Raw genomic sequence first — 60,948 nt, 5'->3', positions numbered from 1 at the left:
TAGAGGACGAAAATACCTATTTACTAATGTATCGATCGTTTTTCCATACAAAATGACCGAGCTGAAGAAAACAAACTTTTTTCATTTTTAGCAAACTTTTTTCAGAGTTGTATAAAAAGGTAGTATTTTGTATATATGGGTGAGCACGTGTCATTAAAATGTAAATAAAAGCATGGCAAAAATATTGCTTTATTTGTGGACTCATCATAGAGTTATTTTAAACGATATTTTAAAATAAAAAACGGAAATGAATAACTGCAAATCTATAGAATCAGATTTCATGGTTGTCACTTGCGCCATTTCATTCGACAACATATTATTCAAATTTAAATTTAATCATCTACATTGTTGCTTCGTAGCAGACTTTTGCTCCTCAAAACGAAAATATTCGTTGAGCACTAATATGGAAATAATTTCTGAATAGAGGACGAATACCTATATGTATTTCTGTCCCCTATTCGGAACTCTTTTCCATAATGGTGCTCAACGAATATTTTAATTTTTAGGAAAAAAAAACAAAATTTACTTATTTTTTTATCTTATTTGGCAAACTTTTTTTACAGAGTTGCAAAAAAAGTACTATTTATGTAAACATAAGAAAAAATGTAAACAAAAGCATGACATCAATAAATAGGTATTTCTGTACTTTCAGTCAGACGTTATAGGTCAGCAAACTTTTGAAAAGTAGAAAAATAAGTAAAAAGTTTTTTCGTTCTAACACATAAAATATTCGTTGAGCACCAATATGGAAATAATTTCTGAATAGAGGACGAAAATACCTATTTACTGGTGTATCAATCATTTTTCCAAGTGCTTTCACTCAGAAGTGATAGGTCAGCAAACTTTTGAAAAATAAAAAAATAAGTAAATTTTGTTTTTTTTTTTCTAAAAATTAAAATATTCGTTGAGCACCATTATGGAAATGAGTTCCGAATAGGGGACAGAAATACCTATTTATTGATGTATTGAACACTTTTCCAAGTACTTTCAGTCAGAAGTTATAGGTCAGCAAACTTTTGAAAAGTAGAAAAATAAGTAAAAAGTTTTTTCGTTCTAAAAAATAAAATATTCGTTGCTGGGTATTTGAATTCAAGTCAGCGTTGCCAGATCGTTTGACATAAATATTTATATTTATCGAAAAACATCAAAATTAATTTTAGAACATTAATTTAGGCATAAACAGCTTGTATATTATTTGGTTTATGTTGATAGATCTCTTAATTATAAGCATAAAAATGTTAAAATTCTGATACACGGTTGTCATATCTTTCAAAGTTGTCAGTAAAATGTTCAATAATTTGTTATCAGCCATATGTTTCAACATAAGATCTCATGCAAGGCGTATTTAACAAGGTGACAGCAGTGGCGAATTGAAATAAATACCGGCGAATTCACTTATTTTTTATATATAGAGTTTGACATACGGGCGTACGTGCGAATATTTTTTATATATGAAGTTTGACATTTGTACGTGCTATTTCTATAATCAGCTGTGCTGCCGATGGCACCATATTAAATGCACCTTGATCTCATGGTTGTGTTAACCATTTTCTGAGCATTTCTTGCAACCGTGTACACAAGGCGAATTTATGCAAGATGGAGTCAGTCAAACAGCTAATTTTTTTTTTCGCTTTTTGGTTCTAACCACTGTCAAAGCTTGTTTTTATATTTAGATATCTACTTATTCTAAGCTTATTAACAAAATATTTATTGTTTACATAAATAAGTAAAGCCCTCACTATTCAATTATGTACACAATATTAAGTTTAAATACTTATTTGTTTAATTTTTCATTTCGGTTTTTTGACATTTGTTAAGGCCAATCGTTTTTTTGTAGAACTGACCCCACCTTTAATGAATTCGCCTTGCGTGTACACGTAGCTTAAAGGCTAAATTAGTTTTTGCGTTCTGTAACGTTTCTGTTCTGTGCCGTTCTGAATGCTGTTATATTGTAGTTAGTTTTTCCGTAAGATCGTATCAGCTGTTTTTAAAATAATAACCAAAAAACATCTTGGTGATTTTGTTACTATTTTTAGTGTTTTTTGTATTTAGACCTTCAACATATTATTGTGAACATTTTTATAAATACATACATATATTTTATGTTAATGATTTAATTTAAACTAATTTTTTTACATACATAGTACATTAGAGTGCTCCAAAAAAATAAAATTGCGAATTTTGACCGTCCCCCCTCTAGAATTGTTCTATGTATTGTAGAAACACATTGTGTAAAATATTAGGATGATAGGATAACGTTAACTGGTGGCGCAACGACGCTGAAGTTTTGAGATGCATTTATAAGGGGAAAATATGCAATTTTTTCAGTTTTTGTAAAAATTTTGCCATTAAATAATGACTTTTACAATTTAATTTAAAAGAATCGAAATGTGTACGTAATTGTCGTTTTAATAAGATATAAAAGACAAAAATTGGTGAAAAAATGTTAAAGTTATTAAAAAATCGCCAGGCCATTAACGTGACTCAGGCCACTAGAACAAGAAGTTTATGAACAAAATTAACATATTTTGAGAAATATTAAAATAAAAGCTTATTTTTACTTAAAATATATCCATATTTACTTGTATATGAGTTTTTGTCCTCGTATTGACATCATAATAGGGAATAAAAATGTGAAAAAAGTATGTCAATACCTCCTATAGTTTTTCCATACCTGCGATATAAATTTTGCGATTTTCGAGAAAAACTAATTTTTTGACCATATTTTGAGGAATGACCAGAATTTCCTTACTGTAATGATTTTTAAGTAAAAGCTATCAAGAATATTATAGTCCAGGTAATTTTAAATATAGTCTGAAAGTTTTACTAAAATCGGAAAACTTTAACCCTTAAATCGTGAAGGTCAAAGGTAAATTTTTTCAATATTTGGAATTTCTCATGGAAAGATAGCGAAATATTATATATTTTTGGGCCGATTTTGATGAAACTTAAGAAAAATATAAAATGAAGTCTAGTATTCACAATAACAGTACAAAAATGGAAATTAACCCTTAAGAGTACTTGGGGTCAAAATGAATGTGTTTTTGGTGATTTTAAAAGTTGAGGGTCATTTGAACCCCAAGTGCTATTAAGGGTTAATTTCCATTTTTGTACTGTTATTGTGAATACTAGACTTCATTTTATATTTTTCTTAAGTTTCATCAAAATCGGCCCAAAAATATATAATATTTCGCTATCTTTCCATGAGAAATTCCAAATATTTAAAAAATTTTCCTTTGACCTTCACGATTTAAGGGTTAAAGTTTTCCAATTTTAGTAAAACTTTCAGACTATATTTAAAATTACCTGGACTATATTATTCTGAATAGCTTTTACTTAAAAATCATTACAGTAAGGAAATTCTGGTCATTCCCCAAAATTTTGCCAAAAAATTAGTTTTTCTCGAAAATCGCAAAATTTATATCGCAGGTACGGAAAAACTATAGGAGGTATTGACATACTTCTTTCACATTTTTATTCCCTATTATGTTGTCAATAAATCCCCATGTGATGATCAAAAAATTCTGCAATTTGTTTAACAAAATTTTTAAAAATATGAAATTGGAGTTTTGAAACTGCAGTTAAAAAATTTAATTTTTTTGGTCATACCTGCGAATAGGTTAACGGTATCCTACGAGGACAAAAACTCATATACAAGTAAATATGGATATATTTTAAGTAAAAATAAGCTTTTATTTTAATATTTCTCAAAATATGTTAATTTTGTTCATAAATTTCTTGTTCTAGTGGCCTGAGACACGTTAATGGCCTGGCGATTTTTTAATAACTTTAACATTTTTTCACCAATTTTTGTCTTTTATATCTTATTATAACGACAATTACGTACACATTTCGATTCTTTTAAATTAAATTGTAAAAGTCATTATTTAATGGCAAAATTTTTACAAAAACTGAAAAAATTGCGTATTTTCCCCTTGTAAATGCACCTCAAAACTTCAGCGTCGTTGCGCCACCAGTTAACGTTATCCTATCATCCTAATCTTTTACACAACGTATTTCTACAATACATAGAACAATTCTGGAGGGGGGGACGGCCTGTACCTAGAAAGTTTTTTTCGTCCATACAATCTTGGAGCACTCTAATAGTACATACATTAAAAGAAATTTATATTTATTTTATTAAATTTCAATGTTTTTTTTTGAAAATATTATATTTTTTATTATTTTGTTAATAAAATGTTGGCACCACTGCTTTCATATTGTTGGCATTTTTGTGTATATATGATAGCAGCTGTTTTAGCTGTTTTCAACAGATTCATCCTCAACAGAACGGCAACGTTACAGAAAAACTAACGACATACACAACTTTCCCTATGCAAAAACAAAACAGCTGATTCGGAACGGAACGTACAAACTAACTAGGCCTTAACACTATTTATGGTGAAAAAACTATAAAGAGGTGTCAAATTTGAAGTTTCAAAGGTGCCAAATTAGATGTTAGGGCAGCTATCTTAAAAAGAGATAGCTAATATTGTGTACTACAATATCAGGGATGCGTTAAAACAAAACGCTATACACAACACGAATTAGGTAGACGGAGGAAAATAAACAAAATGTTACGGACTTTATGGCACAGAGTATAAATTTAGATTTCTTTCAAAGTGATTCTCTTGGTTCGGTGAGTGTATCATCAAGTGATTTAAAGTAATAAATAATAATTTATAAATATGTACAAATTTAAATTAAAACAAAAATGTTTGTGTCTTACCACAATCGCAAAGAAATTGAATTATTGCGGCAGAAAAATAAAATCAAAACAAAATGAAAAGGACAGTTCATAAAGAGAGAGAAAAATATATGTTAAAAATGGATTATTTTTCTGTCTCGTGATACCTGTGTTATACTCTGTGATTCTGGCAACGTTGATATTCTGTGGTTGATAGGTACTCGGTACTTTTACATCATAGCTGTGGAGAAGTGGAGTTTAATTAGCCAACATTGGGAAAATATTAAATTTGGTTTTGTTGAATGAATTCGAATAGAAAATTGTTAATTAATAATTATTGTGAAGAAGCTTTTATTTTTACTACGTGAAATACATTAGCTTTCAGTTAATCGAAAAATTTTTATAGACATGTTTGAAGATGCTGACAATATTGCGGACATATTTCGTGGAGGTTTGCCTTATTATATGTTGTTGGCTTTGCCAATATTGATAATATGCTCCTCGAATCCAGTGCTAGCATCTAGTGAGTTTTCTGTACAGCGTATGTCCCAATTCGATGTCAATGGTGTTTATTACGGTAAGTAATTTATCAGTGTCTTATACTAATTAATATTCACCCGCATAATTTGCCGGCGTGTCTAGTGCCGCATGACCAGTGTTATCATATACAGTCACATAGATAATAGTACGTACCCCTTAAAAATTCTTTAATTTTACATAAATTAGTGATATTTAAAAAAAGTAAATAAACCAAACAATTTTAAATGAACACAAATATTGATTTCAATATTTAAATTTAAAATGAAAAACTTCAATTTTATAAAAAAACACAAAAATCTATTTCATAGCTCAGATAAAAAATATTAATGTACAAAAATAATTTCAGGTATATATTATTTGATTAGTATTTTATTGGACTTCCTTTTGCCTCAATTCATTACTCATTGGAAATACCTATTTTTGTTGTTGTCTCAGACGTTATTTGATTCCACTCATACTCCAAGCCATCTTTAAGTTCTTGTTTGTTCCAGTAAGTTTTTGCGGAATATTTCAAACTGCTTTTCAAAATGTCTAAATGAAAAAAACAAACCATGTTTGTTTCCACAAATCGCAGTTTTCCAACTCCATTCGCCGACATGCAGTCGTATTAATGGCTTTTTTCATGGTACGCGGCTATGGAATCCCCTTTTTTTGCAAAATACTTCGCACTATTTCTGAATGAACATTAATATTGTGGTCATTTTCCAAATCTAGGGAAAATTTTGGGTAGACGTCCAGTTTTTGGCTTGATTACTAGGAATTGAGTCTCAGACAAATTTATTTTACAGTCTGCACTGTATACTTGGCACGTCTTACAATTTTAGCAATTGAACTTGAGGAATTTCCCACCTTTTCTCAATTTTAAAATATGTTCACGCATTTCGATACAAATATCCTTTGTTTTCTTATCCATTTTAACAAAATAGTAATTTTTTTTCCTAAAATAAATAAATAAAAATAAATTACTGTTGTCTTCAAGAAGAAGCTTACAAATTAAGCTTTTAACACTTTCCGTATATTATTTTTCTTTAAATCTACTAATTTTTAAAAAATACCGATCTCTACGTGGTATCGTAGGTATAATTATCCGTGCTGTCAGATTAAGTTTTAACTGTAAAAGTACAATAACCGGAAAGTTAACCGGACATTTTGTAGTTAGTTTTTGACAGTGTGTCCATGCCTTGCAAAAGCAAGCAAAAATATCGATCAGAAACCCAGGGTTATTCTTAAACTCCAATTTTAGAGGGGGTACGTACTATTATCGGTGTGACTGTATTTAAAATAAAACTTATTTCTGGAAAAAAACTTTTTTTAACCCTACACATCTAACCTTCGTGCCGACTTGCGATTTAGTTTTGAGGAAATACTAGACATCATGTTATATTTTTCTTAAGTTTCATCAACATCTGCCCAAAAATATATAATAGTGCATTTACACTTGTAATTTTCGAACTAGTTTATGATCATAAGCTACTTTCATAAACCATACCGTTTAGATCAGCATTTTGGTCAGTTAAGTGGTTTATTTTTGACAAGTCATAAAACAAATGACTTCAATTTAAAAAAATTTAATAAAAATATGAACGTTGTTACGAAAAAACGTTGCTGCACGTAGCTATATATGTACATATAAACATACCTTTTATTTTCGTTGTCAATATTATATAAAAAACACTTTTAAATAATTTTTTTAAACTTTTTCTTTTTTTTTAAAGAAAACTGTTTTTTTATTTTTGAGCAAATATCAAATGTTACCAGCGTTGCCAGAAAAATGGTGAAAAACAGAGTTGCATTTGCAAAAACTTGTTGTTTGTAACTAGTTTATCTCAAAAGCTAGTTACAAACCTGTTTTTGTTTTGTATGGATAAACAAGTTTCTAAAACTAGTTTATCACCATAAACAACTTATAACATGTTTATGGCGTAGGTGTAAATGCACTATAATAGTACGCCATATCTACGCCGGTATCTTTCCATTAGAAATTTCAAATATTGAAAAAAATGACCTTTGACCTTCACGATTTAAGGGTTAACGTTTTCCGATTTTAGTAAAACTTTCAGACTATATTTAGAATTATTTATTTAAAAATCATAACAGTAAGAAAATTCTACTCATTCGCCAAAATATGGCCAAAAAATTAGTTTTTCTCGAAAATCACAAAATTTAAATCGCAGGTACGGTAAAACTATGGGAGATATTTTCATACTTTTTCCACATTTTTATTCCCTATTATGTTGTCAATAAATCCACAAGTGATGATCAAAAAATTCTAAAATTTGGTTAACAAAATTTTTAAAAATTTGAAAATTGAGTTTTGAAACTGCCGTTAATAAAATTATTTTTTTTGGTCATACCTGCGAATAGGTTAACGGTATCCTAAGAACACAGAAACTCATATACAAGTAAATATGGATATATTTTAAGTAAAACTAAGCTTTTGTTTTAATATTTCTCAAAATATGTTAATTTTGTTCCTACATTTCTTGTTCTAGTGGCCTGAGACACGTAAATGGCGTGGCGATTTTTTTAATAACTTTAACATTTTTTAAACAATTTTTGTATTTTATATCTTATTAAAACGACAAACGATATCGAAAAATAAGAGACACCCTAATGACACAACATTAGTAAACAAAATTTTAGGTAAATCGGTTGGGGTTAAGACGTGCCGCAAGCCCTCTGAAGTTTTGAGATGCATTTACAAAGCGAAAAATTGCATTTTTTTCAGTCTTTGTAAAAATTTTGCCATTAAAAAATTACTTTTGCAATTTAATTTAAAAGAATAGAAATGTGTACGTAATTGTCGTTCTAATGAGAAATAAAAAACATATCTTGGTCAAAAAATTTTAAAGTTATTCACCCCTATCGGCAATAACATGTGAAATTTTGTTCCCATGAAATATTTATTTCCCTCGAAGGGAAAATTGCTATCGGGAATATCATGATGAACTTTACATTCACAATAGTTGATTTTGTTCGTAACAGCTGTTTATTGTTTACAAAATTCCATCTAAAAATTTCACAACAAGGGGAATTTTTTTCACGTGAACAAAGTTGATGAACGAAAAAAGGAAAAGGGAAAATATTTCATGTGAAATGTTGATTCGCGATAGGGGTGATTAAAAATTCGCCAGGCCATTACCGTGTCTCAGGCAACTAGAACAAGAAATGTAGGAACAAAATTAACATATTTTGATAAATATTAAAATAAAAGCTGATTTTTACTTGAAATATATCCATATTTACTTGTATATGAGTTTTTGTCTTCGTAGGATACCGTTAACCTATTCGCAGGTATGACCAAAAAAATAAAATTTTTATAACGGCAGTTTCAAAACTCCATCTTCAAATTTTTAAAAATTTTGTTAAACAAATTTCAGAATTTTTTAATCATCTCATTGATAATTTTGCGAGGTAAATCTACATTGACCTAATTAACACAAGTGAATTATGACGTGATTATTTATTTTTACTTATAGGATGTCGTTCATCTGCTTTATCTTTGGAAGCCAAATCTTTATACACTTGGAGTACGGGCAGGCATTGTGTTGTCGCAAAGTAAGTATTTTTCTGTCATTTGAGTTAAAAAAGCCATACCTGTGATTTATATTATATCAATTCAAATTATATTATACGCTACATCATCAATTCGAATTGTGAACCGATATTTCACTGGCGTATGGAAAATGGACTCTGGTACAGGGGCCGGGGTTTATCTGTTCGACAAGGATATCAAAAGTTGATATAGACTAACGAGTGCAGTATCTTCCAGCCAGAGATCTTCGCGATCTGGAAAGCAACAGAGTTGATAAAGGCACACGTCACTGGGGGTCTGGCTTTGAAATGTCATTTAATACACTCCAGCTTAGTGGAAGACTATATTAGAGCTCTCGAGGAGTTATTGGTACACTACTCAATAAGATTGTGTTGGGTACCGGGGCATTGTAACCGGTCACTGCTCAATTGGGGCCTTCATAGGTAAATGGAATAATAAAAAATTTTACAATATTCAATCTGGGTGTTCTGCATGTTGTTCAAGTCCAAGAAATTGTGCTACTTCAACAGGATGAGTCCATAAATCCATAGGACGTAGTGAAGTAGTGAGAACTCTAAACTCATGCTGGGCATAAATTGGGGACGGCACGGTCTATGCGGCACCAAAAGTTATTAAGTCTGTTACTCAGCAGAATCTTCTCGGCGTCTGTTATCGGTGGTGGGCGTCCTCCAAGTACGATATTCGTACGGTATCCTGTAACCGCGAAATTGATGGCGTCTCTGTGATTGTCGTTCAAATCTGTCATATACGTGCGGCGATCAAATGTATCCTGCACATACCTCTGTATGCTCTCGTATTACCGTAGGTCCTATCTGGCAAGCCTCGGGGGAGACTCCAACTGTGTGATGTTGAAGTTTGGATGACTCATCCGATGACGTTGTGTTCCTTGACCGGTAGAACCTTTGTTTTCTCGTGAAGGTGGTGTTCGGAGGTAATTCCAAGGCCTGAGACGGTCCTTAAGGCTGCGTTTTGACAGCTTTGACAGTCTTATAGGTAACTAGCAAGGTTTCTTTGTCCATACCCCAAGTACTGCCGGCTAGTGCTTTGAGGACCTTGTTCCTATTTCGCAGTATGCGTGATTGCAGTGCCGTGTGGTGAGGAGGTAAAAAGGCTATCACCCAAGATTTTCGGGTGGTTCACTGTCGGTTTTTGTACGCCGTTGACCATGATGACTACGATGAGTTTTACCTCCTTCGTCCAGGTGGTGAAGAGTGTTGCCTATGACTTCGTTGGTGATAACTGCAGGTTACGTGCATTGACGAAATTGTGGATTTCATTTAGATAACCATTTACCATACCGCAAAGCTTATCAACGTTGTGACATGTTGCCAATATAGTGTAGGCGTCCGCATATGTGATATCCCTCCACGCCCTGTGGGGGCACTGGGAGTTTAGATAGATAGAAGTTAAACAGGAGCGGCGACAGGACCCCGCCCTGAGGGACTTTATGTTTAACTATACGGGGTTTTGAGCATTTGTCTCTAAACGAATGAACGATTACATGCCACTCAGATTGTTCACTATCCATATCTTCCTGTTGTTGGGTATTGTGGACTGCAGGATGTCTTGGAGGAGTGTGGCGTGACTGACAGTCGCTTTCGACCTGTGATTATGGTTTATAATGCTATGGTGGTACTGTGCATCTTACGGAATCCATGCTGGTGACGAGCTGCTGGTAGTTGACGGGTTAGTTGTGGCAGGAGGGAAATCGGACTGTACGATTTTCCCTCGCTCTCGAGATTACCAGGTTTTAGCAATGGGATCACTCGACCCATTTTAAAGACGTCGAATATTGTTAAGCTTCTCACTGACAGGTTAAAAACCATTGTCAGATGGATGGTCCATGCTATCCCGACAGGTCTATTAGCCTTGTCTCTCTCGTGATGCTCAATAAATACATAGTCGGCAAAAAGAACGTGTTCATTCGGCCAAGGGCTGTCAACGTGGTTCAAATCTTATACAGTGCCGGACTTAAATATTCACACAACTTATAGATTTATCTTTAATCGTCCATATTTTCTAAACGAAGGCCACAACATTCCTACGGGTTTCATCAAAAATATTTATTTACTATAATTTTATGTAATTTTATTTACTATAACTTATGGAAATATATGGAAAAACTAAACATAAGGTGGCACATTTCAGAAAAATAATTATCTAATGTTTCGAAGTTCGATTTTAAGGGGAATAAATATTCACTAATTTTTGATAGGAAAATAGTTTTTTTAAATAGTTTAATATTTTGTGGAATAGCCTACCATTTAAATGACTTCTTTTAATTGGCATTGAATCGACCAATTTTTTGGTGACGTCAGCTCCAATATTTTGCGATTCTTGTAACAGGACTTCTTTAAGTTGAGTCTTACTAATAATATGGTGCTTTCCTACACGTCCGCCCAATTTATCCCACATGGGATTCATGTCAGGTGATTTTTTTTATATATTTATTAGTATTTATAATACTTTTAAATATATTCATTTAAAAAAAATTACATTTATTTTTTTTTTATTTATTTATTATCACAATTCAGTAATATAAAGCCATAATAATGGCCAAAATAACAATATTACATAGTAAAACAATAATACCTGAGAATATAATTTAACATTTATCAAATATTTTAATTTTTTTAGTTATTATTAATTTTAACAAAATTTACACATTTTTTTTTAAAATAAATTATAGTTTTTTTTTCAAATTTTATTGCATTGGGAAGCGTGTTGAATAATTTAAGTCCTTTGTAAAAAAGAGAAAACTTCATTCTTGTTGTATATACCCTTTGTAGTCTGAAATCATTAACATTTCTTAGTCCGTACGGTTGTACATCTCCGATATATTTGATTTGTTCGCATAGATATTCAGGAAAATCTCCATTCTTCATTTTATATAAATACTAGTGTGTGTTTAATTCCATTCTTTGTTTTACATTTAACCATTTTAAAGTACCCAACATTATACGTATTGGAGTATAAATCTTACATTTCAATATCGATACCATGGCTTCATTTTGTAGTTTTTGAAGTCTTTCTATTTGAGATTTTCAGCAACATGTATATAAAATTGACGATCCAAACTCAAAATGAGGTTTTATTATTGTATCTATATATATAAAAGTGAATGTGTGTTTATATGTATATTTGTTGGTTTGACGTCAATAGACGGCTAAACGGCTAACCAGATTTGCTTGAAATTTTGAGTGTATGTTTTTCTATATCTGGAAGGAACAATAGGATACTTTTTGTTTTGAATTTTCAAGTGGGCGTGGTACCTCCCATACAAAGTTAATATTAAATATCAAATATTTTGGAAACTATAATAGCTATAGTCATCAAAGTTTGCATGAGCAATTCCACCCTTTGTATAAATATTTGAAGCAAAAATGGGAGTAGTTGCCACAGAGGGCGTGGCACCTCCCATACATACAAACCAAATACTAAAATTCATATCTATTTGTATAATTGTGATGTGAAAAGCATTGAATCTTTGTATGAAATAATTATTTAGGCCAAAAATGGTCTAATTAACAATAGTGGGCGTGGCAACTCCCATAGATATGATGACAAATTATATATAGGGAAAGCTATAGCACCTATCAATATTAATATTTAGTACAGAAATGCGCGGACTACCAAAAATATTAAGAAAATGTTAAAATGTTTATGTATACATTTGAAATATAAACACACATTCACTTTTATATATGTATATAGATAAGGATATACATATATAAAAGTGAATGTGTGTTTATATGTATATATGTATATTTATTGGTTTGAAGTCTATAGACGGCTAAACGGCTAAACAGATTTCCTTGAAATTTTGACTGTATGTTTTTCTATATCTGGAAGGAACAATAGGATACTTTTTGTTTTGAATTTTCAAGTGGGCGTGGTACCTCCCATACAAAGTTAATATTAAATATCAAATATTTTGGAAACTATAATAGCTATAGTCATCAAAGTTTGCATGAGCAATTCCACCCTTTGTATAAATATTTGAAGCAAAAATGGGAGTAGTTGTCACAGAGGGCGTGGCACCTCCCATACATACAAACCAAATACTAAAATTCATATCTATTTGTATAATTGTGATGTGAAAAGCATTGAATCTTTGTATGAAATAATTATTTAGGCCAAAAATGGTCTAATTAACAATAGTGGGCGTGGCAACTCCCATAGATATGATGACAAATTATATATAGGGAAAGCTATAGCACCTATCAATATTAATATTTAGTACAGAAATGCGCGGACTACCAAAAATATTAAGAAAATGTTAAAATGTTTATGTATACATTTGAAATATAAACACACATTCACTTTTATATATGGGGCATTTCATGTCAAGTGAACCAACTTTTGAAATCGATGTCTTCAATTCAATTTTTCAACAACATCGGTCGAGAACTCTCTGAGTTATAGGGGGTAAAATTTTGACAATTTGGTCAAACAGGGGTTTTTTCTTATCCATGTAACTTATTACCTATTGTTCTTAGCAAAATGTGTCCCAAATAGTATAGATAGCTATTTCTTCGATCTTTCGAAAAAAAATATTTAAAAAAAAAAATAAAAAATTTTTAATATTTTTTTTCCGAAATCAAAAACTTTTTTTTTTTTTTTTTAAATTTGTTCTCTTTTTTTTTTTTTTTTTTTTTTTTCTTAAAATAAAGTTTAGATATTTTCCTTGAACACCTACTTGGTCGCTTAGTGGGATGCGAGTGGGATATCTATCAAAATAAATATTTTGTAACTCAAAACATAAAATTTTTGACTTTTTTTGCAAAATCAAAAACTTTGTTGACTTTTTTTTTTCAAAATGGACCCTTTTTTAATCTTTTTTTTTAGGTCAAACAAAAGCTTAGATATTATCCTTGAAGACCCTTTTGGTCGCTTAGTGGGATGCGAGTGGGATATCTATCAAAATAAATATTTTTTAACTCAAGACTTACAATTTTTTACTTTTTTTTTTGCAAATACGATTTTTTTTCCAAATGGGCCCTTTTTTTAAAATTTTTTTTGTAGTCAAAAGAAAGCTTAGGTCCATTCCTTTAAGATATTTTTAGTCCCTTAGTGGGATGCGAGTGGGATATCTATCAAAATAAATATTTTGTAACGCAAGACATACAATTTTTTAATTTTTTTTTGCAAAATCAAAATTTTTTTCCAATATGGGCCCTTTTTTAATTTTTTTTTTGCTCAAAAGAAAGCCTAGGTCCATTCCTTTAAGATATTTTTAGTCCCTTAGTGGGATGCGAGTGGGATATCTATCAAAATAAATGTTTTAACACAAAAATTGTATGTCTTGAGTTACAAAACATTTATTTTGATATATATCACACTCGCATCCCACTAAGCGATCAAAACCATCTTAAAGGAATAGGCCTAAGCTTTCTTTATAGCAAAAAAAAAATTACAAAAAGGGCCCATTTTAAAAAAAAGTCAAAAAAGTTTTTGATTTTGCCAAAAAATCAAAAATTTTATATCTTGAGTTACAAAATATTTATTTTGATAGATATCCCACTCGTATCCCACTAAGGGACCTAAAATATCTTAAAGGAATGGACCTAAGCTTTCTTTTGACTAAAAAAAAATTTTTAAAAAAGGGCCCATTTTGAAAAAAAATTCGAATTTGCAAAAAAAAAGTCAATAATTGAATGTCTTGAGTTACAACATTTTTATTTTAATAGATATCCTACTCACATCTTCCTAAGTGACAAAATAGGTCTTAAAGGAAAAGACCTAAGCTTTCTTTTGAGCAAAAAAAATTTTTTAAAAAAAAGTCCCATATTGGAAAACAATTTCGATTTTGCAAAAAAAAATTAAAAAATTGTTACAAAATATTTATTTTGATAGATATCCCACTCGCATCCCACTAAGGGACTAAAAATATCTTAAAGGAATGGACCTAGGCTTTCTTTTGAGCAAAAAAAAAATTAAAAAAGGGCCCATATTGGAAAAAAATTTTGATTTTGCAAAAAAAAATTAAAAAATTGTATGTCTTGCGTTACAAAATATTTATTTTGATAGATATCCCACTCGCATCCCACTAAGGGACTAAAAATATCTTAAAGGAATGGACCTAAGCTTTCTTTTGACTACAAAAAAAATTTAAAAAAAGGGCCCATTTGGAAAAAAAATCGTATTTGCAAAAAAAAAAGTCAAAAATTTTAAGTCTTGAGTTAAAAAATATTTATTTTGATAGATATCCCACTCGCATCCCACTAAGCGACCAAAAGGGTCTTCAAGGATAATATCTAAGCTTTTGTTTGACCTAAAAAAAAAGATTAAAAAAGGGTCCATTTTGAAAAAAAAAAGTCAACAAAGTTATGTTTTGAGTTACAAAATATTTATTTTGATAGATATCCCACTCGCATCCCACTAAGCGACCAAGTAGGTGTTCAAGGAAAATATCTAAACTTTATTTTAAGAAAAAAAAAAAAAAAAAAAAAAGGACGTATTTTAAAAAAAAGTCAAAAAAGTTTTTGATTTCGGAAAAAAAATATTAAAATTTTTTTATTTTTTTTTTTAAATATTTTTTTTCGAAAGATCGAAGAAATAGCTATCTATACTATTTGGGACACATTTTGCTAAGAACAATAGGTAATAAGTTACATGGATAAGAAAAAACCCCTGTTTGACCAAATTGTCAAAATTTTACCCCCTATAACTCAGAGAGTTCTCGACCGATGTTGTTGAAAAATTGTGTCTGAGTTACTATCCAATAGAGCTAACCTTGGTGCAAATTTCATCCCGATCGGAAGACATCGATTTCAAAAGTTGGTTCACTTGACATGAAATGCCCCATATATAAAAGTGAATGTGTGTTTATATGTATATATGTATATTTATTGGTTTGAAGTCTATAAACGGCTAAACGGCTAAACAGATTTCCTTGAAATTTTGACTGTATGTTTTTCTATATCTGGAAGGAACAATAGGATACTTTTTGTTTTGAATTTTCAAGTGGGCGTGGTACCTCCCATACAAAGTTAATATTAAATATCAAATATTTTGGAAACTATAATAGCTTAGTCCTCAAATTTTGCATGAACTATACCACCGTTTGTATAAATATTTAAGGCCAAAATGGGAGTAGAAGCCACAGAGGGCGTGGCACCTCCCATATGATGATAATTACTATATATTATATGGGATACTAAATAAGAGATAGAGTCCATAAATTTTGCACGGTTATTCTATCATCAATATTAATAGTTAGGACAAGAATGGGCGGACTATCAATAGTGGGCGTGGCACATCCCATACAAACTAAATACTAAAAATCATATCTATGTGTATAATTTTGATATGTAAAGCAATGAAACTTTGTATGAATTACATATTTAGGCCAAAAATGGGCAAACTAGCAAAAGTGGGCGTGGCACCTTCCATAGATATAATGACAAATTATATATAGGGAAAGCTATAGCAGCTATCAATATTAATTTTTTGTACAGAAGTGCGCGGACTACCAACAATATTAAGTAAATGTTAAAATTTGTATACATTTCAAACCCTTATTATATATTGTTACGTTTTAACATTTTCAAAACGTTAGTTTATTTCCTTTAAATACACCGGATACTTTTGATTGCAAATAAAAGCCGTTTAGTAGTTTAAAAATTGTAACAACTCTTTATTTATTCAAAATGTACAACAACCACATAATTAAATAGCCACTCAATGTTTTTTTATACACGTTTATAAATTCTCAGAAATACAGACACAATTTAAAATGTACACGAATTTACTTGAAAAAAACACAACACACTTTAAGGCACTCAGTTGATGTTTATTCGAAAAGCGTCTCTGATAAACTCACTCACGACTGCAACCTCTGCCACTATTTATAACACTGCCATCTGTACTCTAGATTGCTCTTTAACTGTCAAAGTTCGAACATTCTAGATCAGTGGTACGCAAAAAGAGGCATTTAATTTGTGTGCTCTTTTGGGTAAAAAATAAAATATCCACAACAACATCAAGAAACTGAATGAATTGTGTGTATTTTTACGCTCTATTACGCTCTTTTGTTCACATTCGAGTTGTTTGACGAAAATCATCGTAACCTCAACAATATGAACGCCTACCATGGTTCTAGATCATACGCCATCTGTGGTGTACTTTCTACAATGTTCTTTAACTGAATATTCGAATTCAAACAGCGTTGCCAACTTACGATTAATGGTCAACTGAAAGCTTTTATTTAATAATGCCCACAGATATGTTACAGTTTGCTATTACAGCACTGTTATTTGAAAGCATTATGCTACTTTTAAATCAGCCCTTAAAATCGTTATATTTGAATTCAAGTACAATTTCGTAACAATATATATATAAAAGTCAATGTGTGTTTGTATGATTGTTTGCGACCGAATTATAACTTCGGAAAGGCCATTTAATTTTATTCGATTGCAGTTTCCTATTTGCTTAGTTAACTGCCAAAGTTCGAATATTCTAGATCATACGCCATCTGTGGTGTACTTTCTACAATGTTCTTTAACTGAATATTCGAATTCAAACAGCGTTGCCAACTTACGATCAATGGTCAACTGAAAGCTTTTATTTAATAATGCCCACAGATATGTTACAGTTTGCTATTACAGCACTGTTATTTGAAAGCATTATGCTACTTTTAAATCAGAATTTAAAATCGTTATATTTGAATTCAAGTACAATTTCGTAACAATATATATATAAAAGTCAATGTGTGTTTGTTTGTATGATTGTTTGCGACCGAATTATAACTTCGGAAAGGCCATTTGATTTTATTCGATTGCAGTTTCCTATTTGCTTTGATAAAGCTCAAGGTCAGTCTTTGCAAAATTTGCGGACTAAATCTAGAAAATCCATGTTTTTCACATGAACAGAAACTAATTTCAGATAGACTAACCCCCATTTTCTCAATATCTGGTTATCGTTTTTCGTAACGATAAACCTCCAATTAACATTTTTTTTTGTATGAGAACTGTCAGTTTATCGTCACGATAAAAAATAACCAGAGATTGAGAAAATGGGGGTAAATATATTGTAAATCTTTACGGTACGAGTAGCGAAGCACACCGGGTTTTAGCTAGTTATATATATTTATTGATGTCATTATTGATATTTTATTTCTAATTCTTTTAAAAAAACCAACTTTTTTCCAATCTTTTTACACAAATATTCTAAATGTTCCTTAAAGTTTAAATTTTTGTCTATTAAACCGAGGTATTTTATGTGATTTACATTTTCTATTATTTGATTATTAATTTTAAATATTTCATTAGTTGTCCATAAGTTTGGTTATATTTTCATTTAGTTTTAATTTATTAATTTTTAACCATATATTAATGTTATTTATATCATGTTCTAAATTTTCACGACAGTTTTTACTATTATCTGCTTCGATAAATATAAGAGTATCATCTGCATACATCACAATTTCACATTTATTTATTATATTAGGCATATCGTTAATATATATTATAAATAGTAGTCCTCCCAAAATTGATCCCTTAGGGACACCGAAGTCATTAATTAATACATTTGATTTTACATTATTAACTTTCGTAATCTGTTTCCTAATCGTTAAGTAAGATTTAAACCATTTTAGTTCTATGTCTCGTACACCATACATGTATAATTTCTGAATCATTAAATCTCTGTCAATCGTCTCGAAAGCTCGTTTAAAATCTAGAAATATGGCCAGTATTTTTTTTATTTTGACCTATATTTTATCATCGGTTTATCACATAATTTACAGCAGGAGTCTGGAGAATGTGGGGAACATGATGCACTATCCATATTCGGACGTCATGGAATGTATGTTTGTGGTCATTGTACTGTTGAAAATAGAAATGTTCCCAAGCTTTAACTTTAGAGCGCAGTGTAGTAGTTTTTCTTTTAAAATATTAAGGTACACAGTTTGGTTCATTGAACTGTCGATGAAAACTAAGTTTCCTACATCAGATGCAGCCATACAACCGCACAACATGACCCCTCCTCCGCCATGTTTGGTAGTGTTTACTACATTGTTCTTTTCCAATTCAGTGTTTGGCCTTTTCCAAACTCTTACTCTGCCGTCATTTGACTTAAACTTAAAAATACTGATCACAATTGGGTCTTTCATTAATTACATTAAAGTACAAAAAATTCCAATACACCCTCAAATTTACGAGATAAAGGCAAAAGTATATATTTTTGGACCCGCAAATTTAAACAGCCATTATTTAACCGGTTTTAAATTTTTAAACGACACACGAGGTCTTTCCAACTATATGTACTTTCAATATTCTATTAATATAAACATGTAGAGATATTTCAAATAATATCACAATTTTAAACTTTTTTTTAAATTTTTTCAACTATTACGAGTGTTTTTTTTAGATATTCATTTTAAACAAATATAATCCTTCTGAATAAAACAAAGTTTACTTTATTTAAATCGGTTAGAAATTTACAATGTTATAGTACATTTTCTAAACATCCGAGATATGAAGGTGGTTCAACCAATTGTAAATAAAACAAAAAGTTTTCAGAGAATTAATTCGCTGACTGTGCTGCAAGTAGGGTTTGGGGTTTTCCGGATAATTTTATTTACCGTGAAACGGGAGTGAAAAATTTCATTTACTGGTAATAGAGTAAAAGAGCAATTAAGTGTCACAAAATCTTTTAAATTGTTATGTTAACAATCTTTAAATTGTTATGTTAATTGCATTTGTAATGTAATCTTTAGCTTCTTTCTTTTTATTTTTCTGTTATACTTTTTATTATATTTGTATTGTTACGTTTTAACCTTTTCAAAACGTTGGTTTATTTCCTTTAAATAAACCGGATACTTTTGATTGCAAATAAAAGCCGTTTAGTAGTTTAAAAATTTTAACAACTCTTTATTTATTTAAAATATACAACAACCACAGAATTAAATAGTCACTCAATGTTTTTTATACACGTTTATAAATTCTCAGAAATACTGACACACTTTATAATGTACACGAATTCACTTGAAAAACACAGCACTCTTTATGGCACTCAGTTGATGTTTTTTTCGAAAAGCGTCTCTGATAAACTCACTAACGACTGCAACCTCTGCCACTACGATCAATGGTCGTTGCCAACTGTCGATCAATGGTCAACTGAAAGCTTTTATTCAATGTTAATAATGCCCACAGATATGTTACAGATTGCTATTACAGCACTGTTATTTGAAAGCATTATGCTACTTTTAAATCATCCGTTAAAATCTTTATATTTTAATTCATGTACAACTTCGTAACAGTATTGTATTTTTAAATAAAATTAAATTCACTTCCAAAACCTTAAGGGCTCGGTTATGTAAATGAAGAATTAATAACAAAAAAAATATCAAATTTAAAATTATCCCATATAGTTTAAAAAGCAAGAGTGTAAAGAAGTAAAAAAATAGTTATAATGTATTTTGTTTTTGGTTTCTGCTCTTTTTCTACTTTGCTAGAGAAAGAAATCTACATTGTGAATACCGATATTATTTCATAGAAATAATGTTATATGTTCGTCAGAGTAGTATTTTGTTTAAATCAGAGTTCGGAAATAAACAAATCGAAACGTTTGCTATCGTTTTGTTTTGTTCTTTTCAGTGAGTAAAACAAAAACCAAACACATACAATGAGAATGATTGTCCTATTATGTTTTGTATTGCTTTTGCTCATGAGCGCAAACTGTACATTAATATAAACGTACGCAACTAGAAAAGAAAAGTGTAGGAACAATATTGAAACATTATGATAAAAAACGTTTAACAAACGTTTGGTAATTGATTTACTCATTATAATAGAGAACACAGTACAAAAAAAAAACTAAACAAATAAAAAACAAGTAACAGAGCTATATTCGGCTGTACCGAATCTTAAATACCCTTCACCAAATTATACTTTAAAATACAAATTTTTAATATTTTTATATTTTTAAGTTGACAGCAAAGTGATTAAGTTGACAAATAAAAAAACAAACAAATTTATATTTCTTTAAAGCATTCGAAATGGAAAGATATACTTTAATAAAGTTATCAGCAGATTATTTATACTTATTAATGAAGGAATTGTGAGAATTGATGGATTATTTATAGTTGTTTATGAAAAATTTATTTATCGGTAGTACATCTGTTGATTCTACGTGATTAATGAAATGATTAAGATTTAATCATGTCAATTTGAAGTGATTAACAAATCATTTAAATGTATGGATAATCATCTCGATTTTGAAGTGATTAGAGCTTAATCACGTTTGAGATGATTAACTCTGCATTAGTGAAAAAACCAATTCGGGTTAAAAAATATTTTTTCGATTTTGACCCATTGTAGGTCCAACTTAATATGGTCTTATATACGTCGTTGCAAAGGTCTTTGAAATATCTATCGTTAGATATCCATATTGTCTATATTAGTGACTTAGTAATACAGATATAGGTCAAAAATATATCTCAGCCATTTGTGGACCGATTTCTTCGGAAAGTCGATTTCAACTAGGCTTGCCAGACGTACTGTTTTTAGTTTTAGTTTTTATACTTTTAACTGCATAACCCATAAAGAAGTACGCAAATGTACTTCTTTTTAGTATCTGTACTTCTTTTTGTACTTTTTTTTCTACCTTTTTTGTACTATCACCATAATTTTATAGAGGTAAACATGTCACTTAAACGACAAATTTGAACAACAGCAGGATGAAAATTGGGGTTTTCTATGGGTTTTTAGCGGAACGTATATGTAGCAGTTGCAATAATCAGCAAGAGATTTGTCTTTTTAAAAAACGATCAGCAGAGTTTTTATTGAATATAAGTGCTTATATAAAAGGTCGTTTCAATTTAGAAAATAATAAGTTTGAAAAACTTTAAATTTTCTATCTTAATTGAAACATTTCTTTTCATGAATTTGTGGAAATAATTACATTATTTTCAATCAAAAATATTGATTTAGATCAACTTTTTGACGAATTTACATATATCATTAAAAACATTTGCTGAAAACATTGAAAAAGAAAAATCTGCAGAAGAAAAATGGAAAGAATTCTTAAATAGTGTATCATTTCCTAATTTTGAAAAGGTTTGTTGATTCGCCTTTTCAATTCCTCATTCTAATGCAGCCAGTGAACGAATTTTTAGTTTAATGTCTAATTTTTGGAGGAAGGAACGAAATAAACTTTTAATAGAAAATTTGGAAAGCGAGTTAATAATAAAAACAATTTTTGAATACAGTTGTACTGAGTTTTTCAATTTTTTAAAAACCGAAAAAAGTAAAAATGAAATTGTACAACAAATACAAAAAAGTCAAAAATATTTATAATTTATTTAAATGTATCAGTAAATTTTAATGTCAATAATTTTCAAAAATTAAAATGTATATATGTATGTATGTACTTATATCAAAGTATACCATTAAAATTATACTTTTTAAATTAATTTTGAAGTATTAAACAATGAAAATTTGTTTTTGAGTTTTTATTCAGTTAAATTAAGAAACCAATAATACTATCATAATATACATTGTTTTTAGTCTAGTCTGAAATATATATAAATTCAATAGATTTAAAATCTCAAAAACTGATTTAAATTAAATTTTAAGTTCATTTTTTTATATTAAATAGAAATATGTAGTTATGATCTCTTTTTTTATGTTCTTCATTGTTACTGTTGTGAACTATTTTTTGTTAGTTTTTTTTATTGAATTAAATAAATTTTGAAAATAAACAATTGTACTTCTTTTTACTCAATTGTACTGCTTTTTTAACTTCGATGTATGTTTTTTTGAAAATTTCAAATCTGGCAAGCCTAATTTCAACCCACAGACGGACATGGCTATATCGACTCCGCTATCTATAACGATCCAGAATATACTATATACTTTGTGGGGTCGCAAATGAAAAATGTAGAAAATACTAACGGAATGACAAACTTATATATACCCTTGCCACTCATGGTGAAGGGTATAATAATTTTCTTTAGAAAATCTTGTCTATAACTATATTTTCTGTGGAATAGGACATGTTGTGTATAACAATATTTTCTATAGAAAATCTTGTGTATAACTATATTTTCTATTGAAAATCTTGAGTGTAACATTTTTCTCTAGGAAATAAAATAATTTTCTATAGAAAATCTTGTCTATAACTATATTTTCTGTAGAATAGGACATCTTGTGTATAACAATATTTTCTGTAGAAAATCTTGAGTATAACAATATTTTCTGTGGAAAATCTTGAGTATAACCATATTTTCTGTAGAAAATCTTGAGTATAACCATATTTTCTGTAGAAAATCTTGTGTATAACAATATTTTCTGTAGAAAATCTTGTGTATAACAATATTTTCTGTAGAAAATCTTAAGTAGGTATAACTATATTTTCTGTTGAAAATCTTGAGTGTAACATTTTTCTATAGGAAATAAAATATTTTTCTGTAGAAAATCTTGTCTATATTTTTTGGACATGTTGTGTATAACAGTATTTTCTATAGAAAATCGTATGAAAAACAGCATTTTCTTTAAAAATCTTTTCTATTATAACAGCATTTTCTATAGAAAATCTCGTATTCAACAGCACTTTGTATAGACAATTTTGTGATAACAGACGACTATTTACAACATAAAGCTACTGTAATATGAAAATATTAAAATTTTAACGGAACAAAAATATAATTTTCCATCCCTGTATATAAGATTTAAAGAAAAGAAAATCTTAAAATAGGAGAACACATATGGAACCGTAACAGCAAATCCAATATAGAATCGTTTACATAATCTGTTGAAATTTCATAAAATTTTATAGAAATTGCAAACGGAATGACAAACTTACATATATGTATGTATGTATATAGCCTTGCCACTTATGTTTAAACTTTAAAGGTATTAAAAGAATTAAACACAACAATCGAACAAAAAGCTTTTTCTGAAATGTTTGTTATTTACCAAGGTGCATTTAATAAGGTGCCATCGGCAGCACAGCTGATTATAGAAATAGTACGCACAAATGTCAAACTACATATATAAAAAATATTCGCCCGTACGCCCGTATGTCAAACTCTATATATAAAAAATAAGTGAATTTGCCTGTATTTATTTCAATTCGCCACTGCTGTCACCTTGTTAAATACGCCTTGTTATTTACTTTCATGGTTAAAAACGGCTAAACAAAATAGAATAACAATATGGGAGTCAAGGCAAATTGTTTAGACAAGTGAACTGTCAATTCACTTGTGGTTGTTGTGGCGAAAAATACAACAAACCCAAAAGCAAAAACGACAAGAAGCAACTTTGACAGTTCAATTATCTTTTAACAAAAACAAAGTACCTGTTGTTTTTGTACATGTTTTAGTTCTCGCGTCACCTTCTTTAGATCCGCCTTGATGGGAGTGGTTACGTTGCTCAATTATTTGTTGACAATAGCAACAAACAACAACAAAAATGAAATAAGCGCAAACGCAACGTGCTCAAACAACGTGGTTGTTGTTTTTGTACAATATGTGTTCTGTGCAGTGTTACCATATGTAAAGTTTTCCCTTTTTTTCAAGGTTTTTGAGACGCAAAAAGTTTTATTTAAAAAAAAAAAGTTTTTTTTGGAAAATTGATATCAATAAGTTGAACCGATAATTTCAAAATGATAGTCCTCAAATTCATTCACTAAATGGGGAGATTGATTTGAATATATTGAAAGTGTCTTCAGCACTAAATTCACATAAATTATCTCAGTTTGATTACATAGATGTACTAATTGGGTTTTGTAATTATAGTATGTACTTAAAAAAGTTTTTTTGTTGAAAAAAAAGTTTTTTTTAGAAATAAAAAGTTTTCTTCAAAAAATATATGGCAACACTGGTTCTGTGTACGCGTGAGAGCAAAGTAAATTAATAAAGTAGCGACAGTACTACAACAAATACAACATTTACAAAAACCACAAGCAATTTTGTTTTTGGTTTAAGGTCTGAGCTGTCAAAGTTGCCTGTTGTTGTTTTTGCTTTTGGGCTTGTTGTATTTTTCGCCACAACAACCACAAGTGAATTGACAGTTCAGACCAAAGTAAAAAAAATAGTCAGCTGTTCTACTGAGTCTACTTTATTAATTTACTTTGCGTGAGAGAGTTGCTCTTTTGAGAACGCATTATAAAATGCTAACAAAAGAAAAACAAAATATGCAAAGCATGCACATATAAAAATTCGTTTTGTTGCTTTTTTGTCAAAACAAAACCACATACGCAAAGCAAAAAAACCAACACACAACCAAACATACGTTTAGTTGTATAAAAAACAACAACAACGCCAAAAGAAACAAAACACAAAAAAAAAACAAATGTAATACATTGTGTTTTTTGATGAAATTTTCAGAGGTTGTCTCGTATTTTTGCTCATATCTCCAGAATTGTTGAAGATTTGGATCCCGGAGATATCTGGGGCCTTCAGAAAATTGATTTCAACAGACAGACAGACGGACATGGCTTAATCGACCCCGCTATCTATAAGGATCCAGAATATATATACTTTATAGGGTCGGAAAATTATATTGTGGAAATTACAAGCGGAATGACAAACTTATATATACCCTTCTCACGAAAGTGAAGGGTTTAAAGCTGTTTCATCGCAGTCACCTTTCTAAGTGTGCCCTGTAGAGATGAGCGATCCCGTGATTTTTGAAGAACGTCGTTCTCAGTGAACGTGATTTATAAATCACTGTTCTTTTAAACAGTGACCGTGATCACGTTTTGTCTATTTTAAGCAAAATAACAATTATGTTAAGAATAATATATTATGTATTATTTGCATTCTTAAATCTGCTCGTATGTTAACCAAAAATTAATATTTGCTGATTTAAAAACTTTTTTTTTAAAAAATAGGAAAATAACAGAATTAAACAAATGCAACACAATTTTAAGAGAATTTACTGATATGGTACTTAACATTTTATTTTATACACTGTGTTGGAGATAAATAAAATTATGCGCCTAAAAATAGGCTGTTGTTACCAGTGAATGTTGAAATATATAAAGGAACGACATTTAACAGTTTGTTGAAATACGTAAAAGAACGACATTAAACGTACCTGTTACTTTCTTGTTTTGTTACCAGCGATTTTTTAAAAACGTTGAAAGATATAAAATAACGACATTTAACAGTATGTTGAAAAATGTGAAAGAACGATATTAAAAGTACCTGTTATTACAGTTGTTCCAGTGATTTTTCTAACACGTTACCAGTGAATGTTGAAAAATATAAAAGAACAACATTTAACAGTATGTTGAAAAATATAAAAGAACGACTTAAATGTACCTGTTACTTGCAATATTCAGTAACTGTTGTTACCAGTGATTTTTAAATCACAGTGATTAAATCACAGGTATGAAAATATCGATCATCTCTAGTGCCCTGATGTGGAATGAGATGAAATGAGAATTACAAATCAAACACACGCATGCATAATTTGTATGTATTTGAGTGCGTTTGGTTTACTTTTATTTTTGTTCAAGGTGAATTTATATACCAGGTGGTGTCGATAACACAGCTGATTATTGTCTACTTTACTTGTTTAGATGTTTGAGCTGTCAAATTGTCTTGTGTTTGTTGTGGCGAATTCTACATCAAACGTAAAAATAACAAAAACAACATGGAAACTTTGACAGCTTAAACCACATAAACAAAATCAAATTACAAGTGGTTCTTGTAAATGTTGTACTTGTTGTAGAATCGACACCACCTGGTATATAAATTCGCCTTGACTTTTTTTGTTATTTTTTTTTCAATATACAATTGTGCAAGACATGTTTTGTTTATTTGGTTAGTTTTCACTGAGCTTTCATAGTGTAAATCACAGAATATCAGTGGTGTGTTAAAGCAAAACGCTATATACAACACGAATTTGGTAGACAAAGAAATGTGAACAAAACAAACAAATACATTTGTAAGACAATTTTTTCGTAATTTTTGGCACAAAATTTTTGAAAATGGAAAATTATAAAAATGTGTGTATTGTTTACGTGTAAATTTAAATGAAACAAAATTCTTGGTTGTTTTTTACATTTGCAAAAAAATGGCAATTAAAAGTGAAATATTACAAAAATAATTGATTGCATCCAACTAAATCGCAAAGAAATTTAATTATTGCGGCAGAAAAATAAGACTAAAACAAAATGAAAAGGGCAGTTACTAAAAATGAAACAAATATAGAACTATATTATTTTCTGTCTCGTGACGCCTCTGTATACTTTGTGGTGTAAATACATATGATAAATACATAATACTTGATTCAAGTACGGATTCATCAAGCCCAAAGATCTTAATTTTAGCTCTCCCTAAGTACGGCCGAGATTGAATTAATCTTAAAATGAGCTTGATTCAAGAATTCTAAACTTGTTTTAAGCACGAATTCATACTTGATATAATCCAAAAATCGGATTGATTTAACAATGTCCGAGATTGAATTAATCCCAAAATGAGCTTGTTTCAAGAATTCTGAACTATGTAGATTTAAGCACGAATTCGTACTTGATATAATCCAAAAATCGGATTGATTTAAGAATGTCCGAGATTGAATTAATCGCAAAATGAGCTTGTTTCAAGAATTCTGAACTAGATTTAAGCACGAATTCGTACTTGATATAATCCAAAAATAGGATTGTTTTAAACCCGAATTCGTACTTGATGTAAGCCAAACTAAGATTGATTTAAGAAAAACACATTATTTTTTATTTTTAATAAATTTTATTTTGTTTTTTTTTTTTTAATTTAAATTTAATACAATTTAACAATTATTACCTTGCTTAAAACTCGTTCGCCACTGTATTCATCTTCTTCAATTATCCAGTTGTCAACTTTGGATTCAACAGAAATTGTGTCGTCATCGACGCCAAACTATAGAATAAGATTAAGATTTGTTAAGTTATATTTGCAAAAATCTGTATTATTAAATTCTTACCTGAATTTTGCCCACTTAAAAGCTTCTTCCTAAATTCGATTCGAAGACCAAGAGGAGGTATTGCTTCCTTAATGTTTTCACCATTGCAAGCTGTTGTATGTTACCTGAGAAGCTAAAAATGTACAAACAAATGATATAATATGAAAATTATTTATAAATTCATAAACTATTCGATATTAAAGATCATTAATATCGTATAGTTATTTTTATATTTTTTCTAAGTGACTTGTATTTTTGCAATAAGAAACATATTTTTCATTTGTGGTACAAAAATACCATCAGTTCATGGACAAAACGCAGTTATTTATACTAACACACACAACGACGCTAACAGGAAATTGTGCACATGTAAATACATATATAGGTGGTTGTGTGCCTATAATATAGACTCTATATTATAGACACAAACATCAAGCACGAGAATTCTTAAACTAAGAACAAAATGCTTGTATTATTTGTTTACAAGTGCAAATTTTGTTGTTTGCGTCTTAAAAAACCTGTTTCTAAACGATATGCGCAACTACATATGTATGTATGTGTGTGTTAGTACAAATGAAAAAATATTTCTTATTGAAAAAATTGTACGTTCATACCACGTTGTACCGTTATTTTGTTTTTAAAGAATTTGTTGCAAATTCAACAGTCTATTTATAAAACATAATATAGTAAGCCAAAAGAAAACATGTAAAAAGAAACTTATCCAAAGTTTTCGATTGACTTGCTGTATTATGTTTTATAAATAGAATAACTGTATTATTTAAAAAGTTTCTAATTTTTAATAGGAAAATAGTTTTTTTTAATAGTTTAATATTTTGTGGAGTAGCCTATATTTTTAATGACTTTTTTTAATCGCCTTGGCATTGAATCGACAAATTTTTGGTGACGTCAGCTCCAATATTTTGCCATTCTTGTGACAGGACTTCTTTAAGTTGAGTCTTACTAATAATATGGTGCTTTCCTACACGTCCGCCCAATTTATCCCACAGATGTTCTATGGGATTCATGTCAGGTGATTGCGGAGGAGTCGGGAGAATGTATGGAACATGATCCATATGATCCATATTCGGACATCATGGGCTGTGTGTTTGGGGTCATTGTACTGTTGAAAATAGAAATGTTTCCAATCGTTAACTTTAGAGCGCATTGTAGTAAGTTTTCTTTTAAAATATTAAGGTACACTGTTTTGTCCATTGAACCGTCGATGAAAACTATGTTTCCTTCACCAGATGCAGCCATACAACCCCACAACATGACTCCTCCTCCACCATATTTGACAGTGTTTACTACATTGTTCTTTTCCAATTTAGTGTTTGTCCTTCTCCAAATCCCGGGAATTCCCGTAAAATTATTGTCGGGAATTCCCTGGATTTCCCGGACCCTAGTGGCAAGGTGTTTTCACATTTCCTACAGCCCGGTTTGACGAAATTTGGGCACAATTTACTTTTTTATCTTATAATAGGTTCTAAAGCTAGAAGACTAATAAGATTCTTAAGTTAGTTACTATAACTTTGTCAATTTTTAACCGATTTTAAAGTTTGTTTTACTCAGAAGGATTATTGTTATTTAAAAAGAAGATATAAAAAAACACTCGCAATAGTTGAAAAAGTTTAAAAAAAAAGTTAAAAATTCGATATTATTCGAAATATCTCTACATATGAGAAGCCAAGCCGCAGAACAAAAGCTACTTTTTCGCATCTTTTCAAAAATTGTTTTTTTGGTATTTTTATAATATTTGGGTTGAAATCTTCTAGAAATAATCAAGTCAGCAAAATTTTTCAAATTTTTTTACTAAGTAAATGGGTTCTACAAAATTTGTGCTTAACACTAGTATAAAACGAAAAAAAAAAATTATTTAATTTCAATGTGTAATTTGTTTATATATTAAATCAGGATTAAAAACATTTATTTAAAATATTATCGTTTAAAAAAACGCATAAAAACCATAATTTTTAATTTTGTTTTTAATAAAACGTACTTTTTTTTCTTTATTTTTTAACAAAAGGTTCTTTTTCCGATATTAAAATGGTTTTATATCAAACATTCTTAACATTTAATGTGGTTACTTATGGCAGTTAGATGTATCTATTGATAAGTAAGAAACTTGTTATCATTTCCAGGTTCATGCAGTTTTTTAAGGGGGCGAAATTAATAAAACTCAATTTCCCAAACATTTTAAATGTGCGAAAAAGTACCTTTTGTTCTGCGGCTCCTCATATTTATATTAATAGAATAGTGAAAGTACATATAGTTAGAAATAATGACTGAGTTAAGACTTAATAAATTTGCGGGTCCAAAAAAATGTACTTTTGCCTTATTCGGAAATTTGAGGGTGTATTGAAACATTTAAAACTGGGTTTGTAATACACTCTGCTAGACCTACAACTAGGGTTCCTAATTTTCCGGAATTTTTCCTTTCCGGGGTGAAAATTAGAAAATCTTTTAATTTTTTAATACTAAAGTAAATTTGTTTCGAATAAAATGTCCAGCTTTTAAAATCATATCATATATATCAAAGGATATTTTATGTATTTTCTATTGGCAATGTAGCAACCACTTAATGATTTTTTTCTCTCTCCTTTTGATCTATGATTTTTACATATGTATTATATATTTACTTACTTTTTATTATTCAGTATTATATATTTTTTATTTTGATCTCATATTTACTTAAGATTGGCTGTTAGTTAGTTAATGTTAATACATTTGAAAAATGTTTAATATATTAGATAGTTATTATCTTTATTTTTCATATTCTATTCGTTTTCCACACTTAATGTTTTTCAATTACTTTGATGTTTTCTGATAATAACATTGGTCCGTTGATTAATAGCAGTACTCAATGATTTGAAAGTAGCGCATTTAAATTGTCAAAGCATTAGACCTTCAGCTAACTCTTCTAAGTTTGATGAATTCAAATTTCTTTTAAATGGATCTCTATTGGATGTTTTTGCTATTTCTGAAACATGGCTTAAACCTCACATTTCTTATCGCTCTGTCCATGTCCAGGGCTATACATTTTGTCGTAATGATCGCCATGGTTCGAGGGGTGGCGGTGTTGGTATTTTTATTTCGAACCACATAAAATTTAGAATTGTATTTAAAACGTCTGTAGTTGGGTCTTGTGAGTCATTATTTTTGGAAATATACTTCGGTAGTTTGAAGATTCTATTTGGTGTTGTTTATCTGCCTTATGGAGATATAGATACTTTTGAGTCTTCTTTTCAACTTGTCTCTATGTATTCCATCTATTTGACAGCTCTAAGTCAACTATTTTTCGTTCCTTATGTACTAGTATGTGCTTGAGTATTATTCATAATTGTAAACCCACACACTTCGATGTTGCACACCATAGTACGTCTTAGTTGACTTTATGTTAATTAGTGATTCCTCTGCTTTGCTTTTTTAAGATCAATATCCTGCTTTGTCCCGTCACGCTGCAATTTTTGCATGTTTCAAGTTTAATATTATCCATGTAAATGAGTATATTGAATACCTGGATTATAATGGTACATACTGGGGTGGGATAATGAGCTTCTTGTCTGACTTTGACTCGGGCGATATTTATGGTTCTAGTGATGTCGACATAATATGCTCAACTATTGGCACCTTATTACAATCTCTATTATGTTTTGTTCCTAAAGATGGGAAAAGAATAAAATATAATGATGATTGTTGGATGATGTCTAACAGAGTTGTATTAGCTAAATCTCTAAGGGATTTGGCTTTTTTAGCATATAAACGTAATAAGTCTTCTGTAAACTGGAGAATATTTTGCAAACATTGCAATAGGGCGAAAAAAGCTATTCGGAACATAACTGTGTTGGCAGTTATGTTCCAAATTGTGCTTTTGATGTTGATGATTAACAATTATTTTTTAAACTTTTTAGGAGGGAATATGAGTCAAAATGTTGATTTTGGTCATCTTCAATTCTCTGGATGAATATGAAGTGTTAGTGGCTTTAAATCAAGATGTATTAACAAGGTGGCAGCGTAACTACAACAATTACAACAATACAAGAACAATAGTCATTTTTGTTTGTGTAAAACCGTGTAAACTGTCAAAAAAAATTCACAAAAACGCACTTTTATAAATGAAAAAGTTTTTTTTAACACTTTTAAATATTTTATGCACATAAAGCGGTGACAAATACTAACTTTTTTAAATATAAAATAATCTTTTTAATCTTATTACAAATTTTAAAATGTTTGTAAACAAGTTTTTGACATTTCACAAGGCAAAACATGAGTAGAGCAAAAAATAGTCAGCTGGCGTTACGCTGCCACCTGGTTAAATATGCCTTGCTTTAAATAAGGTACATTCCAATTCTGTTGGTACTGATGGCGTTTCTATTAAATTTATTAAAATGATATTTCCATATGTGTCTGCTGTATTCCTTCATTTGTTTAATTCTATTTTTACCACATCTAAGTTTCCTGTTGGTTGGAAGACTGCTAGTGTTGTTCCTACCTTAATGGTGTCGAGTCTGGTACATTACATCTTCATTCTGGTGTTCCTCAAAGCTCTGTTTTGGGACCTATCTTATTTAATATCTATGTCAATGATTTACCGAGTCTAATTAATAGTTCTGTATGTAATACATTTATATATGTAATACATTTATATATTTCTTAACTATTAATGCTTTAAAAACAAAAGCGATGTACTAGCAACATGTACTAGGTCATTCGCCAAGTTATTTTTGAGTGTACCAGTGTTATTGATTGAAATTGAAGACGACTATGACTGAAAGAAATGTATAAATATTTCGTTTTTTCTCATTTGCAGATTCCAAGACATGACAGTGGATCAACTTAGAGAAATTCTACAAAAAGCTGGTGGTTTAGTACTGCTTTTACCGAAAGATGTTGCATCTATGAGCAGAGAAGATAAAGAGGTTAGTAATAGTGAAATAAGCATTGATAACATTTGTATTTGTATTATTTAAATTTAATTACATTTTAAATTTAAATCATCGATGTTATGTTAAATTAAATCGTAATTTTTTTATTTGTAAAAATCATTTTAGGTTGCACAAGTCATATATGCTTACGGCACTCCACACAAGGCCATTGTTCAAAATTATTTCAAAATGTTAGTCTCAGTCTGTCGACATATTGTATACAGTATGTCTTAAATGCTTGTGGATTAGCGCATTAAAACGTACTCTAAACATGTCACTTTTGCCCAGCATGTTTTGGTGTTGTATTATACATGCCGTTTGAAAATGGCATTTTTTAATGATATTAACAATAAAATATAGTTGTCAATTACAGTTGTACATTTTCTACTAAACTTAATATTTACAATTGAGATCTTATCTTAAAATATAGATATTACTGGTTATAGATTTGAACTAGAGAAGTTTAAGATATTATTTACATGGTTAAAAAACGTTTATATGAAAAGATATATACTTAATTCAAATAATCGCATATAGTATGACTATCATTTACAATAGTCTAATATAATTTTCGTTTTGAAAAATTATAGTTAGTTTTTAAATTGTCATTACATTATAGATGGGAAGAACATCTATAATATTGGTAAATTTTTTTGTAGTCTGTTTCATCATGTGATAAAGATAATCTACATTCATTGTTTAAACCTAGCTTAAACTAAAAATTGTGTTTCTCACTTATTGTTTATTTAGTTTTTTACGCTAAAACAATAAACACATTTTGTCTATTTGTTGAAAAAAAGGAAATTTAGTTTTTTTACTATTTCGAAAGGCGAAGGTAAATTTTTTGGGACAATTTAACTATCAGGTGGGCCAGATGCCAGACGGGCTTGATTTGAGAAAAAATTTCAATTAATTTGCCAAGTCAAAAACATTGGGGGATTTTGTTTATTTTTAAAAAATATATTTATTTAACTGTTGACAATAAAAAATATTTTTCTTTTGAAAATGAAAATACAGTGACTCACAGCTTATTTGATGCAGGTAAAATTATTTTAGAAAACCGAAAATTATTCAATGTTCATTCTATTTATCAAACAAATTTTATATAAAATGTAATGATATATGTCCTGTCATAATGCAGAGGAAGAAAAAGAAACAAATATCAATCTAATTGAAGAAATATTAATGAAAAAAAGAATTTTCTCGTTGAAATAAGCTCACAGCTTAAATGATGCAGTGTATTTTATACTTTCTCTGATAATGAAATAACGGTGCAGTGCATTTTTTCTTGTTTAGGCGCTAAGCTAAGGTAATTTTTAAAGAATTTTTATAAAAATAAGTTGAAAAGATATTACATTTTAAAATGGGTTTAATATAATTATAAAACGTGTTGAACAAAAGTTTTTAAACGAATGAAAAATATTTGATTAGAAAAATTATTATACAAGAAATATTTTTCAATGCAAACTAACGCTTTCATCTTTCCAAAAACCAAGCTCTTGCAACAATCTTCTTAAATACACTGCTTCTTTTGATGCATTAGATATTGACATGTATTCGTCTTCTGTACTGCTAAGTGCTGTTGTAGATTGCTTTTTTGATTCCCACGAAACAACATTTTTACCAAGGTAAAATACAAATCCGGAATACGATTTCCTATCTACAGAACATCCACCCCAATCTGCATCTGCGTAGCCTTCAAGAATTTTGCTACCACCAGAAAAATTTAGTTTAAAATTTTTCGTACCTTTTAAATAACGTAGTATACTCTTAGCAGCTACCCAATGTTCTAAATGTGGTTCTGAATTTCTTTGTGCTAATTTGGAAACAGAGTGTATAATATCTGGTCTTGTTGTCAAAGCTAAATACAGCAAAGCTCCAATCAGCGATGGAACTTATTTGAAAACCAGGGGTCAATGGTATAGATGAAGGTTTGGAATTTTCCATGCCATATTCTTGTAATAATTCATTGATGTAAACTTAATGACTTAACTTAATGTCTCCATCACGTTGTACTTCCATCCCCAAGAAATGTTCTAGTAATCCTTTGTCAGTTATTTCGAATTCACAATCAATTTGCGATTTAATTTTCAAAATTTCATTTTTATCTTTGCAACCGATAATGATGTCATCAACAGCTATAATAATTAAATTATTGTTGCGAATCATTTTATACAAACACGGTTCATTCTTGCACCTTTCAAATCCAATTTTACAGAGAACATCATTTAGTTTCAAATTCCATTCTCTTCCAGCTTGTTTTAGACCATAGAGTGATTTGTGGAGTCGTAAAACTTTCTTCGGATGTAACTCATCTATAAATCCTTCAGGTTGTTGCATATAGATTTCATCATGAAGTTCGCCATTTAAATATGCTGTTACTACATCCAGTTGATGCAAATACATTTTATGTTCTACTGCTAAAGCCAATAACATTCGTATTGTTGCATACCGAACTACAGGCGAAAATGTTTCTTGATAATCAATGCCATACCTTTGACTACAACCTTTTGCTACGAGTCGGGCTTTGTGGCGTATTACTTCTCCTTTTTGATTTTTCTTCAAAGCATAAACCCACTTACATTTAATTGCTTTATATCCACTTGGAAGTTCTGCTAATGACCATGTACCTTTTTCTCGTAAAGATTTCATTTCTTTTAACATCGACTCTTGCCACTTATCACAATTTTTACTAGATAATGCTTCTTTAAATGTTTTAGGAACTTGATTCTCCACCACATTATTTAGTAAATTTAAAATTTTTCTTGGACGTCCAGGTTTACCAGTTCGCAAAATTTTTGGTCTGCCAGGGTCACGGGTAGCATTTCTACTATCATCAGGGATATCTTCTACAGGCGATGTAAAACCATTAAACTCATCCATATTATAAAATTCTTCTGAGTATGTGTCTTCATTTTCATCTTCAGAAATAATGTCTGTTACATTTTCTTCTGTTATAGTTGTGTCAACTTGATTTTCATGTTCAATTATTTCTTTTGTATCTAAAAAATCATTAAACGAAATAAACTCCTTGCTTGAAGTATTTTCTTCTTTTCCATGTCAAATAATACATCTCGACGTTCGATTACCTTATTTGTTTCCTTATTGTATAATATATAAGCTTTGGAAACAAGTGAATATCCAACCATTATTAACAATGAACCCTTTTTATCAAACTTGCCTTTTCTTTGTTTATTTAATGTCACAGCAGTTGAACCAAAGACCTTTAGATGTTTTAAATTAGGTTTTCGACCTGTCCAGACTTCATGAGGGGTTTTGTTGTCTAATCTTTTAGATGGACATCTATTTCGCAAATAAGCTGCAGTTGCTACAGCTTCAGCCCACAATGTTTGATCGAGTTCAGAATCTACCAGTAAACATCGTGCGATTTCTACAAGTGTTCGGTTATATCTTTCCGCGACTCCATTTTGCTGAGGCGTGTATGGGACTGTTAGTTGACGTTGAATGCCGCATTCTTCTAAATATTGATTAAATTTCTTATTGATATTCTCTCCACCATTATCACTTCGTATTGCCTTTATTTGATGTCCAGTTTGGGGTTCTACCATACTTTTGAATATTTTAAATTTGTCAAACACTTCACTTTTTCGGTTTAAAAAATATATCCATATTCGCCTTGATTTGTCATCTATAAACGACAAAAAATATTTCGATCCCCCTAAGGATTCCACATTTATTAGACCACACAAGTCTGTATGAATTAAATCTAGGGAATGATGTTGCGTGGATTTTACTGACCATACAAGTTTTACACTGATCATGATTTTCATTATTCAAATTTAAGCCATTCACCATTTCTTTACTACACAACTCTTTTAAACTTTGATAGTTAAGAATCTTAACTTAAGATGACCAAATCGTTTGTGCCACATTTCATTATTGGTATCCATCACATTCAATTGTTCTTTAGATTCATCAGTGTTGAACGCAAATAGATTATTTTCATTTTTAGAATGTATAAGTAAATTATTATTTTTATCCATAAGAAAAGCTCCATTGCTATTAAATTTTATTGTTCCGCCATACTGTACATGAGGGTATATATAAGTTTGTCATTCCGTGTGTAACATTGAGAAATATTCATCTGAGACCCAAAAAAGTATATATATTATTGATCCTTATGAAATTCTAAGTCGATTGAGCCATGTCCGTCTGTCTGTCTGTGTAAAACACGCTCACGTCCAAAATAGGCAAACAAAATTGGTAGACTTGCAAAAAAAAATGTTTACTGTTCTCCTAAGCAGTTTGGTATTGAAAATCAGCAAAATCGGTTCAGCGGAAAAAGAGTTATGAACCAAAATGTGAGACAACCTAAAAAAAAAACAATATTAAAATTGTTTTCCTTATTTGTGCAAATATATTGAAGATAATACCATAAAATTGCACACACGTTATTTTTATGTTAAAGGGACTAACTCTGGCGAAAATTATAAGAATCGGTCCATGATTTCTCGTAGCCCCCATACAAATTTCTTCCCGAAATATGGTTATTAGGTCTGTAAATGCCTACAAAATTGCAGTATCCACACAAAATTCAGGAGAAATAAGTTTCGTGCTTAAAAAAATTACAACCCCAATTTTTTTGTGGATCGGCCCATATTTGACCGTAGCCCCCATATAAAGTTCATTTCCGAAAATCACTTAAATTAGCATAAATGTCTTATCAATATCGCTATTAAGTTGAAATTCATCACCATATATACCAAAATCGCCGTACCTAATTCTATGAAGATCGGCCGATAATTGGTTATAGCTCCCATATAAGGACCACTTCCGAAAAACACAATAACCTACATAAATATCAAAAAAATATCAATATCAAAACAAAATTTTACATAGATCCATAATTTATACTTAGAAATCATACTACAGGATTTTGTGAATATCGGTCCATATTTGACCATAGCTCCCATATAAGGTCCACTTCCGAAAATCAGTTAAGTACTCATAAATCTCTTATAAATATCTTTATCATGCTGAAATTCGACAAAAATAATACTCATATACATAGAAATCACTGTACTAAATTTTACGCAGATTGGCCGATAATTGGTCATAGCTCCCCTATAAGGGGAGATTTTTTAAATATTAGTCCATAATTCGGCATAGCTCCCATATAAGGTCCACTCTTGTTAATAGCGTCATTTATATGAAATTCTACAAAAATAGCCCTTAAATACATAGGACCATAATAGGTCATAGCATTAATATATTAAACCAAAATAGTACACAGATCAGTAATTTGTATTCAAAAATCATAATACTGAATATTGGTCCATAATTGGCCACAGCTCTCATATAAATACATAAAAATCACGTTAAAATATTTTATGACAATAGAACGATAATAGGTCATAGCTCCCACATAAGTCCCACAACAAAATATATTGAAATTTGTCTAAATATATTTGTATACCCTTTTTTATACTCTGTTTCTTCACTTGATATTAAAAGGGAAAAATGTTGATCCAAACGTATTAAATAATTATTAAGTATATAAATTGTTAAAATTCATACGTTCAAACAGGAATTTTAGTTATAAATTGCTGAATTAGAAACAATTGTTTGTACATTTGAAATAAAATATCTTCTGCGTAAACTAGTCTTTCTGACAATTGTTATATTATTTCAGTTGTTATACCATCATATTTAGGTGGAGGGTATTTAAGATTCGGCACGGCCGAATATAGTACTCTTACTTGTTTGCTCTACATTTGTTAGCATAATGACCTTTCTTTCGGTTGGCACCGAAGGCTTGTTGAGTAGTTGATCCTTCAAGTTCTTGATTATTTCTGCGTTCAGACTCTTCTAACAATTTAAGTTTGATTATCGACAAAGATGGTAATACATCTCTTGTTTCTATAATCATTACAAAATTTTCATAATCCTTTGGAAGACTTGAAAGTAGTATTATAACCAGCAACTCATCTTGTAATTGAATACCTACTTTATTTAATTTTTCAACAATATCGAAAAATGTATTCAAATACTCCACCATGTTGTTGCTTTCCTTCATGTTTAGACTTAAAAGTCTTTTGTATAAACTGACCTTTTGTATAGGACCATTAGGTTTATAAATCTCCTTAAGTTTCAACCAGGCTTCATTAGACGTTGTACAATTTTTGATGTAGTTTATTTGAGAAGTTTTAATATTCAACATTATTGTAGCTAATGCTTTCTCATCGGCGGTATCCCATTCTAATTTTTGGCCGGCATCCCATGTTGCAATTTTCTTTTCATCTCCATTTACATACCTCCAATAACCGCTATGAATTAGTACGCTCTTTATATGAACACTCCAGGTTTCAAAATTCTTTTCATCCAATTTCTCAATTTTATAAAGCGATTAAGATGCCATCTTGTGATATGTATGTAGATTCGTTTTTCAAAAATTGATCTTGATTGGTTTTTGTTCACAACACCTTTTTACTTTTTTATTCATTGCTCAAACGTTCTGGTCCCATAACCTATTGGAATATCTTGAATATTCGAGATTAAATATTTTAAGACAAAAAATATTTTTCAATGCAAACTAAAATATTCATGTTATATAAAGTGTTTTTATAATAAGGATTATTTCCAACAATTTCGTTATCAGAGAAAGTATAAAATACACTGCATCATTAAAGCTGTGAGCTTATTTTAACGAGAAAATTCTTTTTTGCATTAATATTTCTTCAATTAGATTGGTATTTGTTATTTTCTAAAATAATTTTACCTGCATCAAATAAGCTGTGAGTCACTGTTATTAAAAAAATATCAAAAATGTGATTTTTTTTTTGTTTGGCTATACTATCCATACTTGGTTCGGGGTTATCGGAACCGACCATTCGATTTGAGAATTGTTGTCCTAAAGATGAATTTAACATACACATTTTTCAAATATTTTTTCATTTAAATATTTTGCTTAGAGTTAGCTTTTCGAAAAGTATAAATTCCTTATATAATTTTGATGAAAATTGTAAAAATTTTCATCAGTATTTTACCGATTTCGATCTGGCAAGTCTAGGTGGGAAATTCTAATTTTTTACAGAAGAACGAACAAAGTAATATTCGTAAGCAAAATATCATGAGGAATTCAGCTGCTTTTTAACAATCAATTTTATTTATAATATTTATTTAATTTATATCATAATTATTTAATTTATTTTATACTTAAATTTTTTAATGTAAACTATTTTTTTAAGTAGAAATTTATAACCGGTTATGGTTAAATAATAATATAATTAAATTTAAAAAATATACATAAACAATCCGAGTAAAATAAACAATTTAGCACAGCATTTGTTTTTTGATTTGCTATACATATTAACATGTATATAATTTTTAATATCCATTTTATATACTTTAATTTCACTTTTAATTTTACAAAGTTAAAATTTACAAAAAAAAAAATTGTGTATAATTGCTTTTTTTATAAAATTTAAAGTATTGCCATATATGACTGAAAAGTATGGAAATTAGGGTTTGGGGATTCCCGGAAAATTTTTTTCCCGGTAAACGGTAATGAAAAATTTCATTTCCAGGGAATTTTTTTCAACTAGAAAAATAAGTAAAAATGACTCATCTTTCGAGTCAAATCTCTTATAGTTTGGAAACAAGAAAAAATCACTCGGTGTTAAATCCAGAGAATAGGGCGGAAGAGGGAGCAATTCGGTGCCTCATACATGGATTTTTGCCATGGAAACTGCACATATGTATGTGTACCCTTTTGTGCACTCGATTGTGAGCATACGGTTCAGCCATCTTGCGGAAAGCTTTCTCATAAACATGTGATCATTCAAAATAGAAACCAATAAGCCATGTGAGATGTGTATGGCTTCCACTATCTCTCACACTTTCAATCTCCAAACCATATCGTGATTTTTTTTTATTGTTTCAGGTGTAGAGACGTCAACTGGTCGTCCAGAACGTTCGGCATAGTAAACTACTTTTTACCATTGAAATTGATGGTGCAGATTTCTCATAATATTTATCAAGCTTAGTCTTTATTTAATTGACGGTTTTTTTCCGCAAAAAATGCTTAATGAGCAGACGAAATTCACTTTTTTCCAAATTCTCCTCAAATCACGAGGTAGACTGCTATCAATGGCTGTCAAATACAAACTAAATTACGCAGATTGTTAAAATTTTGACAGAAGTCAACTGACCGGTTAACCGGTTTTTTAGAATGTCAAAATCACCGATTTTTTTTATAAAAATACAACTTTTCGGTTAAACCGGAAACCGGGTCTTTGAATTTGACGGCTTTTTGGATACTTTAATTGTAACTAATTAATTTATAAAGGTTTCCATAAAGAGATTAATATTAACAAGTTTGATGAGAGCCGATTTTTTTAATAAAATTTCTTTTTTATTTCTTTTTAGCATCTTAGCCTTTTAGAACAAACTACCATGGAACAATCAATAACTATCCCTGTGTACTTTTCGGCGTACAATTCAGAATTAGAAGATATTATAGCCGATATTACGCGTACTGCTTCTAAAAAGCAAGCAGAACAATCTAGTTCGTCTAAAACTCAAACAAAGCAACGTCAATCTGCTTTAAATGAAGTATTTAATTTCATATCAGCCAATGGATATCAAATAATTGTGTCTGGGGCCAGTCATGCAAATAACAAAAATAGTAAAATTCCTATTATTCAAGGTGACTTAGCACCAACAAAGGTCATCAAATTTGCCGATGGTGTGGCGGATCCAAATAATAAATTGCCGATGATAATTGTTGCTGCCCATCTAAATACTTTTGGCATGTACAATGATTATCCATTAAATGCCGATGCAGCTGTTCTACTGACACTAGCCGACATGTTTAGCAAATTACACAACACATCAAATGCAGCTCTCAAATATCGCATTGTATTTTTGTTGACGGAATCTGGCCCATTGTTAAATTACCAAGGTGTTAAAAAATGGCTTGATGAAAATGTTCAATTACAGGTATGTACTCTGCTCTCAAACAGCAGTAAAATTATGTACTTATTTTATTATATATTAATTAAATTTAGTACGGTTAATTGTAAAGCAAAATAATCTAAATGTAAAATTAATGGGTCGATTATGGATGGCGTTGCCATAGGGCGTTGCGTTGTCATAGGGCAACCACAAATTTCTGGTTGCCAATTTGGCAACAGATATGATAGCTGCCAGTTGACATCTGTAATACCATTTAAGCAACTGACAACGCAACTGAAGTTTGGTTGCCTTCCATAATCGACCCATAAAAGTATTTCTATTACGAGATATTTTATTTTGGGTTAATTGGAATTGAAACATTGTTGAACCTTATAGATAACTAGTATACACATTAGAGTGGGTCGATTTGTAAAGCCGACATTTTTAGATATTGTGCCATTTGATAGCTTTTGGCATGAGGAAAAAAATTTCCACTACGAAAAAGTAAAAAAAAAAATACTTTTATTTTAAAGTATTTTTTAGTAGGTATGAAAAAAGCCGGCTGATTTATTTTTTTTTTAAATATTTACGGTTATATTTAAAAAAATCAACAGAATTTTTTTATTACCTATTAAATATTTAAGTTAATATTTAAAAAAAATTAAATCACGCGATTTTTGTATTACCTACTAAAAAACTTTAAAAATAAATCTTGATAAAAAGCCATTTTTTGTCGTAGTAGCAAATTTTTTTCCTCATGCCAAAAGCTATCGAAAAATCGATGTCACAATATCGATTGCTAAATCGACCCACCCTAATATTCACAGCAAAATGTCGACAATGAAGTACTGCCACGCTACTGGTTGTAGCAGATAACACCTCATATAATTAACTTGATATACGGTCCCATAATGGTTTTTTATAGAAAATAACCACTTTGGTTTTTTCATATTTTAATTAGAAAAGAAGATCTCTTTTTTATTATAAACTAGCTGAGCGCCCGGCTTCGCTGGATTGCTATTTACTAACGTTATTTCTTCAAGTTTCTCAAAAAAATGTATCTTATTAAGAAAAATGAGAAGTGGAAATGAAGAACTTTCATTTGATAAATTCTGATAGGAACCCTCAATTTTTATATCCACTTTTTCATTCCGCAATATTTGAAAGATCATTCCAGGTAAGATTATCAAGAATATGGAATACACTACCTAGGGATCTAAGATGTTTCTCATTTTCGCCTTATGGCTTTCGAAGGAAACTAATGAATTATGTAGTTACACAAGATTTATAATTTTTCCTTCTTCTCTTTAACTATTCCTCAAATTTTAAAAGATATACACTTTCATGCATTATTGATTTATATTAATGATTTAAAAAAAAGGTCTGATAACTATATTTTTTATTAAATAATATATACATTTTTATTTATTTATAGAAAAAAATGTTAATAATTTTGTAATTAATTGTTTTTAACTATTTTTATGTATACTATTTTTTTAAAAAAAGAAGGTAATTAAAAATAAAATTACCAAATTTTTAATTTTTTTTTACACAAAAATTTAAAATTTTATATATTAGAATCGAATACAAAAAATCAGCCAAATTGCTTCAGCCATTCTCACGTGATGCCATTAGATACATTTCATGTCAAGTGAACCAACTTTTGAAATCAATGTCTTCCGATCGGGATGAAATTTGCACCAATAGTGGGATGCGAGATAGCTCTTTCTTCAATATTTCGAAAAAAATATTTAAAAAAATAAGAAATTTAATAATTTTTTCCGAAATCAAAAACTTTTTTGACTTTTTTTTAAATGGGCCCTTTTTTCTTGAAATAAAGCTCAGATATTTTCCTTGAAGACCTACTTGGTCGCTTAGTGGGATGCGAGTGGGATATGTATCAAAATAAATATTTTGTAAAAACATACAATTTTTTACTTTTTTCTGCTATTTTCTGAAGACCCTTTTTGTCGCTTAGTGGGATGCGAGAAAGCTTAGGTCCATTCCTTTTAAGATATTTTTGGTCCCTTAGTGGGATGCGAGTGGGATATTTTATTTTTTTTATTCAAACGAAAGCTTAGGTCCATTTCTTTAAATTATGTTTAATCGCTTAGTGGGATGCGAGTGGGATATCTATCAAAATATTTATCCAATATGTGCCCTTTTTTAATTTTTTTTGCTAAAAAGAAAGCTTGTTTGTTTTCCTTTAAGTCCTATTTGGTCGCTTAGTGGGATGCGAGTGATATACAATTTTTGATTTTTTTTTTGGAAAAATCAAAAACTTTTTCGACTTTTTTTAAAATGGGCCCTTTTTATTTTTTTTTGCTATAAAGAAAGCTAAGGTCTATTCCTTTAAGATGGTTTTGGTCGCTTAGTGGTATGCGAGTGGGATATATATCAATATAAATGTTTTGTAACTCAAGACATACAATTTTTGTGTTAAAACATTTATGTTGATAGATTTCCCACTTGCATCCCACTAAGCGACAAAAAGGAAAACAACTAAGCTTTCCTTTGAGTGAAAAAATTTTTTAAAAAAAGGGCCCATATTGGATCAAAAATTCGATTTTGGAAAAAAATTCCCATAATTTTATTTCTTGAGTTACAAAATATTTATTTTTATAGATATCCCACTCGCATCCCACTAAGGGACCAAAAAAATCATAAAGGAATGCACCTATGCATTCTTTTGAGCAAAAACAATGTTTTTTTTAAATAAATTTGTACAAAAAAAAAGTCAAAAAATGTATGTCTTGAGTTACTAAATATTTATTTTGATAGATATCCCACTCGCATCCCACTATGCGGCCAAAAGAGTCTTGAAGGAAAATATCTCAGCTTTTGTTTGAGCTAAAAAAAATTAAAAAAAGAGTCCATTTTGGAAAAAAAATCAACAAAGTTTTTGAGTTTGCAAAAAAGTAAAAAATTTTATGTTTTGAGTTATAAAATATTTATTTTGATAGATGTCCCACTTGCATCCCACTAAGCGACCAAATAGGTTTTTAAGGAAAATATCTAAGCTTTATTTTAAAAACAAGGGCCCATTTTAAAAAAAGTCAAAATAGTTTTTGATTTTGGAAAAAAATATTAAAATATTTTTATTTTTTTTTTAAATATTTTTTTTCGAAAGATTGAAGAAAGAGCTATCTGAGCTATTTGGGACACATTTTGCTAAGAACAATAGGTAATAAGATACATGGATAAGAAAAAACACCTGCTTGGCCAAAATGTAAAATTTAGACCCTCTCTAACTCAGAGAGTTCTCGACCGATCATGTTGAAAAATTGTGTCTGAGTTACTATCCAATAGAACTAACATTGGTGCAAATTTCACCCCGATCGATTTCAAAAGTTCACTTGACATGAAATACCCCATATATGGCATCACGTGAGAACGGATGAAGCGATTTGGCTGATTTTTATACCCATCACCATGAGTGGCAATGGTATATATAAGTTTTCATTCCGTTTGTAATTTCCATATTTTTCACTTGCGACCCCATAAAGTATATATTAGGGTGGCCCTTAATAAACGAAAGTTGGATTTTGGCCATTCTCACCCTCCAGTTTGGTGAACATTAGTAAAAAAATCATCCTGAAAAATTGTTAGGTAAATCGGTTGAGGATAAGACGTGCCGCAAGCCCTCTGAAGTTTTGAGATGCATTTACAATGGGAAAAAAATGAATTTTTTTCAGTTTTTGTAAAAATTTTGCCATTAAAAAATTTCTTTTGCAATTTAATTTAAAAGACTCGAAATGTTCACGTAATTGTCGTTCTAATAAGATATAAAACACAAAAATTGGTTAAAAAATGTTATAGTTGTCTCAGGCCACTAGAACAAGAAATGTAGAAACAAAATTAACATATTTTGAGAAATATTAAAATAAAAGCTCATTTTTACTTAAAATATATCCATATTTACTTGTATATGAGTTTTTGTCTTCGTAAGATACCGCTAACCTATTCTTAGGTATGAACAAAAAAATAAAATTTTTTTAACGGCAGTTTCAAAACTCCATTTTCAAATTTTTAAAAATTTTGTTAAACAAATTTCAGAATTTTTTGATCATCTCATTGGGATTTATTAAGAATGTAATAGGGAATAAAAATGTGAAAAAATTATGAAAATATATCTTATAGTTTTTCCGTACCTGCGATTTAAATTTTTAAATTTTCGAGAAAAACCAATTATTTGGACATTTTTTGTCGAATGAGCTCTATTTAATTACTCTTATGTATTTTAAGCAAAACTTATTCAGAATATTATAGTCCAGATAATTTAACAAAATTTTTAAAAATTTGAAAATGGAGTTTTGAAACTGCCGTTAAAAAATTTTTATTTTTTTGTTCATACCTAAGAATAGGTTAACGGTATCCTACGAAGACAAAAACTCATATACAAGTAAATATGGATAAATTTTAAGTAAAAATGAGCATTTATTTTAATATTTATCAAAATAAGTTAATTTTGTTCCTACCTTTCTTGTTCTAGTTGCCTGGGACACGTAATGGCCTGGCGATATTTTAATAACTTTAACATTTTTTGACCAATTTCTGTTTTTTATGTCTCATTAGAACGACAATTGCGTTCACATTTTTTCAGAATGATTTTTTTACTAATGTTCACCAAACTGGGGGGTGAGAATGGCCAAAATCCAACTTTCGTTTATTAAGGGCCACCCTAGTATATATATTCTGGATCGTTATAGATAGCGGAATCGATATAGTCCGTCTGTGTGTTGAAATCAACTTTCCGAAGCCCCCAAATAACTTACATACACGGTTCATACATCAATATCTCCGAAATTCTTCCGGCTCGGTCGAGAAAATCGGTCCACAAATGGCTGAGATATAAGGAAAAAACTAGGACAACCTCGATTTTTGACCTATTTTAGACCTATATCTGGATTACTAAGTCATTAATATTGACAATATGGATATCTAATGATAGATATTTCAAAGACCTTTGCAACGACGTATATAAGACCATAGTAAGTTGGACATACAATGGGTCAAAAAAAATTTTTTAACCCGAATTTTTTTTGTCATAAATTCTTTTTCCAAAAAAATTAATTAAAGAAATTTAAAAAAAAAAAATTTGGAAAAAAAAATTTTTTAAGTATAATTTGGTGAAGGGTGTATAAGATTCGGCACAGCCGAATATAGCTCTCTTACTTGTTTTTATTCGATTCGAAATTTTCAGGAGATGGTTTGTAAAGAAAAAAAATTAAAAATTTTTAAATTTTAATTTTTAATAAGATAATCTTTTTTTTGAGAAACTTGAAGAACTAACATTAGTAAATAGCTACCGAGCAAAGCCGGTACTAGTTTTGTATAAAAATTATCCAATTTTAGCATTTCTCTTCTGATGGACGGAAAATGTGCATACTTATGGAAAACGAATTTAAAATCGATTACTAATTTGAATTCCTAGCTTTTATGATGTTTTAGGGCGTGTTTTTGACTTAAAGATTAAATGCCAATTAATAATCAGATTAGTTAATCTAAAAATTAATCAAAACTAACTTTAGTCCATACACAACGTCAAAAAATATAAAAATAAGAAGAAAATTATGGCTGGATGTGTGTGTTGAGAAAATAAATTGAAAAATTCCGAAAAATAAAATGAAAACAAAAAATCAATTCAAATAATATATTTTCAAGTCTCTTAAATATTCCTTAGCACTGGAATGATCCAGTCTTTTCATGTATGTATTAATAATTATAATTATTTTCAGAACGTAGACTTTGTACTGTGTTTAGATTCCATTACTCAGTCGATAAATGCTGACAATACTCATCTTTACATGCATGTATCAAAACCACCAAAAGAAAATACGCCAATGAATACATTCTATAAGCATTTGAAAAACGTTTCGAATAAATATAGTAATATAACTACTGAAGGTGTTCACAAAAAAATAAATTTAGCCGAACCCCAATTAGCTTGGCAACATGAACGTTTTAGTATTAAACGTTTACCATCATTCACCTTGTCGTCATTAAAGTCACCAAAGCACCCCACTCGTACATCCATATTTAAGGATAAAGAAGAAGTTATCCTGACACAAACGCAACGTAATGCTAAAATTATTGCTGAGGCTTTAGCTCGTTATATTTATACCAATTCTGCATTAGAAGAGATTCAAGACTTTGAAATATTTTCAGGAGCAATGGTAAGTTATCCCAAATGTTTTTTATTTGGGGGATTTCATGTCAAGTGAACCAACTTTTGAAATCGATGTCTTCCGATCGGTATGAAATTGGATAGTAATTCAGACACAATTTTTCAACAGCAAAGCTAAGTAATATTGTTATTTTGGCCATTATTATGGCTTTATATTACTGAATTGTAATAATAAATGAAATGAAAGCTTTCTTTTGAACAAAAAAAAATTTAAAAAATTTGGAAAAAATTCGATTTTTCAAAAACAAGTATGTCTTGAGCAGCGAAATGCAAACTCACACCTCTACAGTTTTTAGATATTGTAGTTGTATGAGTTGAGAATTATTCTCTGGCAAAAACAAAAACAAATAGCTGAAATAATGAAATAAACAAACATAAAAGCGTAACACAACCTGCTTCTATCAATGCTCATGCGAGACTGACTGTTTTTATACAATGTGTGTGCTTGCGTACATGTGAAAATAAAAACAAGAGAGCTCATTTGAGAGCTCACTGCAGCTCGCTGGTCTTGAGTTACAAAATATTTATTTTAATAGATATCCCACTCGCATCCCACTAAGTGACCAAAAACTTCTTGAAGTTATGGACATAAGCTGGACATAAAAAATTGTATGTTTTGAATTACAAAACATTTATTTTGATAGAAATCCAACTCGAATTCCACTAAGCGACCAAATTGTTCTTCAAGGAAAATATCTAAGCTTTCTTTTGAGATAAAAGGCCCATTTTGAAAAAAAGACAAAACAGCTCGGAAAAAAATTTCAAACATTTCTTTTTATTTTATTTTTCGAAAGATTGTAGAAGTAGCTACCTGAACTATTTGGCCACATTTTTCTAAGAACAATAGGTAATAAGTTACATGGATGAGAAAAAACACCTGCTTAACCAAAATGTCAGAGAGTTCTCGACCGATCTTGTTGAAAAATTGTGTCTGAATTACTATCCAATAGAACTAACCTTGGTGCAAATTTCGGAAGACATCGATTTCAAAAGTTGGTTCACATGACATGAAATGCCCCATATATATTATAATTATTTTTAAACAAAATTATTGGTAAAATAAATCATCTAAGATATTTATTTTTTTACTCAATTCGCTTAGAATTTTAAAAGTTTGCTGAAATATTTGTAAATTATTTACTTGTTAACCGATAAAGTCTTATTAGTGTATGTAAAAAAGTCAAATTGAAAATAATTAAGCAATATTAAACATTAACGAAATCATATGGAAAAAGTGTTGTATATGTATATTGTTAAACTAGTTAAACATAATAATGCATTCTAACAATTTAATAATTTTGTTTCTTTTTAAAATAGGAAATCTCCAATAAGCTCATCAAATCGTATATAAATTTGAAATCAGCTTTACAAAACAACGACCTGAAGAATGCCTTTGAAAAGTACCTTAAAAATGTTAAAGTTATTTACGAGAAGCCAGATATACGGGAACCCGATTTTATGTTATACGAAGCTTCTGATGCAATTCTTAATGTGTATCGTGTTAAGCCAGCAGTGTTCGACTTGTTCCTAACCATCATAATTTGTAGCTACTTATGTTCAGTTTACTTCGTCATACAATTTTTCCCGAATATGTATCAAGTGATTTGTAAAATGACCCTAAAATCCCAGGAGTCGTCTCCAATTTACAACAACCATATAGAACGCAATAAAACAAAAAATTACTAGTTTATGTAAATAGTAAAATTTAAATTAATATCTTATTGAAATTTTATAAAACTTGCTTTCAAAAAAAAAATAAATTTTTAGTTTGAATTCGTTTTAAAATCGTTTCATTTTACTTAACGAAAATTAAAAAAATTAAGTAAATTTTGTATAACAAGGAAAAAATAAATTTTTTTGTATGTATGTATTTTTGTCAATTTTATTGGGCAAGCATAAGAATGCTCTACAGGAAGACGCAATAATTAAATTTATGAAAATCATCCAGATATAGCAAGGGGCTTTACGTCGACTTGCGTCGACAATTTAAAATTGGTATTCTGTTTGTCGTTATTGACTGCTATCGATGACTGTCGACACACATTTGGTATCAAGGCGATACCGATATGTTGTCTTTCAGAAAAACATAAATACACTATTCATCTTTTTCTTATTTTCTGTATAATTTAAAATTGATGTAAGTACTTTTTTCGAAAAAAAAAAAATGGCGAAAAAACGATTTTTTTTTTAAATTTGAATGCACATAACTTTTGACTCCGTAGAGGTTTTCAAACAATTCTTTCTTGCTATTATTAATACATGTCTTGTTAATTAAAAAAATTAAAGAATTGGATCTGTTATTAGCAAAAAAAAACAGACCAAGGTGGGTAAATAAAATAAAATTTTACTTTTGTGTAGATCTCGTCTAGTAGATTCTTAAAAGATAAAAATCTTTTACATCGGATCGCAAACAAAAAATTGCAATAATTTTTAATTTTTGAAATATCCGAGGTGTCGCACTTTGGGGCATTGTGGCTCGGGCGCCCCTAGGTATTATAAGCCCAAATTCAAAACTTAAACTTATCAATACCTCCTCTATAGCCATGGGAATTTGAATTAAAATCGGCATATTCGTTTAGAAGTTACAGATTTATTTCCACTTTTTTTCTCAGATCCCGCACTGTGCGTTGTTGGAAAGCGGTCTAACTGCTCATTCAGCACTCAAGTTGCCATTGAATATGCAAATCAATGAAAATCCAACATTTCCAAGAACAATGCGATAGTTTAGGATGAATGTACATCAATGATTGATGAATGGCACATAAAAAATCTTTGGAGACATTAGACAAAAAGTTGCAAGATTTAATAAATAATTAAAGCCTGCTTGGTGGTGCGATAATTCTGTTGGCAGCCGATTTTCGTAAAACATTGCCAGTGAATCCACGGTCAATGCAAGCCGAATAACTTAATGCATGTGTTAAGTCGTCCGTTTTGTGGAAACACGTCAAGAAACTCAAATTGACTGTAAACATGCGTGTCGAGCTGCAGAACGATCAATCTGGAGTAGTATTTTCCAAACAATTGCTGGACATTGACAACGCCAAATCCCGGTTGATATTTCGACCGGCTGCATTCAATTTCCCGTCACTTTCTGCCAGTTCACCGAATCTAAATCCGAACTCATACGAAAGGTTTTACTTAAAATTTATAACAGTAAGGAAATTGGGCTCATTCGCCAAAATATATACAAAAAATTAGTTTTTCTTGAAAATCGAAAAATTTACATCGGAGGTACGAAAAAATTTATATAGAGGTATTGACATAATTTTTTCATATTTTTATTCCCTATTATGATTACAATAAATCCCAATGTGATGATCAAAAAATTCTGAAATTTGTTTAACAAAATTTTTAAAAATTTGAAAATGGAGATTCGAAACGACCGCTAAAAAAAATTGTTTGGTCATAACTGCGAATAGGTTAATGGTATCCTACCAAGACAAAAACTCATACACAAGTAAATACGGATATATTTTAAATAAAAATTAGCTTTTATTTTAATTTTTCTTGAAATAAGTTAATTTTTTTTCCTAAATTTCTAGTTCAAGTGACCTTTGACACGTTAATGGTCTGGCGAATTTGTAATAAACATTTTTTAATGTAATATTCATTAATACAGTAGTTTTGACTTACCTGCCTTTCACTTAAGAGCATTTTGCATATAAGTGCACAAAACTTGTGTTTTGTATATTTATTTACCAAACTCCATATAAATTCGTTAATTTAAGTGCATTGTTCATACCTGCACATTTAAGATAAGTGCATAATACTTTTGGAAGTATTAACTGGTTTTCATGAAAAAAAATTTAGTTTAGCTGCCTAATACAAAATTAAATCAAAACAAATAAGAAAAATACGATTTTGAATGAAAAATATGTTGTACACTTCTTAATAATTTTAAAAGTAGCTAAAATATCAATTTGACGTTATTTTTAGACGGAAAAATCACAAAGCTTCGTGTAAATTATTTGCCGTTAGCTGCTTTTTTGGACAGTAAACTGTAAATGCACTTACCAGCATCACTGCATTTTTAACTTACCTGCACAAAATATCGTGCAGGTAAGTCAAAATTACTGTATAAATAAATCTACACATTTCTAGAAAACAATGCAGAAAGTTAACGAGTTTTACCTATTTATTCCATATAAATAGTAAAATTTTGCATATATCTGAACTTTGACCAGCACTTACTTTTAGGACTAGTGTCACAATATTCCACCCGGCAATCTTCAAAATTTTAACAAACATTTTATAAGTGATGTATATGGGGGATTTCACGTCAAGTGAACCAACTTTTAAAATCGATGTCTTCCGATCGGGATGAAATTTACACCAAGGTTAGACCTATTGGATAGTAATTTAGACACAATTTTCCAAAAAGATCGGCCCAGAACTCTCTGAGTAGAGGGGGTCAAAATTTGACATTTTGGCCAAACATGTGATTTTTCTCATCCATGTAACTTATTACCTATTGTTCTTAGCAAAATGTGTTCCAAATAGTTTAGATAGCTATTTCTTCAATCTTTCAAAAACAAAATAAAAAATTTTTAATATTTTTTTTCCGAAATCAAAAACTTTAACTTTTTTTCAAAATGGGCCCTTTTTTTTCTTAAAATAAAGATATTTTCCTTGAAGACCTATTTGGTCGCTTAGTGGGATGCGAGTTTGATATCTATCAAAAAAATGTTTTGTAACTCAAAACATGCAATTTTTGACTTTTTTGCAAAATCAAAAACTTTGTTGACGTTTTTTTTTTCAAAATGGATACTTTTATTTTTATTTTTGCTCAAAAGAAAGCTTGGGTCTAGTCCTTTAAGATCTATTTGGTCGCTTAGTGGGATGCGAGTGGAATATCTATCAAAATATATATTTTGTAATTCAAGACATACAATTTTTGTGTTAGAACATTTATTTTGATACTATCCCACTCCCATCCCACTACGAGACCAAAAAGCTCTTAAAGAAATAGACCTAAGCTTTCGTTTGAGCAAAAAAAAAAATTTAAAAGAAAGGGCCTCTTTGAAAAAAAGTTCGATTTTGCCGAAAAAAAATCAAAAATTGTATATCTTGAGTTACAAAACATTTATTTTGCTTATATCCCACTAAGCGACCAAATAGATCTTAAAGGACTAGACCCAAGCTTTCTTTTGAGCAAAACAAAAATTTTAAAAAAGGGCCCATTTTGGAAAAAAAGTTCGATTTTGAAAAAAAGTGAAAAATTGCATGTTTTGAGTTACCAAACATTTATTTTGAAAGATAGATAGATATCAAACTCGCATCCCATTAAGCGACCAAATAGGTCTTCAAGGAAAATATTTAAGCTTTATTTTAAGCAAAAAAAGGGTCCATTTTGAAAAAAAAGTTAAAAAAATATTAAAAAAATTTTATTTTTTTTGTAAATATTTTTTTTCGAAAGATTGAAGAAATAGCTATCTAAACTATTTGGAACACATTTTGCTAAGAACAATAGGTAATAAGTTACATGGATGAGAAAAATCACATGTTTGGCCAAAATGTCAAATTTTGACCCCCTCTAACTCAGAGAGTTCTGGACCGATCTGTTGAAAAATTGTGTCTGAATTACTATCCAATAGGTCTAACCTTGGTGTAAATTTCCGATCGGAAGACATCGATTTTAAAAGTTGGTTCACTTGACGTGAAATCCCCCATATATATAAGTGATGTTATTAACCGCGTCCGTAAGTGTTGCAAAATCTATATATATAAAAATTAAATGGTCCATGTATGTAATGTCATCACGCTGGAGCGATTTGGCTGATTTTTTTTTTATTCGATTCGAAATTTTCAGGAGATGGTTTGTAAAGAAAAAAATTAAAAAAATGGCGGCTTTTTTGAGTCCAGTCAACTGTAATAAAAAAAGCCCCTAAAGTATGCAGTACAAATTTAGATATTTTATTTGCAAATAAATAAGAACAGGCAGGGTTGGAGAAACTTGACGAACTAACATTAGTAATGCTACCGGGCGAAGCCGGAGCGGTCAACTAGTATTTTATAAATCGAATGATAAACACAAATACTGCAAAATAACGTTTTGTTGCAAGATCATCGTTGAACATCTTTGTCTAACATGGTAATAAACTTTTTGCGTATTTGTAAATGCGTCAGACAGATTCCCTTTATTGTGTAATTCCCAAAGACCACTTTATTAAGAAAAGATTCGGCAACGTTGATAGAGCTTGATGTATAATACAATTTGTTATAAATAATTTATAAATATTGAATGATTAATTTACTAAAGAATTAGTTACTCAATTTAAAACCCGAATTAATGAACTACATAAAAAAGTTATTAATACGTTTATATTCTATTTGAATTCAGGATCATGTCCAACTAGCTCAAATTTTTTAAAGCATAGCTCCAAAACGGAAACTAGTTTGCTAGTCAATTGTATTGTAGATTGTTCGGGAGTTAATCTGATCAGAATATTTTTGTTGAAAATTTAATAATGGACTTCGTTTTCGAATGTTTTTTAACATTATCAATACTTGAATTGTTAACTTTAACGTTATTATACCCTCCACCACCATAAGTGGTGAATGAGGGTATATATAAGTTTGTCATTCCGTGTGTAACATTGAGAAATATTCATCTGAGACCCAACAAAGTATATATATTATTGATCCTTATGAAATTCTAAGTCGATTGAGCCATGTCCGTCTGTCTGTCTGTGTAAAACACGCTCACGTCCAAAAGAGGCAAACAAAATTGGTAGACTTGCAAAAAAAATGTTTATTGTTCTCCTAAGCAGTTTGGTATTGAAAATCAGCAAAATCGGTTCAGTGGAACCAGAGTTATGAACAAAAATGAGAGACAACCTAAAAAAAAACTTGATCATTTTAACATAGTTTTCCTTATTTGTGCAAATATATTGCAGATAATACCATAAAATTGCACACACGTTATTTTTATGTTAAAGGGACTAACTCTGTCGAAAATTATAAGAATCGGTCCATGATTTCTCGTAGCCCCCATACAAATTTCTTCCCGAAATATGGTTATATGGTCTGTAAATGCCTACAAAATTGCAGTATCCACACAAAATTCAGGAAAAATAAGTTTCGTGCTTAAAAAAATAACCCCAAATTTTTTGTGGATCGGCCCATATTTGACCGTAGCCCCCCATATAAAGTTCATTTCCGAAAATCACTTAAATAAGCATAAATGTCTTATAAATATCACTATTAAGTTGAAATTCGTCATAAATAGTCCCCATATATACAAAAATCTCTGTACCTAATTCTATGATGATCGGCCGATAATTGGTTATAGCTCCCATATAAGGACCACTTCCGAAAAACCCAATAACCTACATAAATATCTAAAAAATATTAATATCAAAACAAAATTTTACATAGATCCATAATTTATACTTAGAAATCATACTACAGGATTTTGTGAATATCGGTCCATATTTGACCATAGCTCCCATATAAGGTCCACTTCCGAAAATCAGTTAAGTACTCATAAATCTCTTATAAATATCTTTATCATGCTAAAATTCGACAAAAATAATACTCATATACACAGAAATCACTGTACTAAATTGTATGCAGATTGCCGATAATTGGTCATAGCTCCCCTATAAGGCCCAAGTCCGAAAAAGTTATTAACCTTAAAAAATATTTAAAACATATAGATATCAAAATGAAATAACGCACAGGTCAGTAATTTGTATCCAGTAGTCATACTTCTGAATTTGTTGAATATCGGTCCATATTTAACCATAGCTCCCATAAAAGGTCCACTCCCGAAAATCACTAAAATCCTCATAAATTTGTTACAAATATAGTTATCAGGTTGAAATTCGAAACAAATTTATTCAATATATACAAAAATCGATATACCAAAAATCACAATACTGAATTTTGTGAATATCGGTCCATTTTGGCAACAGCTCTCATATAAATACATATAAATCACGTTAAAATATTTTATGACAATCAAATCATAATAGGTCATAGCTCCCATATAAGTCCCATAACCCAATATTTAGAAATTTGTCTAAATATATTTGTATACCCTTTTTAATACTCTATTTCTTCACTTGAGGTTAAAAAGGAAAAATGTTGATCCAAACGTATTAACTAATTATTAAGTATATAAATTGTTGGAACGTATGAATCCAATAGGAATTTCAATTATAAATTGCTGAATTAGATAAAATTTTTTGTACTTTTGAAATAAAATATTTTCTGCGTAAACTAGTATAGTAATTGTTAAGTATTTCAGCTGTTATACCATCATATTTAGGAAAAACAAAAAACTAGTTTTTTGTTTTTCTTTAACAATAAAATATTAAACAAGTAAGAGTGCTATATTCGGCTATGCCGAATCTTATATACCCTTCACCTTTGTTGTGGATGCATTATTATGTTTTATAATTAGTATATAGGTATGTATGTACATTGCCCACTTTCAGCTTACAGCATCCTAAATTTATCAAGAACACAAAAAACAACAACAACGCCAAACGAAACAGAACACCAAAAGAAAAAACAAAAACAAAATACGCAAGGCAATGAAACCAACACACATCCAAACATACGTTTAATTGTATAAAAAACAACAACAACGCCAAAAGAAACAAAACACAAAAGAAAAACAAAATACGCAAAGCATGCACATTCAAACATACGATTTGTTGATTTTTTGTCAAAAAAACCCACACACAACCAAACAAAAGTTTAGTTGTATAAAAAACAACAACAACGCCAAAAGAAACAAAACACAAAAAAAAAAACAAGTAAGAGTGCTATATTCGGCTATGCCGAATCTTATATACCCTTCATGCATTCATGCATGTGGATGCATTATTATTTTTTATAATTAGTATATATGTATGTACATTGCCCACTTTCAGCGTACAGCATCCTAAATTTATCAAGAACACAAAAAACAACAACAACGCCAAACGAAACAAAACACCAAAAGAAAAAACAAAATACGCAAGCCAATGAAACCAACACACATCCAAACATACGTTTAATTGTATAAAAAACAACAACGCCAAAAGAAACAAAACACAAAAGAAAAACAAAATACGCAAAGCATATGCTTCCATCCAAACATACGATTTGTTGCTTTTTTGACAAAAAAACCAACGCACAACCAAACAAACGTTTAGTTGTATAAAAAACAACAACAACGCCAAAAGAAACAAAACACAAAAAAAAAAAAGTAAGAAAGTATGGTCGGTCAAGCCCGACCATATAATACCCTACACTAAGTAAAAGAGCAAAAACATTTTTCTTTTAAAATTTCAATAATTTATATTTTTGAGTGATTTTCGGAAGTGGGGTTATATGGGGGCTATGACCAATTATGGACCGATCACCATGAAATTAGGTCATGTGATTTATGTCTATATTAAAGTTAACTATGTTGAATTTTGTGTGTTTACCAACATTTTTAAGCGATTTATGCACGTTAAAGTGATTTTCGGAAGCGAGTCTATATGGGAGCTATGACTAATTATGGACCGATCGTAACAAAATTTGGTGACATGAATTTTGTGTATATAAAACTTATTTGGAGTGGAATTTGTGGAGATACATGTATAAATTAAACATTTATGACCGATAAAGTCAAATTTCGGGAGGACATTTGTATGGGGGCTAGGTGAAATAATGGACCGATTTCAGCCAGTTTCAATAGGCTTGGTCCTTGGCCCGAAGAAATAATATGTACCAAATTTGATCGAAATATCTTCAAAATTGCGACCTGTACTCTGCGCACAAGGTTTACATGGACAGCCAGCCAGCCAGCCAGCCAACCAGACGGACGGACGGACATCGCTTAATCGACTCAGAAAGTGATTCTAAGTCGATCGGTATACTTTAAGGTGGGTGTTAGGCTAATATTTTTGGGCGTTACAAACATCTGCACAAACGCATTATACCCTCCCCACTATGGTGGTGTAGGGTATAAATACGCAAAGCATGCACATCCAAAAACATACGTTTTGTTGCTTTTTTGTCAAAAAAACCAATACACAACCAAACAAACGTTTAGTTGTATAAAACAACCAGCCTTATTACGATTCTCGTATTCGAGCTCTAATTTGCTCGTTTTTACACTATGGTACTACGTTTCTCGAAAGCCATAAAAATACAACCCTGTTAACCATTCTTTTACAATTCTTTGAACTACGATTCTCGAAATCAAATGTCAAAAGTTTGAAAAATAGTCGTCCATTTTATTTCATTCGCCAAAAAAGAAAAGAAAATTTACAAGTATGAAAGCATCAAAGGAGTAAGTATTTTTGTTAATAATCTTTATGAAAACTGAAACAAAAGAAACAAAACACAAAAAAAACAAAATACACAAAACTTGCACATCCAAACATACGTTTTGTTGTTTTTTTGTCAAAGCATGCAATACATTGTGTTTTTTGATGAAATTTTCAGAGGTTGTCTCGGATTTTTGCTCATATCTCCGTTATTTATGGACGGATTTTGCTGATTTTAAATAGCAAAATTCTCGAAAGTATGTCTGACAGAAGATTTGGATCCCGGAGATATCTGGGGCCTTCAGAAAATTGATTTCAACAGACAGACAGACGGACGGACGGACAGACAGACAGACAGACAGACAGACAGACAGACAGACAGACAGACAGACAGACAGACAGACAGACAGACAGACAGACAGACAGACAGACAGACAGACAGACAGACAGACAGACATACATACAGACAGACAGACAGACAGACAGACAGACAGACAGACAGACAGACAGACAGACAGACAGACAGACAGACAGACAGACAGACAGACAGACAGACAGACAGACAGACAGACAGACAGACAGACAGACAGACAGACAGACAGACAGACAGACAGACAGACAGACAGACAGACAGACAGACAGACAGACAGACAGACAGACAGACAGACAGACAGACAGACAGACAGACAGACAGACAGACAGACAGACAGACAGACAGACAGACGGACATGGCTTAATCGACTCCGCTATCTATAAGGATCCAGAATATATATACTTTATAGGGTCGGAAATGAAAAAATGTAGAAATTACAAACGGAATGACAAACTTATATATACCCTTCTCACGAAGGTGAAGGGTATAAAAACCGAAATCAAAACTTAATTCTTACTTGTTTAAAAAAATTTTAATTATTCGAATAATTCGATTAATTTTAAACGTGTGATCGAATTATTCGAACAAGTTAAAATCTCTTATTCGAATTATTCGTTTTATTCGAACAAGAGAAAAATCGAATAATTCGAATACCCTAGTAGTTAAAGACAAAAGCTATCAGCCCAATTATGAATAAAAATTCCGCGGGAGTTTTTTCCCTTTTCTCATTTTTCAAATTCAATGGGAAAAAACTCCCGGGGAACAAACTCCAGCGGAATTTTTTATTCATAATTGGGCTGTATGACATTTCAAATGAAAGACTTTTGGAAATATGTTTTGATGCTGTCGCTGCTTTGTAGAGATTTCAAAACAAGTACGACAAGCTACGAGTTTTGGCATGGGTATGATGCTTCAACATGCCATATAATTCAACTTTTTTACACAATGTTCATGTTATGTGTCGATTCAAAAGTTTTATTAAGAATGAAATGATAAAAGAATTCAACACAATAGTAACGTTTAAAATTAACTAGATATAAAGAAAAGAGATAAAAAAAGAAACTTAAGGAAATATGCAGAGTTGCATTTTAGGGAAAAACTCCAACATGCCCTCTCAAATCTGCATATTTTTACATACAAAATCAAATAAATTACATTATTCCAATCCTAACGATTTGTTTATTTTTATTTAAATTTTTAGTTAAAATATCAGCAGTCATTTCATTGGTTCACACACAGCGCAGTTCAATTTGGTTAGATTTTATAACTTCCCTCACATGCTGGTATTTAACATCTATGTGCTTACATCTTCCATGAAATACAGGGGGGTTACTCTGTATTGCGATGCGAAAGGTAAATGCGATAAGAATACAATTTAGTACTCTGTATCGTCTACGCAAACTCTTTCCCAAAATAAGTTGAAAAATAAGCAACACTGGTACCACAGAATAAACAATAGCGAAATGAAATGTCAAAACTTGTAAATAAAAATATTTTAAACACATTTGTTTGCGATGCGAAAACGGAGTAGAGGGTACCAATTATTCAGTTTTTCTTTCGCATCGCAATAGAGAGTAACCCCCCAGGATTTTTTGCCAAGTGTTGTACACCAATGTTATCACCATAAAGTACCATTGGCCCTTCATTTTGATAACAATTCATTTCCTTCAAAAGTCTTTTCAAATATATTGCCTCCTTAGCTGCTGTTGACAAAGCCACGAACTCAGCTTCAGTGCTACTGAGTGAAATATTGGGTTGTTTCTAACTCTCCCAACTGAAACAACATCCAGCTAAGAAAAATGTAAATCCGGTGTAAGATCTTCGATCTTCCGTGCAACTGGCCCAATCAGCATCGACAAAACCAACTGCGGGTCTATTAGTTTTGAAATATTGAAGTCTAAAGGTAGGATCACACGATTGCCGCAATGAACCAATTTAATACAATTTTTATTGTGCTGAATTGGGGCCCAATAAAGAAATTGTCCCAATCAAATTCTCTGCAGTCACATGATTGCTTCATTTTATATAAATTTGATTGTCGTAAATTGGCGCAAAGCGATTTAGTGGCAATAATTGTCGCATTTCAGTCACACGATTGTTCTAGTTTACGGCAACTCAGAGAAACAGCTGTTGTGCTAGATGTTAAATTTTGTTTTGTTTACATAAATGTAAAACCAATCTGTTTTTGAAAAAAATATTTGTTAAATAAAAAAAGAAAATTGCGTCGGCCTTAATTATCATATAAAAAAATTAATAAAGAAATGTTAAAAGATGTATGTGGGTCAGAGAGTGGCTCACAAAAACAATATTTCATTTACAAAAATTAATATTGGCGCTAATTGTCTTCTTTGATTGCCGCACTAGAACACAATAAATATTGCTGTATTTTTAACTTTTTTATTGGTGCATGTTGCCTATCAAGCATTCACATGATTGCCGTACCAGGGTTGCATTTGATTGGGCCAAATAAGCACAATATTGTTGTGGTTTGACATATGAGCCAATAAGTTGTGAAATCACACGATTGACGTATAAAATAGACCAATAATTGGTGCATTGCGGCAATCGTGTGATCCTACCTTAAGTTGCTTGGTAGTTCGTGGAACCTCAAAACGTGTTTGGCT

The 60,948-nt window shown here is 30.2% G+C and overlaps 1 protein-coding gene across 1 annotated transcript; it reads left to right on the top strand.

The window, feature by feature from the left end:
• Window positions 1-4,946: 4,946 nt before the first annotated feature.
• On the top strand, window positions 4,947-49,486 carry LOC135962756 (BOS complex subunit NCLN). Its single transcript, XM_065514637.1, has 6 exons — window positions 4,947-5,264; window positions 8,707-8,785; window positions 32,484-32,592; window positions 40,987-41,559; window positions 47,253-47,690; window positions 49,019-49,486. Exons 1-6 carry the CDS (start codon window positions 5,096-5,098, stop codon window positions 49,385-49,387), a joined length of 1,737 nt encoding a protein of 578 aa, XP_065370709.1. The 5' UTR covers window positions 4,947-5,095; the 3' UTR covers window positions 49,388-49,486.
• The last annotated feature ends 11,462 nt before the right edge of the window (window positions 49,487-60,948 follow it).

Source organism: Calliphora vicina, chromosome X (genome assembly GCF_958450345.1).
Source record: "Calliphora vicina chromosome X, idCalVici1.1, whole genome shotgun sequence".
Taxonomy (NCBI): Eukaryota; Metazoa; Arthropoda; class Insecta; order Diptera; family Calliphoridae; genus Calliphora; species Calliphora vicina.
Note: the sequence above shows the minus strand (reverse complement) of the source record. Positions and strands in the feature narration are given on the sequence as shown.

What these genes read in the sequence shown, in the direction of transcription:
- LOC135962756 (XM_065514637.1), top strand. Translation starts at nt 5,096, where the DNA reads ATGTTTGAAGATGCTGACAATATTGCGGACATATTTCGTGGAGGTTTG. An exon ending in ATGAAAATGTTCAATTACAG is followed by an intron (nt 41,560 to 47,252) that starts GTATGTACTCTG and finishes AATTATTTTCAG; the next exon opens with AACGTAGACTTTGTACTGTG. An exon ending in AAATATTTTCAGGAGCAATG is followed by an intron (nt 47,691 to 49,018) that starts GTAAGTTATCCC and finishes TTTTTAAAATAG; the next exon opens with GAAATCTCCAATAAGCTCAT.